General features: G+C 47.6%; 1 protein-coding gene across 1 annotated transcript; it reads right to left on the reverse strand.

Moving 5' to 3' along the window:
* Positions 1-21561: 21561 nt before the first annotated feature.
* On the reverse strand, positions 21562-46623 carry LEMD1 (LEM domain containing 1). The gene is made up of 4 exons (XM_006094886.1): positions 46538-46623; positions 42376-42439; positions 41957-42024; positions 21562-21760 (listed from the first exon to the last, which is right to left on the reverse strand). Exons 1-4 carry the CDS (start codon positions 46621-46623, stop codon positions 21562-21564), a joined length of 417 nt encoding a protein of 138 aa, XP_006094948.1.
* Between the last annotated feature and the right edge of the window lie 25271 nt (positions 46624-71894).

A 71894-nucleotide genomic window follows, 5' to 3' on the forward strand; every position in this document is an offset into this window, starting at 1 on the left:
TGTGCACCGGGAGGGGACCTGCACCTCAGGCAGGTGGGCACCCGGAGGGGATCTATACCTCAGGCGGGTGTGCACCGGGAGGGGACCTGCACCGCAGGGGGGTGTGCACCTGGAGAGGACCTATACCTCAGGCGGGTGTGCACCCGGAGGGGACCTGCACCTCAGGGGGGTGGGCACCGGGAGGGGATCTATACCTCAGGGGGGTGTGCACCAGGAGAGGACCTATACCTCAGGCGGGTGTGCACCAGGAGGGACCTGCACCTCAGGCGGGTGGGCACCGGGAGGGGATCTATACCTCAGGCAGGTGGGCACCGGGAGGGGACCTGCACTGCCTTCCCAGCAGGGTACGCTCCCCTAGCCTGTTGCCAGGAGAATGTGGCTGCCTGCTTAGTGCCCAGCAGCCATCAGTCCTTCCCCGGACATCACCAGGCAGGAAGTAGAATGACACCTCTAGTCATGCCCTGACCTAGTGGCTGGCACCCCTGCAGGGACCACCATCAGGGATCCTGTGTGTCCTTTTGTCCTCAGCAGTCCTGGCCCCAAAAGTGCCGTTTGCTTCCTTGGATGACACCCCTCCCGAGGTCCCACGAGTTATGTTCTGAGAGGTTCCTTGGTACAGACAGCCCCAAATCACAGGTGAAAGCCTCTGGTAATAGCCCGGGCCAGGGGTTTGCAAAGGGTTACGTGGGGCCAAGGCCAGCCTGTGATGCTTTTGGACAGCCTGTGATCTAAGAACAGTTATTACATTTTTAAATGGTTGGGGGCGGGGGGAATCCAAAGGAAAATATTTTATGACGTGTGAAAATGATGTAAATTTCACATTTCAGTGTCTATAAATATTGAAACACGGCCATGCTCATGCATTCACGTCTGTGGCTGCTTTCCCATTACAGTGGCGGAGTGGAGTAGTTGCAGCAGAGCGTATGGCCCTCAAAGTGTAAAATATTCACTGTCTGGCCCTTTGCAGAAAATGTTCACCCTCCCCATCTTAGGCTTTTTTTTTAAGGGAAAGGACCACCTTTTTTTTTAAAAAAAAATTCTTTTTATTGATTTTTTTACAGAGAGGAAGGGAGAGGGATAGAGAGTTAGAAACATCAATGAGAAACATTAGCTGCCTCCTGCACACCCCCTAATGGGGATGTGCCCACAACCAAGGTACATGCCCTTCACCGGAATTGAACCTGACCCTTCAGTCATCAGGCCGACACTCTTTTTCTCAACAACCTGCTTCTCACTTACAGCAACAGCTTGGGACAATGGAAGGAGAGTAACATTTGTTGGGCGCCTATTGTTTTCTCTTTATCACATAATCTTTACACAGCAATCTTGACAGGAACAAGCATTCACAGCTGTTTACCCTATGAAGACAGAGACTCAGAGAAATTAGAAAACTCACCAAACTCTCACAGCTCCTCAAGAGGATCCTGAACTCAAACCCAGGTCTGATGCCAAAGCCCACATCCTCTCCAGGCCACCATGCTTCTAAGATGAGCTCCGGCAGCCCAGCCACGACCCGCCCAAATGGCCATGGGTTTGGGCGTCCCCGTGAACGACAGGGGAACTGGGCTCCCTCAGCCTCAGAGCCTAGTCTTTGGGTGTGAGGGGAGTGTGGGCCACAGGCAGGAGTCACCAACATGACAACAGTGACAGCTCTGACAACATCACATCAACACCACTCCCCCCACTCCTGCCTGCTTCCTCCTGGCTTGCTATCTCTTTTCATCACTTATTAGCTTTCCTTCGGGAAGATTCAATTTGCATTTAAATAGGATATCTCTGCAACGGCTCTGATATAACGTTAAGGCACTAATTACAAATTCATTCCTCTTTAAATATTAAGGCACTGCAGTTCATCTCAGGGGTGATGGGAAGCAGCAGGAATGCTTGGTATTTGTGAGTAATGAATATCGAGCTGTTTACTGCAAGGCTTTTATAACTCCCCACCAGCAGAGGGCAGAGAGGAGAGTTTGCAAGACCCAGGGGCAGGGTGGTGGGAGGGGTGCAGGGTGGGGGGAGGAGGTCTTGGGAGCCTAAAATCAACCAAAAATAAACGTGCAACAATAATAATCTTTGAAAGAAGTTGGAAGACAGCCAGCAGGATAGAAGCACAGGTCCGTTTTCAGGTGGCTATTTCCCCAAGTTGCTTAGAAGCGTCTCAGGGCAGGGCCTCTGCCTCTCTTGTTCATCACTCTCATCACCAAGCCTAATGCCCGGCATGCAGTGGGGGCTCCAGAAATATTTGCCGAATGATGGATGAGTCAGCCAATTAATCAATTATGGGAGAGATCATTCATTCAAAAACTACTATGAGTCAGGTGTTGTACTAGATTTTCGTGTCTCCTTGTCAAATGATTTATTTCTCCACATTTCCCCCAGAGCCGTGCAAATGACAGACTAATTCTTCTTTATCTCAAAGAATAGCACTTTGCATTTTACATACTGATTTATAATTTTAAAAAAAGATTTTTAGGGAGAGAGGAAGGGAGAGAGAGAGAAACATCCATCGGCTGCCTCCTGCACGCCCCCTACTGGGGATCAAGCCCACAACCTGCAACCGTGGAAGTGCCCTGACTGGAATCAAATGCCCAACCAACTGAGCCACACAGGCCAGGGCTGATTTATAATTTCACCTCCCTGTGCCATGGTAAATAATGATAGTAAAAGTGTGAGGTAAACCAGATTTTATTATCCCCACTTTACAGGTGAGAAAACAAACCAGCGCAGGTGAAGAGATTAGCCCAAAATCACCCGGTTCAATGCGCGGCTCAGGCAGGACCTGGACCCTGGTCTCAGGGTTCCCAGCCCTAGTCTCATTCAAGTGTCACCCGCCCCCACACCCCCAGTGTCGGGCTGGTTACTCTAGTATTCACCGTGTCACACCCCAAACTGGGAGCCCAGAAGATCAGAAGACCAAAGTTCAGCCCAGCCCCTCGGCTGGTGCCCAGGAGGCCCCCACACCTCGGCTTGTGCTCTCTGGGGCAAGCACTCCTCCCAGCCGGCTGAGATCCATTCATTCTTCAGCGTCAGCCTCAGGGTCCTCCAGGAGCCACCCACTCTCCCTGCAGTGACAGTGATCTCTCCCTGTTTCTGAAAAACTTAATCTGTATCCGTGTTAGCACTTAGCACTGCCTTGCAGGATGATAATCACCACGGATATTTAGAGCACTAGGCCAAATTCTTTACATGTTTTACATAATTTCAATTTCATATAAACTTAATAATAGTAGTTAAGAAGTATATGTTGATTATTGAACTGGTGTGAGTGTGTGTGTGTGTGTGTGTGTGTGTGTGTGTAATTTCACCTATAATGTAGGCACTATTATTATCCCCATTTTGCAGTTGAGGAAACTGAGGCTTAGAGAGGTTAAATGATCTGCCCCTGGTCGCATAGCCAGAATATGCAGTGAAGTCCAGCTTGCCTGACCCTAGGGTCTGCATACCCATCTGTGCACATGTTCTATCTTTCTTACGCATTTTGAAGGCAGGAACTGTGTTGTGTGTCATTCTTTCAACCCCCTCAGAACCAAGCACATCAACTTGTACATAGTTCATATTCAATAAGTTCAGACCAGAAACCAAAAGTTCTGTGTGTTGGTCAGTCTGTGCCTCAGCCAGTGATCTTTGAACTTAATGATCTGGGTTCAAACCAGCTGGAAAGGAACCTTTGCCTGCGAAACCAAAGAGGCCCCGCTGAGGAAGAAGGGCACTTGGAGACCCGCATGCCTTCGGTCCCAGGCCAGCCTGTCTGGGCTGAGCAGTCCTGCTCTCATAACCCAGCAGGCACTAGGAATGCCAAGGTGACACTCTGCACCGAGGACTGAAAAAACTTACCCGACCAGGCAAAAGGGACGTCAGGTGCCAAAAACCAGGAAGGGGTGCTGAAGAGGGTCAGGCAGGGGTTGGCTGGAGGCTCCTCCTAGGAGCAGGCTGGGTGGTGTTGGCACTGTCCCCAGAGTCCCCAGGGCTTCCTCCTGGATTGACTGCTGCTGCCTCTGGCAGATGGGCCAGGATAGAGCCAGGCCCTGTGCAGAGGGCCCCGCCCAGAGCGCCTGGAAGCAGTAGGGCCCCTGAGCTCCAGGAGGCCTGACTCCCGCCAGGAGGCCCTCAGCCAGCTCGCCAGAGCCCCGGCATCTTTGATGCTTCAGCCGAGAGGGCCTGCTCAGTAAGGAGGGTGGGTGAGGAGGCGGGCTGCTCACACACAGACAATAACTACCAACAAAAAGGAGATTTAGGGAGCAGACTCTGCCAGATGGGCAGAATGAAGGGGGAGAAAAAGGGTTGTCCTTTGAGATGCTGCCAGTGCATTCATGCAAAGGGCAGAGGTTCAGTTCAGCCCTAATCCAATCACTGCAGGCTTCCCCTTGGGGATGGTGAGTGGGGGTGTGGGTAAAAAGCAGGGATTGGGCTGAACTTTTTGTATTAGGGTCCCCAATAGCCACCCCATACCTTTGCCTTTTTGCTAGGACACAGTTAGGGCATCACTGTTCAGAGAGGGCAAGCAGGTCCCTCGAAGGCGCTCAGCACTGCTGGCAAAGCTAGACAAGTTCTAGCACGTCAAGCTGAACTTTCCAGGGCAATTTGGATCCCTGTGCTTGAGGAGATGGCTCGAAGGAGTTTCTTAGATGAAAAGCCCAGTGTTTCAAGGGGTCATAAAGCAAGGCTGCTTTTTAACCAGTTAACTGCCGCGTCCAAAACGGAAACCACCCCCACGTCTATAGATGCTTATGTTGTACAAAGGGTTAAGCCCAACCTCTTCTGTCCGTGAGGCAGAGCAGCCTGTCCAGAGCTTGGGGGGAGGGGAGGGAGCAGGTGGGGCTCACAGAGATGAGATGCCTGTGGCTCCTCCTTTCTGACTCTGAGTTCTGTTTGGCGTGGGGGGCAGATTGTCTCTCTCAAGTAAAAGAGAAGCTAACTGGGGGGAACTTTTTTATTCTCTGAGAAGGTACTCTTGGGGTAAAAATGTAAACCGAGCACCAGAAATCCCATCCAACTGTTCAGCTGTGAAACCCAGGGCAAGTTTCTTCATCTGTAAAAGGGGACGATTCAGGTTGTGAAGAGGATTAAATGAGATAATATGTGTAAAGTACTTAGAACAGCGCCCAGCCCTTAGCGTGTGCCGTTATTATTGCTATGATTATTCATCTGTCTGGTCCTTCTTTTCCTCAGCTATAAAACTGGGCCAATTTATCTCATAAGGATTCAGTGTGAGGATTAATTATGAGGCTACATTTGATGGGGTAATGGTTATAAGGGGGTATATACTTGTCAAAACCCATCAAACTGTGGGTTTCATTGTATATAAGTTATACCCTGATTTTTGGTTGCGTTTATATAATTAGTCATGTCACTCATGGTGTATGGGACATAGAAACTCTTCATGCCCTTCTTATCCCCTGGCCCTCTCCCTGGGAAGAGAGGAAAGAGAGAGTGAGCGCTAGAGGTGAAAGAGGCGGATGGCATGGAGAGGAGGTGTCTGCACCTAGACCATATGGGTTTTGTAGGTGACGGGCCACCTATGGAGACTCAGATATTCTGATGTCTCCTGAGGCTTGAACATCAACCTCTCAGCTGCAGAGGCAACGCCTGGGTAACTGAGCTGCCTTATTGACCCAGCTCCCATTTTCATAACCTGGTAGAAGGGAACCGCACTCCAGTTCGCTCTGCCTGTGTTCCGAGAGCCATTCCGTTAGTACTGCCTCTCTGCCGTAACTGTTTGTCTCCCAGACACCCCCTCCCCAGCTCCGAGCTACATTTGGGCCACTGAACTGGGTAGCATGGTGACCATTGGCTGCAGGCCGTCACAACCAACGAAGTGGCCCGGGGAGACGGCCGTCCATCAGAACAGCCCAAGAATGAACGGTTATGCCGCATTAGAAACGCCTGAGAGATGCTCCCCAATTAAAGAGGAATTGCATGTGTGTGTGCGTGTGTGAAGGGACTGGAGCGGGTGGAAAGTAGAATATAATTAAGAATCAAGTAAACCTGATGCCTGGAGACTGATTAGAGACCGCAAGCAAACAGCTTGCCTACATGATTGCTGGCGATTAGAGCCATGCTGCCCAAAGGCTCCAAACTGTAGGGAAGCCTGCTTGTCCCTGTCTGTCCTACGGGGTGATGACTGCAAAGACATGAATTCCATAATCCAGAATCTGAGAACAATTTTTTAAAATATGTTTTATTGATTTTTTACAGAGAGGAAGGGAGAGGGGCAGAGAGCTAGAAACATCGATGAGAAACATCGATCAGTTGCCTCCTGCACACCCCCCGCCCCCTCTGGGGATGTGCCCCCAACCAAGATACATGCCCTTGACCGGAACCGAACCTGGGACCCCTCAGTCCGCAGGCCGATGCTCTATCCACTGAGCCAAACTGGTCAGGGCCTGAGAACAATTTTGAACTCAATGTGTGACCATTCATTCTAAGCAAACGTTTTGGGGGCTGACTTCCTTTTTTGGTTTTGCTCAGGTTACAGGCTGAGACCAATGGAAAGGCAGTGGTAGGGTGAAGATGCTCCAAGTGTAAGAATCTTTCAGGATGACTTCCCTCATCTCTTTAAAGATGTTCCCATTTGGGACAGGGGAGGAAAGAGGGTGAGTTGCGATTGCAACAACTAGAACAGCCGTTAAGATGAAGCCCTGAGTTACAGTTCTGAATGTGAAGTCCTGGCGAGGAGGAGGTCACATTTCAGCTCGGAACCTTCCCGCTGGTGAGAAGGAGCACCAGCCGGTGTGGCCATGTCTGCAATTAGGCGAAAATCAGCAAGCGCGTTCCAGTTGAAATGAGAAGGCTGGAGTCCAGGTTAAAAGGCAAACGAAGGGAGGCAGCTGTGGGAACCCTCATCAGGGAACGCTGGGTGATCAAGGCCAATTTGCCATGTGTATGTGTGTAGGCGAGGATGTAACCTGTCTATGTTAACGTAGCAGGAGGTCACGAATTGGCACGTGGCCTCCTCTGTCTGCATGTATCACTAATTGGCATGAGGCGTCTTCTGCCTGCATGTATCACTGATTGGCACGTGGCCTCTTCTATTTGTGTGTATCACTGATTGGCACGAGGCCTCCTCTGTCTGCGTGTATCACTGATTGGCACGAGGCCTCCTCTATTTGTGTGTATCACTGATTGGCACGTGGCCTCCTCTGTCTGCGTGTATCACTGATTGGCACGAGGCCTCCTCTATTTGTGTGTATCACTGATTGGCACGAGGCCTCCTCTGCCTGCGTGTATCACTGATTGGCACGAGGCCTCCTCTGTCTGCGTGTATCACTGATTGGCACGTGGCCTCCTCTGTCTGCGTGTATCACTGATTGGCACGAGGCCTCCTCTGCCTGCGTGTATCACTGATTGGCACGTGGCCTCCTCTGCCTGCGTGTATCACTGATTGGCACGTGGCCTCCTCTGCCTGCGTGTATCACTGATTGGCACGTGGCCTCCTCTGCCTGCGTGTATCACTGATTGGCACGTGGCCTCCTCTGTCTGCGTGTATCACTGATTGGCACGAGGCCTCCTCTGCCTGCGTGTATCACTGATTGGCACGTGGCCTCCTCTGCCTGCGTGTATCACTGATTGGCACGTGGCCTCCTCTGTCTGCGTGTATCACTGATTGGCACGTGGCCTCCTCTGCCTGCGTGTATCACTGATTGGCACGTGGCCTCCTCTGCCTGCGTGTATCACTGATTGGCACGTGGCCTCCTCTGTCTGCGTGTATCACTGATTGGCACGTGGCCTCTTCTGTTTGAGCGTGTATATAAGTTGCTACTGACCAGCCAGGTGGGCTGGGTTGCTTTGCACGGCCGCTTTGTGCACCTGGTTTTGTGGGGCTACTTTGAAGCACGATCTTGTCTGATAGCTCCTGTAGTAGCAATGGCTCCTTGGTCTCTAATAAAGTCTCTCCTGTATATGCCTGCGACTTCTCACGTCTCCGTCTAATGCCCGACACCCGAGGCCCCGTGCTCCCACGGCAGCCCCGGGTCAGCTGGGTTTGGGATGTAGACGATTTGGGTTTACCTGCAGTTATCAGGATTGATCAGCCCAGGGTCTATTTCTAAGGCTCTTATCTACTCAGCAATCCCCCTCCTTGTCTCCCACCCCTCAAAAAAAAAGCTCAAGTTGAAATATAAAAGGCGCTGGCTCTGAAATCCTGCCTGATTTAAGCTCTGCTCACAAAGGAGGCCAGGAGCACAGGGAGGGGTGGAAATCAAGTAAGTAAATGTCAGTCCTGCCGTTGGGTAGAAGCCATTAGCCAGGCAGAGCATCCAATTAGTAAGCCACTGAATTAGAGCAGAGAAAGAGGGGGCCTGACATCAGAGGGCCCTGCGGGAGGGACAGGCTAAGTGGGCAGGAAGGAGCTCGAGGCTGTGGCGGACAGAGGATTACCCTAAGATGTGCAAATGGCAGGAACCGTCCAAATGACAGCTCCCCCCGCCCCAGTGCAGACCCCCTTATAAAATGCCCACATGATTCCTTTGTCCTCTCCCGGATCCTGTCTCAGGGAGCCCAGCCATTTCTCGGGCTGTTTTGGAAAAGATTTCTCCCTTCTGCCTGAACCCAGAGACAAAATGAGCAGCTCTCAGCCGCTCAGCCGCAGGAGGGGAGCCAATCCCTCGGCAAACAGTGTCCGGGAGGTTTCATTTCTCCGCTTTCCAGTACAAACCTCCTCAAACAGATGCCGGAATACGTACCTGCTTGTGCTCTCGAGAAGAGAACTGTGTTTGCATGGAGGCGTTTTCATGTAACCCGACACTAATTACTTTATTCTGTAACCAGAGGTTGCCACTACAGAATCTTCTCTCTCTCTTTTTTTTCATGAACTCATTTCCTTGTCCAGAGAAGAAAAAGATGAATGTTTCTCCCTTTCCTCTTAAATTGGAAGAGTTTAGATTAAGTCTCTGAAAAGCCGCGTATGTCAGTGATACCCAATGTGCCACCAATTCCAGGATTTAGGGGGAAAAATCCACTCTGAAAATGAAAATAGAAAGTAGTTCTACCCTGGCTGGCATGCTCGGTGGTTAGAGCACCAGCCTGCAAACAGTAGGGCCACAGGTTCAATTCTGGTCAAGGGCACGTACCTGGGTTGCATGTGGGGAGGCAGCCAAATAGATGTGGCTCTCTCACATCGATGTCTCTCTCTCTCTCTCACTCTTCCCTTCCATTCCCTCTAAAATCTATGGGGGAAAAAATCCTCCAATGAGGATTAACAAAAAAGAATAAGAAAAGAAGAAGAAGAAGGAGAAGGAGAAGGAGAAGGAGGAAGAAGAAGGAAGAAGAAGAAGGAAGAAGAAGAAGAAGAAGAAGCTCTGCTTTAGGACAATTGAGTTTCATTTAACAAATTGCCAATGGGCCGCCCCTGAGTGGCATCTCAGGCATGGTCTGTATGCTCATACATCTCCAGGGCGAAGGGAAGCACGTGGTTAGTGACGCGTGAACGGTCTGCGCTTTGCACTGTGGGAGTGGAGAGAGGAAGAAACCCTCACGTCGGAGGCTGCTGGAGAAGACCTGGGGGGAGAAGGCCTTCAAAGGGGTGTCAGATTTTGGCAAAGTAGGGTAAAGGGCACTCAAGCAGGGACCAAGGAGATCCATGTTTGCAGACGTGGGTGTGGCTGAGACTGACCACAGGGTTTGCCACATAAACTCCTGTACATTTAAGGAAGGTACACCTGTATTTCAAATAGTACTTCAGAATTAGGAACTGTACCTCTCAATTGTCGAAACACAAGCCTCCGAATTAAAAAACAAAACCAGAAGGCACCCACAGTTCAACTAAACGGTGGTTAAAGGTTTCACAGCAAACTCGTTTATCCTTTGAGGGGAATTCTGTGGTGCGCATGACAGCAAGGAGAAGTTCATCATCATGTCTGTAGCCTCCATCCATGTGTTTATTTTCTGCCATTTCAGTGTGAACTGTGAAAATGAAATGCTTGTATTGAGACATGCAAGCTATGCCAGGAACGCATAATTGCCCATGAACATGTGAAAAGATCTGTACAAGTAGTTTGATTTGAAAATAATGTAAACAAGTATATAGCAATAAAAGAAATCATCTGGAGTAGCAACTTGAACAGTTTACATTTCTTCTAATCCTCCTCTCCAACTTACATGGGGAATGGCTCACATGGGGTAGAGAAGAAACCCAACCAAAAATGTCCTGATTGTCTCGGCTATTAACTGCCTGCTTGTGTGGGGTGTGAGAACACGGGCGCCCTCCCAGACCCAGCTCCCCGGGCGAATATAGTGAAGGCCACGACGAGCCTTGGGAGCGAAAACTCCTAGATGTGAGCCCAGACTGTAAACAGCTGCAGAGAAGCAGCTAGTGTTTTGATTGTTTTGATCTCACACAGCTCGCTGGCGAACACACACACACACACACACACACACACACACACACACACACACACACACACCGGCTCCTTGCTTTGTTTTCTGCTCTCTCAAACCCTGTGCTGGGAAATCCTGGGTTGCGGTCAACTTTGCCAGCCGGCCACCCCCGGTGCGCACCTAAGTCCTTATAAACCCAGGTCGTTCACAGCCAGGCCTCTGGCTTATTTCTTTGGAATCAGCAGGCAATACACTGAGGTTTTCTGGGACTTGGGCACTTCGCATAACACTGCAATAACAGCTACTACTTGCCGAATACCTGCTATATACAAGCTACGTATTACCTACCACACAAAACCTACGCAGGGGAGAGATGGTAACTTACGTTTTTATAGATGAGAAAATAGAATCTCAGAGTTAGTTTCCCAAGATCATGAAGGTAGTAGGTAGCGGCACTGGGACCAGAGCCCCACGAGTCTAATACCATATATGTAGACGGTTCTACTGCATCACGGGGCCTGGCTAATTCTTGGCCTGGTTCTCTAGTGAAGATGAATACGGACTTCACACTCGCTCCTCTTCTCTGAGCTCACTCTGAAATCTCCAAACCTTCTCTACAGCGGTCTTCACCCAATTCATTTCCAGCGTTGGCTGCTCTGATGCTTGTGTCTGTGCCCCCGAGATTCTGCTGTAATGGGTCTTGGCTACAGCCTGGGTCAGTGAGCAGGTAACAGGCCCCCAGGTGGCAGCCAGGTTCAGGCCCACTGGGTTAGGGGGTTCTGATTCTGAGTCTTCAATCCAAACCTGCACCCTAAAGGGCTCAGAGGCGATGTTCCCATCTCCACTTAGCTTTGGCCAGATCAGATTTTCCCTGAAGCTGCTGGGCCTTTAAGATAAAGAAGAAAAATGCTCCCATGCTAAGCCTGGTGGCAGCCCAGCAAAGACTTGCATTGTGGGTTCCTGTTAGACAGATAAGACCAAACTGGGCTCCCAGCCAGCAATCCGGGGTCAGGCAGTTGTTTAACCGGTTTAATTGTTGTGTGAACAGAAGGCACCACTGCAGCAGTTTATGGAATTTGAGCTCAGAGGGACCAGCTCTCCTCCCACCCCTGCCTAGTGGCCTTAACAATAAGGACAGCTGGTTAAGCAACCTAGCTCTCTCTCATCTCTCAGCTGGCTTCTGTCCACCTTCCAAGAGCCAGGGACTGGGCCCCAAAACAGCCGGAGAATCTGTGTCATTTCAGGAAACACAAGAAAGACATCAAAGGAGAATGACAGCAGGGTGATGAGGAGCTACAGGAGACAAACACCCACGTGGCTTTCCCTTGGGTTTCTCTCTATTGTTTGCAAAACTCATAATATTAAGACACGCTGCCCATCATGGGGAATGTGGAAAAGAAAAGCAGAATTTTAATCTTCTGAGGTGTAGCCCTCATAATACCATAAACTGAAAATTAAAATCCATACTCCCTTTCCCCCTTTCACATCCGCATACATATTATTAATACCCATTTCAAAATCATTTCTCCGGAAGCCTCAATCATCCAGAAAGAAAACTTATTGACTTCACTTACGCAGCAGAGGTTTATGTCTTCATTCTGGGCCTCTTTACTTACATCGTATTTCTAATTCGTATTAAAATTGTGTTCCAACTAGCATTTATTGGATCCCTGCTATCTGCTAGCACTGGCTAGACGTTAGAGATCAATCGATGATTAAGACATTGTCTTTGTGCTCTAAGAGGCCACAATCTAGTCAAAAGCGATGCATCTACAACTTACATCATGTAACAAGTCAGATCAGGCCAAGAGATGGTGATGATGATGATGATGATGATGATGATAATAATAATACCCTAATAAGTCTGGTTAGATGGTTTTCTAACCTACAGCAGAGTTAGAAAATTCAATTTCTGGAGACAGTGGACAGCCTGAAAGCAGAGGAAACACCAAACACCACCACCAACTCACAGCACAGGGGTCTGTGAGCACTGGGTGTAGGGCAAGCCGTCCTCCAGGCCTCTTCAGATGTCCCTGTTTTAAGGTGGTAATGACATCACACAGGTACCAGTAACAGTTGGCTTTATTGCTGGTGCCGCACCTGTGGATGGGCTTCACTGTGGATGATTTCATTTAGTTCTGACAACAACCCTGAGAGTGACATCACTTCCCCACTCGGGGGAAGGAACTGCTGCTCAGCAAGGCCAGCAGCTTGCCAGGACCCTGGGCTGTTAGGTGGGGGGTCAGGGTCTGAACCCAGGGCTGCCTCTCCTGCCCCTCCGTCCCCAAAGAGATGCTCATGGTTATCAAGTCCAAGACACAAGAGCTGGCAGGGAGATCGTCTCATTCAATGTCCTCATTCTACTGAGGAGGAAATAAAAGTGAAGTCGTTCCAAAATATTCAAAGTTATATTTATCTATATTTATTAAGGTATAATTGACATATAACATTGTATGAGTTTCAGGTGTACAACATAATGATTTGGTGTTTGTGTAGACTGTGAAATGATCACCACAATAGGTCTAGTTAACATCTGACACCTTACAAAAACAATCTGTTCTCTGTATCTATGAATTTGGTTTTTCTGTTTTGTTTCAAATTTGACATATAAGTGAGGTCATACAGTATTTGTCTTTCTCTATCTGACTTATTTCACTCAGCATAAAACCATCAAGGTCTGTCCAGGTTGTCACAAATGTCAAGATGTCATTCTTTTTTACGGCGGAATAGTATTCCATTGTATATATGTACCACATCTTCTTTATCTATTCATCCACTGATGGACACTTAGGTTGTTTCCATATCTTGACTATTGTAAGTAATGCTTCAGTGACCATAGGGAAACATATATCTTTTTGAATTAATGTGTTTTTTTCTCCTTTGGACAACTACCCAGAAGTGGAATTGCTGGACCATATGGTAGTTCTATTTTTAATTTTTGAGGAATCTCCATACTGTTTTCCATAGGGGCTGCACCAATTCACAATCCCAACAATGGTGCACAAGGGTTCTCTTTTCTCTGCATCCTCACCTGCATGTGCTATTTTATATATATATCTATATCTATATATATATATATATAGATATATATATATATATATCTATATATATATATATATAATAGCCATTCTAACAGGTGTGAGGTAATATCTCATTGTGGTTTTGAATTGCATTTCCCTGATGAGTGATATTGAGCATCTTTTCATGTACCTGTTGCCCTCTATATGTCTTCTTTGAAAATATGTCATTCAAATCCTCCACCCATTTTTTATTCACATTTTGTTGTTATTGGTTCTATGAGTTCTTTATATATTTTCGATATTAACCCCTTATCAGATATATGATTTGCAAATATTTTCTCTTACAAAATTATATTTACAATTATTTGCTTTTAAAGGCAAAGGACAGTCTAACATTTCAGGAAGATTTCTATCAAATATCATCCCCATAACAATGTCACAGGTTGGGTTCCTTAGAAGCAGAGCCTGAGGTAGGCACTTGGGGCATATTACAGAAGTGCTCTTCAGAAAGACCTGTGAGGACCTGGAGCAGATTAAGGGGAAAGAGCCACAAAAAACTGTGGTTCCCGGTAAAGTTTAGCCCTGGCCTGGTTCATGCCACATGGGTGGGAGGGTGGGGTTCTCAGGAACATAAATGACATTGCAGATTGTTTTTCCGTATCAGTTAGTCTTTGGCTGTGGCTGCCCAGGGTGGATATAACTGACCAGGGGAAGCAGCCCCCATCGAATGAGGGCAACTCTCAGGAGCAGGGCACCCATAACTGTGAGCCATCCACCACATAGCAGCGGTGGGTACACTGGGCCAGGGAAGGGGACCGGGCGGAGCACCAACAGTATTCACTCACACACTCTGTTTGTGTCTCTGCTTCCCCCATGAGATCGTGAACTTCATTATATCCCAGCTCCTAGCACATAGTAGGCCCTTCAGAAATGTCAGCAGAATGATACATAGGTGGGAGGGAAATGGCCATGCTCGCAAAGAGGCAAACGGTAGCTACCTGGAAAAGACTGCCAGCTGGATGCAGCATTGCCGGGCAGAAGGCTGTGCTGGGCCGCAGGAGGAGACAGGAAAACTCACTGAGTGCAGAGCCACCACCTTCCCATCACCACCAGGGTTTGCTGAGAGTGCAGATCTGTTCCTCTCAAGCAATCCTTCTGCTTCCTCACTTTGGAAGAGCATATTAGATCAAAAAGGAGCTTTTGATGGTTTCTCGCGAGCAGGAGACATCTGTGCTGTCACTGAGAATTAATCATAGAAAGCCTAGCCTAAGGAAATGCCCAAATATCTCTCTTTTTGCTACCAGATTTGGTATAAGCAAGAAGCAGCCTGGCAGGTGATTAGTGATATGTTCCCTACACCTCCCCACATGGCCTACTTTTTGCAAGCACCGTCCTTCCTTTAAGTAAAGCTGCTAGCAAGCGCAGAACGCTGTCTATTGCTCTTTTGCTGAGTTGCAGTATTGGACTTATAAGGCAAACACAGTATAGGCGCTCTCTAGAATCTGCATGGCTGTTGGTACTCTGACAAAATAAAGCCTCTGTATCCCGAGATCTCAATGACTGGGTTATATTTTCCACATTTGTCAAAAAACAACAAAGATGCATGATATTGCCTGACTTCTGAGTATGGTGACAAGAATGGACATCAGAGAGAGTGAGGAAGCTGATTGGTTTTAAAAGAGAATTCAAGAGCTGGATGGCATCAGGTGTGATGCAAGAGTTAAGGATTATTTCACTAGGTTGCCATTAAGAATACCCAAAAAAAAGATAGTGATAAGAAATAGTGGAGTTTGGTCTAGAAAAAACACGTTAGGACCCCAACATCTCTGGTGGGCTCCGCTAGAACCACCACCATGTTGATGCCAGGGTACCTGCTACAGTGGAGTATACGGGGTGCCCCACCCAAATGTATACACATTGTAACAACTGGTAGCTCAATTTTGAAAATGAAATGGCTTTTTAACAAACACCGCCTTTAAAATTATTCAGAGTGTGTGTATACATTATTTGGGGGCACAGTGTATCTATACCAGTGATGGCGAACCTTTTGAGCTCGGCGTGTCAGCATTTTGAAAAACCCTAACTTAACTCTGGTGCCGTGTCACATATAGAAATTTTTTGATATTTGCAACCATAGTAAAATAAAGATTTATATTTTTGATATTTATATATTTAAATGCCATTTAACAAAGAAAAATCAACCAAAAAAATGAGTTCGCGTGTCACCTCTGACACGCGTGTCACCTCTGATAGGTTTGCCATCACTGATCTATACCCTGCCTGCTCTGGTATGTTCTGTGGGCTCCCCTGGGCACACAGTGTGGAAAGTCAGGGGACTTGTCCAGGTACAGCTTGTTTTGGCCACTCCCGTGGCTGAGGGAGAAGTGTGGGGTGTGATTCTGACAAAGGAAGAAGAAAAGGGAGCCAGATGACACAGATAGGCTGTCTATACAGAGCGAGAGGCCAGAGGCCTGGAAGCAGAATCTAAATTGTACATGTGCTGTGGCCCACAGCTGTTTGTTGCTGTGTGTTTTTTTTTAAAGATTTGATATTAGTTGCCAACTTGAAGAATTCAGAAATTTCAGCTAAATATCCAGAATTTTCACTTTTCTTGAAAAACCTATCCACATTCCTGCATGGCAAGTCTTGGCTGGGCTGGGGAGCCGCTGCCCCTCCGGTGTTATGGGGGTGTGCTGTCACTCTGCAAGTCCCTGGGCTCACACATTCATGTACACAACTCGCCTGGCCCCGTGGCTGTGAGACCCCTGGCATCATGAGCGAATGCTGTAATTGCTTATTTTCTTCTTTCCTTTTTTACAGTTGTAACATATACATAACAAAATTCACCATTCTGACTGTGCAGTTCAGCGATACTAAGCACAGTCATCCTGCTGGGCAACCTCACCACCATCTCCAGGACATTGCTCATCCTCCCCAAACTGAAACCCTACCTACACCATCAGACAACAGCTCTCCATTCGCCGCTCCTCCAGCCCCTGGCATCCACTCTGTCTCCATGAATCTGACTACTCTAGGTCTCCCACTTAAGTGGAGTCATACAGTGTTTGTGCTTTTGTGACTGGCTTACTTCACTGAGCACAATGTCTTAAAGGCTCGTCGTTGCGTAGGTTCTGACTCAGAATACGGGTGCTCATTTTACAGATGGGGAAACTGAGGCCCCAGGAAAGCTCTCAGTCCCACAAGCAACCAGGGACAGACAGGATTGGAACCTGGACCCCTGATTCCCTGCTCAGGGCACTTTCCCGCTCCTTGCCCCCTTCTTAGCCTGGGTTTCAACTTCCCAGTCGTGTAAGTAGGAAAGACATGCTCTTCATAGCGGCAGAGTGATCCTTATTCACGCAGATTTCAAACGTGCCCTTCTGTTTGCCCATCTGATGGGTTGCCCAACATCAAAGGGAAAAAACTACCCTTTAGTCAGAAATGAACATCAATTCCCTTTAGTCAGAAATGAACATCAATTCCCTTTAGTCAGAAATGAACATCAATTACCCCTTCTCCTTCAAAGGGGGTCCTTGCACTCCACAGAGGCTAGGAACCATGGCTCTCTAGAAACCAGTTATCACATTGTTCTCTCACGGCTGCAGCGTCCCTAGAACAGCCCCCTTCTGCTCACAGAGATTGCTTCGCTCGGCAGCGTGTGATAGGTTCCACCCACGGATGCAAACACGTGCAGGAGCCCTGGTTTCTCAGGCCCGTGGTCCCTGATGCGGGAGCTCGTGCACCTGCTGACGAGTGCTCAGCTGTCACACCCCCGCGTGGATTTTCTCTGCTCCTCACTCACCTGCGCTGCCAAAGGGAATGGGAAGGAAGCCGCCCAGGCTGTGCACCAAGGTGGCCGGGCGGTCCTGGGTGACAGTCACACCCCCCTTCTCGGACCCTCTTAATGGGTTCAGCTCGTTTCTTTCTGAGCAAGCTTGTTAAAAGCCAGCGCGGCTTGGTACGCTAATGAGCTTCCCTTTCCTTTTCTGCCTTCCAAGTTTCTAGGGGGACTCTTCCCCCGAATCAAATGCTAAGTGGGTTAGGCACTTTCTTATTTTAGTCCTGAGACATTTCTTGCTCCAGGAAAGAGTAAAGGTTTATTTTACTTCAAAGATCAGCCCTTCACGTTACTCAAATCAGCAAGACTTTTCCTGGCTGGGTGGCGGGGGTGGGGTCTGGGGAGAGAAGGAAGGAAAAAAAAGCAAGAAAAGACAACCTCCAAATATCAATACTCTTTTTTTTTTTTTGCATGTGGGAATTATCACCAACCACTATAGATATGAACAATGTGGTCTAGCACTGCTTTATTTATCGCTGTGGCAATGAAAATAACTTGGTACGCTGCCAGTTATTTTTAAGAGGTGGTAGCACAGTGTTTCTTTGAATGTCAAAACCCAGAAATAGAGCCTTTAAGAATTTCTTCCATCTGCCAGACTGGATGTTGGCTGGGCAGAGATTTCAACAGCACACGTGATGGAATCGGCCTCCTGGCCCGTATGTGGAACACAAGCCCGTGAAACCCGCCGCCCCCGTGTGGCGTGCAGCTGGCCGAATGCAGCCCGGCTCCACTTACCTGGTTGGCAGCCAGAGGGAGAACTCCCGGCTGGGTGGCAGGTCTGACCCCGGGGTCAATGGTGACATATACAGGAAGGAGCACGGCCAGCCCTGGGAATGACAGCCCGTTAACGGGATGAACCCTGCAGAGGAGGTTGATTGGGAAGGCCTTTCAACAGAGGTTTGCTCACTTTAGGAACTCCTCCCAGGAATACATAGGAGGCGAAATCTGGGGTGTTGGTTTTGTGGTTTCAAATGTCTGGGTTGAAATGGCTTGAAACGGAAGTGGGCTTGAGAAGACTTCACTTTGAGAAGAGATCCAAAGACGATTGAGATGCAGCCCCCGACCCAAGGGGCTCCAAGGTTTGTACAGGAGGCAGATGAGTCGTTAGAACTAGAAAAATGAACACCCTGATGGCTGGGAGTTTGCTCTCCCAAGAGGAGACTAAATCTCTCTACCGATTCCCCTTCTGTTACCAAGCCTAGTGGGGGAGAGAGCCCTGCCTGGGAATTGGATGTGGCCCAAGGTCAAGAACATGTCAGTGTCCTGGCTTCTGCTGGGTCGTGTAGCGGATGGCGGGGTGGGGGTGGACAGATGACTGTTGGGAACGACACTGGGGAAGGCCCAGTTCTTTCCTCCCCACAGTTTAGCTTCTACCTTATGTCTCAAATTTCAGAAAAGTCTGTTACATACCCCATTCGTGTGATTGAATTGTGGAGACTTTAGGGACATCGGCCCTCTGCTGGAGTCAGCTTGGTGGCAGCACTTTCATATTGACGAAGGACAGTGGCCCAAGGACGGCAGTCAGCCCCGTGCCCCATACACACTTTCCCCAGGTTACTGGGGGAAGATGAGGCTTGAAGAGAAGGTCATGAAATACTTGGGTCACATCACAAATACTCCTTCTCTCCCTGCGAGTCCCATAAAAGTACCCCTGTCTGCTCACCAACACAGTTGTCCGAGCCACCCCACCTGGTAGCATCTCCTGATTTCTCCTCTGCTGCCCTCGCTCCTAGCATTGCTGTATTTGCCGTCCTCGTCAAGGGCACACTGTTGAAGTATGTGTCAAAGTGCGCTGCCTCCCACAAATGCTGAGCTGCCCACTGCTGCTGCTGCCAGCACCCAGCACTCAGAGAACTGACCCCTGCTCCCCGTGTCCCTCAAGGGTTTCGGCAAACAGCTCCTTTGGTTTGCTGACTCTTTAGAAACCCTCTCTCCCGAGTGCTCAGGGGAAGCCAGGGGAGCTGAGGAAACCAGTGTGGAAACTGACATGGAAACTGCCCCTGTGGACCGCAGTCAGAGAGGCAGGGGTTGTGAGTTCTTAGAAGAGTTCCTCTTCTCATGCACTGGCCTCAAGATGAAAGTTTAACTCCTTAATACAGGCTCCCCAAATTATCTATGACATGACCTGAATCCCACCTTCTTGTCCATCCCCATCTCTCACCACCCCCTTTAGTTTTCCTGTGGTCCCCACACTTGCCTGCTCTTGTTAATAGAAGCCTGTGTACATACTATTATCTCAGCCTGGAGACCATTCCCTAAGCTTCACTCACTTTTCGGAATCCTACTCACCGCGCTGGATTCAGCCATGGCAGTACTTTCTCCAGGAAGCTACCCAGGTCCACTCCCAACACCTGAGAAAACTGTGCTCCCAGGGCACCCTGTCCTACCATCAATCATGAACCCTGTAATGTCTGTTGACCTCTCCGGCTCCCCTCAAGTTGTGCCTTAAATATCAATGCCATGGCCTGAGCTGCAGAACTCATTTCAGCAGTTCAAAGGTAACAGGCCAAGGCCTCTGTGAGCCCCTCAGCCTTTCTCTCATGCTTTTTACCTCATGGTCACAGAATAGCTGCTGCTGCCCAATATGTTCAAGCATCTCTTCATATCCCCAATTATCCAGTCAGTCTCTAATTTTCTTGATCATTTTTATTGCTTTATTTGAATCAGATTCATATCACATTTGGCTATTTTTAACAATATTATATACATTAAGCTCCAAATGTCCTTTTATGAGATTAAAAATAAATTCTTATTTGTTTGAGCTGGTCATACTGGAGTTTTATGTTCCTTGCAGCCAAACTGTAATACAGTCCACAATTTCTAAAAATTAAAATTTATTTTCTCTCATTAGCAAATTAACACACCCTGCTTATAGAAATCTTAATATAGAATAGTAGAAATAAGGAAAAGGAAATCAGAGTCCCATCACTGAAATACTGGTAACATTTTGAGATATTTTCTTCCCGTGTTGTTTGAATAGTTGTGATAACACAATAGTAACAAATTTGTTTCCTTTTATTGTTTAACATTGTTAAAAACCATTTTGGGGGTGATAGAAATATTCTAAGATTGATTTTGGTGATTGTTGTACAACTCTATGAACATACTAAAAATCGTTGGATTATACATCCTAACTAGGTGAATTATATGACATGTGAATTATATCCCAATGAAGCTGTTATAAAAAATTTTAGATAAGCATATCTTTTATGATGAATTCAATGTTAACATTTTTAATCAATGCATAATCATCTCTCAAGAGGCTTTACTCCAATTTATTCAACTATTCTGTTGTTCAATATTTGGGTTGGTTCTACATTTTGGCTATCATAAAATTTCTAGTCAAATTCTCTGTGCTTAAGGGTTCTTTTTATCTAGAATTAGTTCCTCCCAGAAGCAAAAATGTTGTGCCAGAGTATAACACCACTTAAGCATTTATCAAGCCTATATTGGAGGCTTACAACCAGTTATGTATGGACCATACTAAGTACTCTTATATGCATTATTTCTTCAAATTCTTCATCACCCTAAGACAGTGGTCGGCAAACTCATTAGTCAACAGAGCCAAATATCAACAGTACAATGATTGAAATTTCTTTTGAGAGCCAAATTTTTTAAACTTAAACTATATAGGTAGATACATTGTTATTAACTTAATTAGGGTACTCCTAAGGCTTAGGAAGAGCCACACTCAAGGGGCCAGAGAGCCGCATGTGGCTCTCGAGCCGCAGTTTGCCGACCATGGGCCTAAGAGGTCTATGCTACCTCTAGTTTCAGAAGTTGAAACTGAAGCGCAGAGAAGACAACCAACTCATCCAAGTTCACAGCGTCAATATACAGAGGAGCCAGGGACCTACCCAGCTCTGTCTGGTCCCAGAGACCATGATCACTCCCTCATCAGGCCTTCATGTGTTCAAACCTTGCTAGGTTTCAATGGTGAAAATGCTGTCATTTTCTGAATTGTTTTTGGGTGACGTTGGATATTTCCTTGTGTTTGCCACATCAGATGCACTCTTTTTTTTGTTCATTACCTGTTGCAGCCTTTCCCGTAGTGGACTATACAATTTGCAGAGTGAATAGAGTGAATAACATGTAATCAATGGCTGGTTACCCTCATTAAAAAGAAAGATGCAGGCTCAGCTTCCTTTTGGGAAATGCACTTCAGTGGAGAAGCACCTTTAATGATGGCCGGCATGCCCCTTAGATTCAGCTCTCGTTCTTCCGCTTGTTCCTTCCACCTGGCTGAGCCAGGGTACAGAACGGTGAGAGTGCACAGTGCACAGTGCACGGGAAGACTACCTGGCTACAGGGCTGGCCCCCCCCTTCAGAGCAGTCCCGTTCTTCCGTGAAGCAGGAGGGCTTGAGGCAATCATTGCTCTGCTCCGAAAGCACTTAACCAAAGAGCGGCTTCTTTTCCACGGTTATGTAGACAAATACCACAATGATGAAGATGCCAAACACTGCAAGCGTCAAGCCCACTGGAAACCGTTCTAGGTTCCTGCTCCCAGCACTCCCGTTTACTGTGCAGTCGGCCTTCTCTTTGGTGTTATTCCATTCTCTGAATCTGGGGTATGGTGCTCCTGAGGCCCACCTGTGAAAACATTAGGGGTTCTTAGGGTTGAGTACAGGACGAACCAGCACCCCCGAACGTGTGTGGCCGTGAGGCTCAAAGGAGCAACCCTGTGGGGCTTCAGGGAGCAGGCCTCTATCATGAAAAACCTAGGCTAATTTTAACAAGCGGTGTTAACAGGGTATCATGAGGATGTGAGGTCTCAAATGCCCCACAAGCATTTCTTTATGTCTGTCAATGCCGGCGCGAGGCCTGGCCCGGGGACTTACAGATCCCCTGGTCCCTACTGGGGAGCCGCAAAAGCCGAATGGGGGACACCAGTCCACAGTCCTTTCTTCCCAGGCTAAACCCAGCCTTTCAGGGTGCAGATGGGAAGTGCTTTTGAAATGTGCTTATTTTGCATTTCAAAGAGCAAGAGGATGCTTTCTGAAACCTTCCAGAGAGTCTTACGTTTCACTGGTTTAATCTGGAAAGCGGCTGAAGTTTATTCAGAAGTCAGGGAACTTTCCAGAAAGCTTTACTTTCTGACTAATGAAATGGCCAATCTTGAGCTTTTATTTCAACTACCTGCTCTCTCTCTTTCTCTCTTTTTTTTCTTTCCCCATTTTCTAAGACACAAAGAAAAAATGTCTACCAATCCAGAACCCCGGGTTCTGGCCTCAGTGCATTGTGACTTTGCGCATCCCCCTCAGCCCCTCTGGCCTCTAAACCTAAGTGGTGAGCTAGAGACTATGTAAGGCCCCTTGAGCTTTGAAATGAGATATTATGAATCTTTCTTCTCTCTCAACAGATTCTTTTTCAGACTCAAACCCTTCCCAAAAATCTGAATAACATTTTTTTCAGGAGTTACATACGTCAGTAATATCTCCTCAGGTGCTAAGAAAAGTATTACCTTATTTTCTCAGCGTGCTTATGATGTGGACAGTAGAGATGTTGGGGTTTTGGTGTAGAGGTGAAAGCCTTGGGTCTCTAATGAACAGAAAGAAAATATCAAGAAGAACTTATTTATCAGGAAGATAATACAAATTATCAAGAAGAGCCCTCACAGTTTCCAATGTCTTGTACAAAGGGCCTTATTTTTTGTTCTAGAAAATAATCGTCCTGGCTGGGTGGCTCAGTCGGTTGGAGCATCATCCGGTCCATCAAAAGGTTGTGGGTTTGATCCCGGATCAGGGCACATACCAGGTTTCAGATTCCATCCCTGCTCGGGGTGCTTATAGGAGGCAACCAACCAATGTTTCTCTCTCACATTGTTGTTTTTCGCTCTCTCTAAAATCAATAAAACATATCCTCAGGCAAGGATTTTAAAAAGTTAATATCTTTTTAAAAAATTGTATAATCTAGGGCAGTGATGGCGAACCTTCTGAGCTCGGCGTGTCAGCATTTTGAAAAACCCTAACTTAACTCTGGTGCCGTGTCACATATAGAAATTTTTTGATATTTGAAACCGTAGTAAAACAAAGACTTATATTTTTGATATTTATTTTATATATTTAAATGCCATTTAACAAAGAAAAATCAACCAAAAAAATGAGTTTGCGTGTCACCTCTGACACGCGTGTCATAGGTTTGCCATCACTGATCTAGGGACTGATAAAGTTTCTGGTACATCAGGTAGTTTAGTACTTCATAATATAAAATATTTTGAAAGGAGAGGGGGAGACAGAGAAACACTGACAAGAGAGAAAGGTTGATAGGCTGCCTACTGCACCCCCCACACACACACACACACACCGGGAATAGAGCCCGCAACCCTGGTTATGTGCCCTGACTGGGAACTGAAGTGGCAACCTTTTGGTGCACGGAATGACACCCAACCAACTGAGCCATGCAAGTGAGGGCTCATGAAGTAATATTTTACATCAGTGACTCACACATGAACAATAGACACACCAGTGTCAAGGGTCACTTGACACAAGAAGCATTCTGTTCTTAAATATCATCTTTCTATTTTGCACTTTTATTTGTACTTTTATTGCTTGGAGCTTTTTAAAAAATATGTTTTTATTTATTTTAGAGAGAGAAGAAGGGAGAGGGATAGAGAGATAGAAACATTGCTGAGAGAGAAACATTAATCAGCTGCCTCCTGCACAGCCCCCCGCTGGGGATCGAGCCCACAACCCAGCATGTGCCCTGACCAGGAATCAAACTGGTGACCTCCTGGTGCATGGGTCAACGCTCAACCAGAATCACACCGACCAGGTGCTCGGAGCCTTTTAAATAAGCATGCAGCATTTTTATACAAAGAATAAAGTTATTTTTTTAAAGTTGGCTATGAACAAGGACTAGAAAATAATTTAGGAAAATGAAATGTTCTGTATGAGGGATAGAAGTAAGGACAATCATGTTTTCTTTTCCTTTTCCAAAAATTTCTTTGATGTTGTCATTTTTTCAATAAAGTAAAAATGCATAGTTCTCTATGCTTGTTTCCTCTCTGTGAAATAAAGTTGTAAAGATTAAGTGACTTCATCTCTGCAAAATGATTAAAACATTTCCTGATATATAGTAAGCACTTAATGAAAGCACTTAGTGCTAATGATAATTATTGTTAATTTCGTGTTCCATTTTTCCTCAACTGCCTGGTTGTCCTTGATTGTCTATTCAGACTTCAGCCCTCTCAGCCCTGGCTTTGTCTGGAAGGTCGTCCGGATGGTCGTTCTGCTGTTCGGTCTAATCAGCATATTAGCTCTTTATTATGTAGGATATTCAGGCCTTATCATCCTCAAGTGTCTGCAATGTCCAAGAATGTGAAGCTGTGGTGTCTGATGATGTTGCAAACCACCATTTACCAGGTGCCAGGCCCCGTTAACCCACTAACTCACCAAGGCCTCCTGGACCACCCTCCCCTCATCTGGTAGGCACTGTCATTGCTCCACATGGGAGATGATGAGTCTTGAGGCACAGAAAGCTTAAGTAACTAGCCTAGGGTCACACAGTATTATCCTTCAATTTCTAAAAATAATTTCCCTCCTGCAAGAAGTCTTCTTTATTATTCTCATTCACTCAGATCAGTTGTCTAGTCTATATTTCCTCAGCCCTAATACACATGTTGTCTTTAATCAAGGCATGATATCTACCATGTAGGGGCATTGGTAAGTTGGTGTTTACCCCCCTTCCCGGGGACCCAGCCCCCCTGAACATGAGAGGGGCCTCTGACACCTCCCATGCTGCCAGAGGCCTCACACAACAGCAGGCCATGGACAAGGGAGTTGGGGACTGGAGCATTCCCCAGTATTCTCATGAAATCATTACTCATCAAAAAATGTATCTGGTTTTTGAAAAAGGATCTACTCTGACTAAAATGATTAATATTTACCCATAAATAAATACAAGTTTGCTTGCATTAGGCAAGATGTGTATTTTACAGTGTGGACCCAAACCTGGCCTGAAATGTCATAGGCTGGCACCTTCAATTGTGGGCAATGAAAGAAGGGGCGCTGAGTGCTGAGGCCCCCACCCCTCCTTCCTCTTATTCTTCCAGGACTTCTTACTGTTGGAGCTTAGGGAGCCAGGAGGCAGTGATGCTCCCGGGAGGTGGGGATGAAATTGTCTTCAAGCTGAAATGTGTTACATTTTTCAATCACTCTCCCTCACTAATGCAATTGTTGAAGAAAGGCCTGTACGTAGAACCAGACATTTTTACAAATGACTTGGCAAACTGGCAGTTATGACCTTCTTACAAGTGGGGAAAAAACTCAATTTAGAGCTCTTTAATATTGAGTTAACCCCAAATCCCTTTATTGACTAAAACTGATTAAGTTAATAAAGATCTTGCAATAATTTCACTCTATTGTTTTTACCTCAACCTTGATTTAATAAAGCTCTAATTTAAAACATTGTGTTCTTTTAACCTAAATAATAATTTTGAATTAATTAAAAGCCTTTTAAAATAATCTGCACTACATTAACAAAAGAAAGGTTAAAAACTTTGTGATCATCTGCATTCCTGCTTTAAAATATCTTCTTGCAAACCAGGAATGGGATGGGAACTTCCTTAACTAGATACAAGGTATCTCCCAACACCTACACCAAAAATTATACTCAAAGGTAAAATATTAAGCCCAGCTGGCATGGCTCAGTGGTTGAGCATTGGTCTATAAACCAGAAGGTTAGGGTTTGATTCCTGGTCAGGGCACCTGCCTGGGTTGCAGGCTTGATCCCCAGTGTGGGGGCGTGCAGGAGGCAGCCGATCAATGAGTCTCTCTCATCACTGATGTTTCTATCTCTCTCTCTCCTTCTCCCTTCCTCTCTAAAATTAATTAAATATATTTTTAAAAAGAGGTAAAATGTTAAAAGCATTTTCTTTAAATCAGAACTAAGGAAAGTATTCCTACTATTATCACTTACATAATATTATAATAAAAAGGTTGTAGAGGCACAGGTAAACAAAAAGAAATTAAAGGTATACAAATTAGACTAAAAAGAATCTGCAGGAAAATTATTATAATTGCTAAGAGTTCATTGTTATAAGACAAAAGGTACTGACAAAAGTCAACTGCAATTCCATATACCAGCAACAACCCATTTAAAGCATATTTTTTCAAAGATACTGTTCCCAACAAAAGAATTATTTCCAACAAAATTTGGCAACAAACATTAAAAGCCTACCTAGTAATAAAGCTGACAAAAGATGAGCATGATCTTTATTAAGAAAACAATAAGAATCTTACTGAAGGACATTAAAGAAAATTTCAATAAATGGAAAGATGTAACATGTTCATGAGCAGGAAGACTCAACAGAGTAAAGATTCAGCTTTTTCCAGATTAACTTATAAAGTTAGCAAAATTTCTATCTAAATCACATTCTGAATTTTTCATGGAACTTGATAAGCTTATTCTAAAATGTATTTGCAAGAACTAAGGGACAAGTAAAATCCACCGACCAATTTAAACCAACAAGGTGAGAGGGGTTGCTCTGGATGAAGACATTCTTCTATGAGCGCAAGCTGGACACATTGATCAGAATAGAGACCCCATTGTACTATTAATCACGGTTTTTGTTTTCTGTATTTTATGAGGCTTTGGCACCCTGGGGCCTCGCTGACCCTGGAGAGACTGCCTCTCCGAAGGCTGGCCCACTCCTAGGGATAGTATAAAGACTCCTTGTGACTGCGCCTTCCATGTACAAGCCAACCAACCCCTCCAACCTTCTCCTTTACCTAACGTTCACTTACCAAGCCAATACTTTCCCTGTCCTACATCAGCCTAGGGCCAGATATTGGCCAACTAGGGTCCACCCCTAAAGCCCAGAACTGCTGAAATTAGTCCAACCAGCCAATCCTAAAATGCTTACCTTGCCTCACCCACTCCTCCCTGCAAAGGCCACAACAAGGCCTTGTGCCCATGCCTTCCTCTCACTCCTGCCTGACTGACCCTGCTCCTTCCCCAGGTGGCCCATTGGCATGATGCAATCAACCCTCTGGGGTATTGTAGGTAATACACTGCTTTGGAAGGCAGTCATCTTCCTGCCTGTCCCCTTACTATACCTGATTAAAACAAATCCTCCGTGCATTTTAAAACTCCTGTGGAAATTTGATGAATGACAAGAGCTAACATTGCCAACCAGATGAGAAACGACAGACTATTCAAAATGGTATTGGGAACAAGATGAGATAGATACCGGTATACTTCTCCAAAATTCTTCTGCTCAATATAGCCCCAAACCCTGTGTTAGCACAGGCAGCTAGGAGTTAACAAAAGAGACGGGAGCTACACTGGCTGGGCCTGATTGAGTCTGGAAGTTACACTTAATCAGGCTTAAGTCTGGAAGCTACAGCTTCAGACACCCCAGGGGATAGCTGATACCCCAGAGAATAGTGAATAGCTGTCTCCTCCCGCCCGCCCCCACACACACACCCTTGCCTGCAAGGGGATTAACACCTCTCCATCCCCCTGTGTAGGGAGGAAGGACCTGTTTTCCAATCTCCCTCAGGTACAAGGGGTCCACTCGCTGGTACTATGTGGGGGAGGAATACACAATAAAGGGGAAATTCCTTTGCTAGGCACATGCGCAGTAGAAACCAGGATGGTATAGAGGGAGATCCTTCTACTTTGAGGCATTCACAGTAGGAGCCAAGATGGTGACCACAGAGGGGAGGTGTCTAGCCTGGGAAAAGGATTGGATTGGATGCGTGAATGAAACCCCAGAAGATCTGGGAAAGAGACTGGATCTGGGGAAGACCCAACACAAGCCTGCAAAGAGCCAGGAAAGAGATTGGTTCGTTTGAAAGAAAGCGTACCCCTTCCCAAGCCTGAGGGAATACAATCAAAGCCTACTAAAGGCCTCTCGGTAGCACGTGTTCCCTATTTGTTCACTGTTGGGCACATTCTCTCTCCGTAGCAGCTGCGCACCCAAGCACGGGCTCCACGCTGGCCTGGGTGCAGCAGGGCAGCGGCTGCAGGAGCACAGCTGGGAACTGAGGCTGCACTGGACTAAGGTTTGGCATGGACTAAAGTGAACGATGGCAGCCTTGGGTGCCCCGCCGGTACTGAGCAATGCACACGATCTCTGGCTCTTCTGGGCTCGGTGAAGACAAGGCTGGGCTTCTCCCACAGCTGGACGAAGCTAAGCCACCTGGTGGTGGGTGAGACACCGGCACCTGGGGACAGTCCCTTGTGTCTGCTCCAGCTCTAGTAAGTCTCACCACTGTGCCTCATCCTCCCACGTGTGGGTCCCTGAAATGCTTTTCTTGCGACTCCGTGGAAGAACCCCATTTCCATCGGCAACACCTGGACACTATATGTAAAGCAAACAGAAGAAGACTGAAAGGTGGAGAAAAGCAGATGGGCTAGGGGCCTCAGGACCCGAGGAATGACTTGCAGTGAATGCCCTGGGTTTTCTTTTTACCGCACGTACCCCAGACTGTTTGCTGGCAACCTGGAAACACCAAAGAGTGCAAACAAAAAGCCTCTGGAAAGGTGAAGGGCTAGGAAAGGAGAAAGGGGCAGCCCCACAAGACCAAAAATTTTACCAAACAGCCCACTAGCCAAGGTGCTTGGGAAGCCTGAACTTCCACCTCGTTCCTACTGGGCTAGTATCATGGACCATTGCCCTCCCTCTCCACTCCCCCCGCCCCCCCCCCCAGCCCAGCAATAATGAACCAACAAACATACAACAGGGTGTCAATGGAGGCCCAGTGGGGGATGTGCACTTCTACCACTTGCCCTGCAGTGAAGAGCTGGTGTTCCTCTTCCCCCACCAGCGTATAAAGTCTGGGGAGGAAGTTAAAACAGAATATTTCAATACAACCCAAAGTCTCTCATAATTTGAGGAGAAAAGATAACACAAGCCAGAACTGAGATGACATACTATTGAATTAGCTGACCAAGATTTTAGAGCAGCCATCATAAAATGTTTCAAAGAACCACCTAAACATGTATGAGACAATTGAAAAAAATTATCTCTCTGCAGATCAGTAGAATATATAAAGAAGAACCCAGTGTAAATTTTAGAATTTAAAATAATGCAAATGAAGTAAAACACTGGCAAGACGGCTTGACAGAGAATGGAGAACACAGAGGAAAGAATCAATGAACTCTGTTTCTTTATGAAACATCCCATTATATTCAAATTCTCTAAAAGTTATACTCAATATGTTGTTTCTAAAATGTATGTCACCCTTTATATAGTAGTTTCATTATTTCGCCTTTCCTTTATAGTTTTGTTGTTTTTCTTTACAACTCTTTAGTAAAAGCCAGAGTCTTCAGTTGCCCTGTTAGGAGCCCCTAACCTACTATTCTGATTAAGTTACATCTAAATATTAAAAGTCAACATCTGGCTTCTAAATGAAAGGCTTTTGGTGTTTTCATTTACTGGCTGATAGGTTAAGATTGCACTGTTACCCATAACCACGTGACCTAATTTAGAATCGATCTTGGCGTCTAGTCTTGCATTTCTAACCAAATTTACAATCCACCTTTCAGCTGCATCTGGAGTCACGCTCCGTTTATCTGCCAACATGTTAATGCTGATACATGGTGGATGCAACTAGAAGTCTCAAATAGGAAGAGATGGGAATTTTCAGCGAAACCCTCGAGACAAGCCACCAGGAAGTCATTTACAAGCACAGGTTCACATTCCCTCCGCTTTTTCTGAGCCCCATCAAAGTAAAAGTGAACATCTAAGCATTCAACAAACTCGGCAATTGGGTCTTTGTATGTGTAAGAATCCCATTGAATAACTTTGACTAGATCTTTCAGTGCCTGCTGGCGTTTTCGAATATCTTTGTTTGTTATGACTGCTGTAGTCAAGTAGTGAAGAATATGTAGACACATCATCTGAACTGCATTAAGATACTGTGGCTGGTAAAGGAAGAGATCAATAATGTTATCACACCCTTTGGGGTGATTGAAGAAGACAGAGACCAGTGAATGCACCATGGTCGCTGCTGAAGAGACTGGAGTGGAGAACTCACAGAATTATTATCTATGATCTCTTAACCATGTAAGCTCTTCCAAAAAAATAACAGAAAACAAAAGATCTAATGTTTGTGTTATCAGAGTCCCTGGAGTAGAGAAGAGTAAGGTGAGGATGAAAAAGATATTTGAAGAAATAAGAGCTGAAAATGTCCCAAATTTGGCAAAAGATACAAATCTACAGATTTCAAAAAGTTAAGTGAATTCCAAACGATAAAACCAAAGAAACCCACGTCAAGAAATATCATAAGCAAACTTCTGTGCATCAAATGACATTATGAAGAAAGAGAAAAGGCAATCTTTTTCACAGAATGGGAAAAATATTTGCAAATCATATATTTGATAACAGACTAGTATTCAGAATACGGTATATAAACAATTCTTACAACTTAACAATCTAAAGACAAACAACCCAATTAAAATGATTTGAATAAACATTTCTCCAAAGAATATGTACAAATGTTCAATAAGCAAATGAAAAGAGTCTCAACATCATTAGTCATCAGGGAAATGCAAATCAAGACCACAGTGAGCTACCACTTCATACGTACGAGGACAACCATTTTTAAAAAGTTGGGGTGGAGTCCTAGCTGCTGTGGCTCAATTGGTTGAGCATCGTGACCCAGAGGTTGCCAGTTCAATATCCAGTCAGGGCACGTGCTCGGCTCCGGTTGTGGGCTGGGTCCCCCAGTAGAGGGCATTCTCTCTCTCCCTTTCTCTCTCTCTAAAAATAAATAAAAATATATTTTTTAATGTTGGGTTGGCAAGGATATGGAGAAATTGGAACCTGCATACATTGGTGGTGGGAATGTAAAATGAGCACCCACTGTGGAAAACAGTTTTGCCATTACTAAAAAAGTTAAACACAGAATTACCACATGGCTCAACATTCCACTCGTAGGAATACTGGTATATCCAAAAGGATTGAAAACAGATACTTATACATGAATGAACGTTCACAGTACCAACATTTGCAGTAGCCAAGAGGTAGAAACAATCCACATGTCCATAACATTATTATTCAGTCATAAAAAGAGATGAAGTGTGGATACAGACACACAGTACAACATGGATAAACTTGAAAACCTCATGGTAAATTTAAAAGGTCACAAAACATCACATATTGGATGATTCCATTTATATGAAACATACAGGAAAAAAATCCATTGAAACAGAAAGCAGATTAGTAGTTGTCAGGAGGGGGTTGTGGAGTAACTGTGTCATGGGTACTGAGTTTTGTTTTGGGGTGAATGAACATGTTTTGAATCTAGATCGAGGCAGCATTATGAATATACTGTACTATATGCCATTGAATTTTGCACTTTAAAATAGTAAATTTTATGTTATGTGAATTTAACCTTAACAAAAATTTCTGCCCAGCCGGTGTGGCACAGTTGGTTGAGCACCATCTCATGTATCAAAAAAGGTCATTGGTTCAATTCCCTGTCAGAGCACATGCCTGGGTTTCAGGCTCAATCCCCAGTAGGGGGCGTGCAGGAGGCATCCCATCGACATTTCTATCTCTCCCTCTCCCTTCCCTCTCTGAAAGCAATCAAAACTTAAATAAAAACATATATATAGTATATACTGTATATGTATGAAAATTTCTGATTCTCATCATTGTGATGTGACTATCCTTATGTTTTTAGACTAAAGACATATATAATGACGTTTTGGGGAGAAAGTAAAAGATTATGATGTCATAAATTAGTTCAAGAAAAAAAATAAATAGATAAAATTATAAAACAAATGTGGTAAAATGTTAACAAATGGTAAATCTGGGTGAAGGCCATATAGGAATTCTTTGTTGGAAACTTGCTTTAAGTTTGAAAATTGTTTTAAATTACATTTTTAAAAGGCAAGTAGAGCTCAGTTGGTTGGAGCATCACCCCATTCACCAAAAGGTTGCAGGTTTGATTCCTGGTCAGGGCCAGTTTGGGAGGCAACCAATTGATGTTTCTCACATCAATGTTTCTCTCTCTCTCTCTCTCTTCTCTGTCTCTCTTTCTCTCTCTTACCTTTTCACTCTCTCACTCTCAAAATCAATAAAAGCATACCCTCAGGTGAGGATTTTTTTTAAAAGGCTAGTAGAAAAATGTGAATAGACAAGCCCATTGTGGGAGATGTTAATAATGGAGGAGGCTATTCATGTGGTGGGGGGCAGAGGTTATATGAGAATCTCTGTACCCTACTCTCAGTTATGATGTGAACTGCTAAAAAAACAAAAAAAAATGTTAAGACAACCCCAAACTACTAAAAGATCTGTGTTACACTTATGACTGACAAAGGTTTAGTATCCAAAATATATAAGAGCTCCTATAAATTAATGAGAAAAAGATAAACAACCAAATAGAAAAACTGGCAAAAAATACGAACAGACATTTTACAAACAACAAAACATAAATAACCAACAAACATGTGAGAAGATGCTCAACCTTATTAGCATAAGAGTAATACAAATTACAATCATAATAAAATACCACCTTATATCCACTACATTGACAAAAATGAAATCTGGCAATACTAAAATTTGAAGAAGATTTAGAATAATGGAGCTTTTAATATGTTGCTGGTAGGAATATATAGTGTGGCCACTGTAGAGCGGTTTAGCATGATCTCTTCAGCTGAAGATCAGGTATATATCCTTCAAGTCAGCAGTTCCCCTGCTGGGTATATTCATTCAATCAGAAAAAAATTCTTGCACATGTATCCAATGAATTATGTACCACAATTGTTTGTAACAGCCTTGTTTGTATTAGGCAAACTTGGCAACAATTCAAATGTCCCGTAAATAAGGAATGGATAAATGTATTTTTACAATAATTATATAGCAGTGAAAATTAATGAGTGAGAGCTACAAGTGTTGGGTGACGCTCATAACATAACGGTACATGGTAAAGGGAAGTTACTGAAGAATACTTACACTATGATATCATTTAAATAAAATCCAAAATCATGAGAAACTAAAGTTTGTGGATACTGTAAAGAAAAGGAAAAGAATAATAAATAGAAAATTCAAGGTAGTGGTTACCTTGGGGGAAATGAAGGAAGGGGAATATGATCACTGGGGTCTTCAACAAAATCATCAATGATTTATAGTAATTTTTAATCTCTAGGGTGAGAATCAAACTGCTTATTACATAATTTTTATACCTTTTTAGATGCATATGTTATAATAAAATATCAAAAAAGGTTTTTGGCCCGGCTGGTGTGGCTCAGTGGTTGACTGGGAGGTCACAATTTGGTTCCATCCCTGATCAAGGCACATGCCTGGGTTGCGGGCTTGGTCCCTAGTAGGGGGTGTGTAGAAGGCAGCCGATCAATGATTCTCTCTCATCATGGATGTTTCTTGCCCTTCCTCTCTCTAAAAATCAATAAAAACATATTTCTTTTAAAAAAGATTTTCAGCCCTAACCGGTTTGGCTCAATGGATAGAGCATCGGCCTGCGACTGAAGGGTCCCAGGTTCTATTTCGGTCGTGTATGTACCTTGGTTGCAGGCACATCTCCAGTAGGGGGTGTGCAGGAGGCAGCTGGTCGATGTTTCTCTCTCATCGATGTTTCTAACTCTCTATCCCTCTCCCTTCCTCTCTGTAAAAAATCAATAAAATATATATTTTTAAAAATTAAAAAAAAGGTTTTCAGGTTTGAATTTTCTTCTGTCTACTTGGGAAAATTCCAGGTACCCATGTGCATATCAGTCAGTCCATTTTAGCCGTGCTGATTTCTGTACCATGGCTTTAATGGGAGGACAGAAGGGCCAGTGGAAAATGCCTCTCATAGCAAAGCCACCCCAGAAAGAAAGCCTTCTCTGCCATAGGGGACGAGAAGCCCTGAGTCCTGGGAGACCATGAAAAGAGACACTGGGGGGAGCTGTTTCACCACTCAGGTGCCTGGTTGTGTCTCCTCTTCCTTTGGCAGCTGAATATAATGGGAAAGGCTATATAACATGGAAATTAGAAGACTGGAATGCCATTTCCAATTTTTCTGCTAACACCGTGTGGTCTTAGGCAAGTCATACCCCCTCTCTGCTTCTTTCTGCATCTGTACGATGAACCACATAGCCTCCTCCAACAAGCCTTTCAGAGAGGAAATTCCACGCTCGATCATCATAATAAATCATGCCTGGACTCATGCATCGAGATGAATAGCGCCTGGTACTAAGGAAGCCCTAATAAATCCCAAGAGATCAAAATAACTCAGGGATGCTCATCGTGGAGGCAAACAGAAAACTCCTTTCCTTAAAATGGATACATATAGCTATACCCATCATGCAAATGATAAACTAGCTATAGTGAGTTTGGTTAAATATTCTTAGATGAAAACGGAAGCAAAGCTGGGTTTTTGAAACAAATGCATATTTTTTCCTATAGAAAGAGAACACCACTGCTCATAATTCAGTTTTATGAAAATAAGTAAGTTTACCTTTCTTATCATCTTAGAACCATTGTAATCAGAGTTTGGTTTCACTAACTCTTCCTGAGGCTCTTGCATTTCAAAGACTGGGTTCTATTACACAGAAAGAATCAGCATGTGATCAATAAGATAAAGACATGGATTATTAGCGTATTTAAGCAGATATACTAGGAGGTCAGTAGTTTTACAGGAAGAGCGTTGCATTCCTTGTAAATATGCTGTTTAGCTCCCATTAGTACGTGTCAAAGGTAAGAACGAAGGGTTTATTAAGTAGTCACAAAATATGTAATTTACTCTTCACTTTGACCCAACTGGAATATACAACAACTATTGGGAATAAGGATGCTTTTCAATTAATTAAGAAACCATTATAGAGAAGTTTAACATCAGGTCGCCTAAAACCTTTACATGCAACTCAAACCACACACTTAATGGTAGTCCTTTAATATGTATTCCCTTGGTACACCGTGTCTTCCGGTGGTAGCAATTGGGGTAGGCCCTGCACATGCACATTATAGGCCTACAAAGCATCTTACCAACAACAACAGTGACTGAGACACAAGAGTAAAAATCCACCTGAAGTTTTGGCACAAAGACATTGACACAGACTTCAGAATTGGAAGCAAAAAAGAAACATGAAGCTTCCCTTCCCTTCCTTGTCCTTCCCTGGGATGTCATGTGTCCTGCACAAGAAGTGGGGCAGAGGCGACATGAATGAGGGGTCAGAATACCTGGAGGCCAAAGAAATGAAGGAGGAGGGGCTGTGTATATTGGGGTTCCTGGTGGCTGAAGAATGGCAGTGGGAGGGGGACAGCATGCAGGCTTCAGTGTGCCCTGCGTCCAAGGAAGAGAGATGGTGATGGGAGGGTTATGCAGAGACGGAGGTGGCTATTATGACTGGGAGCTTGGTTACACCGAGGAAATTAGAAAGTGGAGCAAAACGCAAATCTATGGAGGGTAATGGGAGCCAGTTTTCTCACTGTCACAGAAGTGCCTTACAAACAGAAAGGGGAAAGACCAATTAGAAAGAACACTGAAACGCTGGATTGTAATTGAAGATCAATATGCACTTATGACTTTTAAATTTGTATAGAGAGAGATACAAAAATAGTTATGATGCATATGTGCATATACACACACCTTTATTTTCTAGCTCTACCCACCGAGAGGACCTAGAAGCAATGACTCCCAGTAGCAATGAGCTCACTGAAGATCTAGATCTTTTTAAAAAATATGTTTTTATTGATTTTAGAGAGGACAGGAGAGGGAGAGAGGGGGGAGAGAGATGATATGAGAGAGAAACATTGATCAGTTGCCTCCTGAATGCACCCTGGCTAACTGGGGACTGAACATGCAATCTGGGCATGTGCCTCGACTGGGAATCGAACTGGCAACCTTTCAGTGCACGGGACAATGCTCAACCAACTGAGCCACACCAACCAAAGCTAGATCCTGGTTTTTTAAATACCATCCTACAGTAAAAGTAAACACAGTCCTGCAGTAGACACCATCCAAGGCTCCTGGGGCAGAAAAAGCACCAGATGGGTCTGAAACATCTTTTTGTGCCAGAAATTCAGGACATGCTCAAGGAATGAGGAGGACATATCAAAAGGACACAGTACCCATATTGAAAAGGCTCCCACTGGCCGAATCTGGGACAATTTGAGCATTAAAATATATAAAGATATCAAGATACAGCCCGTTTGATTAAAAAGAGTCAATGAGTCCATACTAATATGACTGAATGAAAGAACAAATGAAACAAAGAACAAATAAATGAATAAAATGGGGGAGAAGGGAAGGTCTTCCTTATGTTGACTACCATCTAATAAATGCAGAGGGAATAATAGGAATAGAAAGTCTCAATGGGCCATCATCACAATGGAAGGTGATTCAGGCAGTCGTCTAGGGGAGCTAGGGCTAATGGATGAGGTTTGAATAGGAGCACTATGTTAGTGTCATTTCAGAATATTTCCCCGCAGAATACTGTTTGATTACAAATGGAAGAAAAATGATGGTTTTATGGAGAAACCTGACAGACACCAACTTCTCCAGGTGATTAAGGTTAATGTTACCAGCGGTGGAACAGGGTGGCATTGCTACCTGGTGTGATGCTCTGGGAAGAGCACAGCATCATTCTGAGGATTTCCTGCCCAGAGGACATGGCCTCTATGAATAGTCAAAAGGAAAAATCAGACAGAAAAGTCGCCCTACAGGATGAAAGGCGTGTACTCTTTAAAATGGTCAAGGGTGCCCTAGCTGGTTTGGCTCAGTGAATAGAGCGTCAGCCTGCCAAATGAAGGGTCCTGGGTTCGATTGGGTCAAGGGCACATTCCCCGGGTTGTGGGCTTGATCCCTAATAGGGGGCGTGCAGGAGACAGCTGATCAATGATTCCCTCTCATCATTGATATTTCTATCTCTCTCTCCTCTCCCATCCTCTCTGAAATAAATTTTTTAAAAAAATTTTAATGGTCAAGGACGTGAATGCCAGGGAAAGATGGAGGCACTGTTGTTTGAAATTGAAGGAGACTGAAGAGCCCTGACAACCAAAGACCACATGTGCTCCTAGACTAGTTATGGATGAGAAAGCAAAGACATTATGAGATAGTTGGTGATACTTGAATGGGATCTGAATATTGGATGCTAGCACTGAATCAATGTGAATTTCCTTATTTGGAGTGTTATTCCGAAAGTGTCCTTGGGAGGTAGGCAGAATGCATGCCAGAGAACTGAGGGGCTTCATGTCTACAGTTTGCTCTCAAATCATTCAGAAAGACACAGTACACACACACACACACACACACACACACACACACACAGCAAATGTGGTAAAAGGTAACAATCTGGGTAAAAAGAATATGGGAGTTCTTTGTACTATTACTTGCAACTTTTTCTAAGTGTGAAGTTGTTTTTAAAAATGTTTAAAGAGGCAAAGGAAAGAAGAACTTAAGTATCAGACTAAGAAAGGAGTCCTATATACCAGGAGGGCACATATGACTTTTTTAAAAGCTTGGTCTGCTTCACTAAGTGCACAGCACTTCCAGAGAATAAGTTTTAATTGCATCTGTATATTTAATTATGTAAGTATATCTGCAGGCACTCTGATAAACCACAGTCTGTAGAGTTCAATACTAAAAATTTAGCTTCCATTATATTATTTTTCGCTTTGTATTGCAGATGACTAAATACCATGCTTTTTGTATAATAGGAATATTAATGGTAGTAATAGTTCTTATTTGTACTTTGACAGCTCTTACTATGTACCATCACTACTCTATTTTACATACTTTAACTTAATCCTCATAACACGTTCTGAAGTAGAGACTATTGTTATCTTTGTCTATAGATGAGGAACTAAGAGATAGAAAGGTCAAGTGTCTTGTCCAAGTTAGTGGCAGAGCTGGAATTTGAACCTAAGCAGCCTGTCTCTAGAGCCCCATTTTTTTAAAATTATATTTTTATTGATTTCAGAGAGGAAGCATGAGAGAGAAACATCAATGATGAGAGAGAATCACTGATTGGCTGCCTCCTACACGCCCCACAATGGGGATTGAACCCGCAACCCAGGCATATGCCCTGACCAGGAATCAAACCCTGACCTCCTGATTCATAGATCAGTGCTCAACCACCGAGCCACGCTAGAGTCCATATCTTTGATACACATATTCTGTGTTTCAAGAGCTCGTTTTTAAGTTTCTTCAGGACAGGAACAAGAAGGTCTAGCACACGCCCTTTATTTCATAAATAGCTGTTAACTCACAGGCTGGAAGCTCTGTTGCAACCCTTCCCTGGATGGTCATCAATACACTGTGACCTAAGCATTGTCTCTCAAGAGAATACATTAAGGCATGTCCCAAAGACCAAAGAGATGGTACAGAATAGGAAACCAGAAAAAGGAAGATCATCAACATCAACATAGGACAAAAGTTCCTTTCAGTTCATCCAACAGGAACTGTGTAACCTCTCTCTCTCTCTCTCTCTCTCTCTCTCTCTCTCTCTCTCTCACACACACACACACACACACACACACACACACACACACACGCCTGGCTTTGAATTAAATGGAGAGGGTTCAAAGACATAGGCTTACCATCAACATTTACAACCTAGAGCAAAACTCTTGGACAGGGGGTGGGAATAGGGGCTAATGGAAAAGGCAGATTCCTAGGGCCAGACCCACAGAACAAACACATTTTGAGAAAATCCTAGGAGAATATGTATGATAAGTGGCCAGATGAGGAGAGAGTATCCCAAGCTGGGAGAACAGAATGAACATTGATTCAGCAGGAAAGAGCATGTCTTGTCTGGGGAAGAGTAAGGAAACACCTGGAAGGGGCCGGGGGTGCTCAGGGGCACCCCTCCAGGGCCAGCCGCCCTCTGCATGCAGCAGCCCCCTGCAGACGGGTATGCACGTGCAAACACTTCAGCTCTTGGGACCACACCCAGCCCAAACCCGGGATGACTAGATGCCCTGGTTTGCCAGGACAGTTCTGCTTTATTCCTGTTATCCCAGCACCCCTTCTGGTTAGTGTCCCTGTTCACTTTCAAAAGCATCCTGTTTGTAGTGATAAATGGCATGGTCACCCGAGCAAACCCCACTTTGTGCAGCCTGACATAGTAGATCCTCCTGCCTCCCTGTGATTCCTGAATCCCATCTCTCCTCTTTAGAGGTTTTAGGAACCTGACTTACACACATTGGCTTCACTCCCTACTCCATCAATGGAAGCTTAAGCTGTGTCTCGAATCTATCGGATGAGAAGATCCCCAATTTAAAAAATAATGACTTAGCTTTCTAAGTGGCCTTAATCACCAAATCAAATAGGCTGCATATGTAATTTAATAAAACATATATGTAAACCTAGCTAGTGTCACTCGGTTGGGCGTCGTCCTGTACACCAAAAAGCTGTCGGTTGGATTCCCGGTCAGGCACGTGCCCCAGTTGCGGGCTTGATGCCCAATAGGGGGCGGGCAGGAGGCTGCCATTCAATGTTTCTCTCTCACACTGATGTTTCTCTCCCTCTCCCTCTCCTTTTCTCTATCTCTCGAAAAATCAATTAAAAAAATCTTTTAAAAACAAATAAAACACATGTACAGTGTTAAAAAAAAAAAGTACCCAGAAATTGGCATAATCCAAATCTCAAGGTGATTTGTATTTCACTAGAAACCTACTGAAATGAGAGGAAAATATGTGTTCATTGATGTTTCAAAGAAATGTCTAATACACCTTTCCGGGTACTTAGAGAACTGTTAGGTACGGACCAATGCTCTTAAGTAATTAAAGTCTATGGTGCCAGACAAGTGTCTCAATAAACACACTTTCTACTACCTTTTAACATGGAAATTTAAGTGCTTATTTACATTTACTTTCGGATTTAAAATTGAACAGATGTCTCGCGGCTCTTCTGAGAATCAAAATGGCTTATATAATCCTTCAGATCAAAACACTTTATGCCATCACAAACTTTCCATTTAATTCTATTGCCAATTCAAAATATTGATGTGGTTTTATTTCAGGTTTATGTAAGCAACGCCTGGAGGGCATTGGCCCCCACCTGCTGCATTTTCAATACTCAGGTTGCTTTTTCTCCTGTAAATGTCTTGGCAGGAAATAGACAAAAGGGTTTTCTGCAGAAACAAGGTCCATGTGAAAGATTTAAGAAATATCTTTTAGGAAGTTTGCTATCAGAATACTTTCATCCAACGTGAATTAGGTTCAGATGGAAAGCTAAAGTAATGATTTACTACAGGAATGTTTACCTGGGGTTTCTTTCATTCATTTAAACTCAACAAGTATTTTAAACACTACTAGACCATATTTTCAAGCTAACCTATGTGCCACTAGTGCTGTTTGGTAGACTTGATAACGTGGTCTTTGGGCTCCTGGCATGTGCAAAGCCCTGTGACAGCTACTGAATGGGATAACATGCAATTTTCAAGGGAGTGGCCTTTGAGACATTGCTGAAGTGATCACAGGATTTTAACAGGAAGAGAAATGGGGTGGGTGGAAGCATAAAAGGAATTCTAGGCATAAACAATGGTTGAGGCAAAGGTGTGTGGGGAGAGGTGTGAGAGGTGGAGAAACAGGTAAGTGTGCATTGGGTGGGATGGTGAGGGAGATTAGTGTTCAGGAGATCCTGGTGTCTCTCTCTTCCTGCTGGACAGTAAGTTTGCATCTTGTTTTGAAAATTTCCAGGCAAATGAAAGACATGATGCAATCGCTGCTTGTAGATCTGAACTGGCATTGGTAAAGGTTGGAGGCAGAGGCCAATTAGGAAGGTATTGCTAGTGTTTGGATTAAAAAACAAACAACCCCCAAAATAATATGGGTGCAAGCTGGGAAAGTAGCAAGGGGAAGAAAAAGGAGGGGTCGATTTTTGAAAGTTCTAATTCAAATCCATAGGACATGGCAACTGTTTATATGTGAGGAGCTAGGGGGGTGGTCCTTCCAAGGTAGCAATGTGATTTTGAGCCTGGAGGGTGGGAAGGTGGTGGAACCATCAAGATAAACGCAGGCCGCAAATGCAGGTGGTGCTGGAGTGAGGTGCTGGGGTAACCACAGGAGAAGTATAAACAATCTATAAACCCAGGAAATGTCCTTAATTACAAATGAGCGTTGTGGCCCGGGCTGGTGTGGCTCCGTTGGTTGGAACGTTGTCCTGTGCACCAAAGGGTCACCGGTTCTATTCCTGGTCAGGGCACATGCCCAGGTTGTGGGTTCGATCCCCAGTTGGGGCACGTACCAGAGGCAACCCATCTATGTTTCTCTCTCTCTTCCAACCCCCCTTCTCCCTCTCTCTCTAAAACCAATAAAAACATGCCCTGGGGTGAGGGTGAAAATAAGTAAGTAAATAAATAACCATCAGCTGAGTGAGTGCAGGAAGGAGGGAAGGAGCTTTCCAGGAGGCAGGCCTGTGGCTCAGGAGAGAGGTCCTTCGCGGAGGGGTACATGTGGAGTCAGGACACAGAGGTGGTCAGTGAATGAGACGACCCCGGGGAGCGATGCGGAGCAGGAAGCGAAGGGGCTGAAGACAGAGACCTCAGGAGCAACGTGCAGTCAGGGCCCAGAAGCCAGAGTGAGGATGAGAACAGGCAGGGGCAGAGGCCAGAACCTAGAGAGAGCAGAGTTGCCAACATGGAAGGAGGCAGGTGTCTCTAAATAAAGAGGGACCCAGCAGAAGTCACTAGCATTGCTATCGTGGAGTTTAGGGATTGAGTGAAAGCATTATGTGTCGTGTTCTATGCCAAGAGCTTCACCTGCCTTTCCCTCACACTCACCCTTGGGGGTAGGCCCTGCTAACTAAACGGTGAGAGGAGGTTCAGGTCCATTCAGCGACCCCCCCCCCCACCAGCGTCACACAGCTGGCCGGTGGAAGGGCACCCCGAAACCTGTTCATCTCACACACTTGGCCAAGAGCTCCAATAGGGCGGCGAGGGTAGGAGCCAGATCTCAGCGCCTGGGCAAGAGAAGGGGACAGGAACGCACAGGTGTTCTGTGCTCCCTGTGGGTCTGGGACTGTGCTGGATGCTCTATGAATGTAGACACAGGTGGTGAACGCAGAGAGAGGGCTCGGCAGCCGGGGAGGAAAACGGGGTGGCTGCTATTCAGAGGGGCTGTTACTCTGGGTCTCGTGCTAGAACCTGGTAATCGTTTCACAAAACAGAAACCTGCATTCAAACGAGCTTCTTGAAACTAGATTTCCCCGCCGCAACAGAATGTAGTGCCTTGCTATTTCCTTACACGTGAAACATGCTATTTCTTATATTTACTACGCGTACAAGTATCCATGCATTCGAATAGTACATACTTTTTGGGGTCCCTTCTTTTTTTCTGATGAGAGTATGATATTTCCTTTCAAAACGATAATGCCCCTCAGCTCTGGATCATGGGAAACACAAGGAAAATAGGCCATGAGGACATAGGAGCTAGCCACGAAAATCAGCACCACGCAGCGGAGTGGTGAATTCTGTTCATCATGGGGCAGAAGATACCTGGGAGGGGAAGAGGATTCGCTCTGTCCTTCTGAGGCCCTTGTGGCCCTTGTGGAACTCACCCAGGCCTTCCCCTGGGGGTCTGGGGGCCCTGTCAGGGAAGCTGTGGTGTTGGGGGGCCTCCGAGAGCAATGCATGCTGAGCCCGAGCAGGGTGCTCTACTGGGCGGTTGCTTGCTGTCCAGTCATTGCCCCTTGGAGCCAGCGGTCAGCCTGGCGTATCTCTGAATGTCCACATAGGGCAGGAGAATGTCTTCTTCTGTATCCAGAGAAGGGAAGGCCAGACCTGTGCTCAGCTTCCAGGGCAGGGGAACCACCAGGGCAGAAAGGTTGCTGTAGATCAGCCCTCGCCTCGGGCCGTGAGGAAGCTGTTTGATAAGCTTGGAGCAATCACTGCTCTTGAATATCAGCGAGCTTTTCATGGAGGGGATTTTAAATGAGCTCCCAAGTCAGAATAATTGGGAAGGTTGAAAGAAGGGCAGATCAGAAAGCTGTGCCCACCCAGTGCCAAAACAATGAATAAAAATGGGAAGAATGGAATCCACCCATTGTCTGGATGCCCTAAAACAGCTGCCCCTCCCTCCTACCCCAGGACTAGGTATTTCTGTGAAGTGCTCAAGGCTGAATCTCCACGGGACCCCCTTAGTTCCATGTCAACCCCTCCATTCTAATGGCACCAGGGTCTTTGAGGCCCCTCCAATGAGCAAGTTCAAATGTCTGATCCAGGCCGGTTTCTAAGAAGCAGGTTTTTGACTTGTACCCACCACTAGCCAGTGGCATCCTGCGCTGCATGACAAAGCTAGGACTGAGGCAGAACTCCCACCTCTGGCTTGATTGCCCATGGAGGGCTAGCATCAGGTGGACACAGCGTAAAGCAATGCAAAGTTTAAACCGAAGGACCCATTTTCTTCCAGCTCTAGCATGACTGGAAGAACCCAGGCATGTGCCCTGACCGGGAATAGAGTCTGGTTCATCTTTCTTAATGTATGTGAAATCATTTAATCCAAAGAAAATAATTATCAGATTTATTACTGAGGCAAAGCAGAGGCTGAGACCTCAAAGGAGACCTGGAAATTATCTGTAGGAACTTCTGATTTGCCACCCAACTGAGTCACTGAGAGCCTAAACTAGATGCCCCCTTTGTGGGGGCTGTGTGGAGGCCTGTGCTGGGACCCAGGGCAGCTTGGACTGAGACTATGGCAGCGTTGCCCTGCCGTCCTCAGCGTCACAAGCAGTGAGTGGCACTGCTTGTCCTCTGAGGGCTGGTCTCGGCCCTTCAGCTCCTTCCCAGGCAGGAAACAGAGGCAGCCCCAGGGCGGGGACAGGACTGTGAACACATCCCACATCCAGAAAGGGTCTGGGGCAGCCACCTGCCCTGAGGCACCCCCAGGCCAACTGTCCTGCTGCCCTCTCTACACCAGGCCAGCCATTCCAGAGTCCTGGGGACCGCTCAGCACCTGTGCTACCTTTAATATCATTGCAGGGCATGTGTAGAGGGCCTCGGGCACTTATACTATTTGTTGAACTATGAATTTGAACTATATGAAATTGCCATTTTTGGGGGGGTGTCAATCAAACATGGTAAAAAAATGTAATGTGTTTATTCTCACAATAGACATTGTGAGAAAAGTAGAGGGTATGTGGTGGTAAGAGCACACTTATGAGAGCCAGACCTGGGTTCAAGTCTCACTTCTATATCACTTTCATTCAACAAACATATCCTGCATTCCTGCTCTGGGCGTGGGCCTGCCCTGGCAGCTGGACATGTAGTGCTGACGAAGACAGATGGGCCTTGCTCTTCATGGCACCTGTAGTGGAGGCTTATCTTCTGGGGCCACTTCCTCGCTCTGTGATGTTGGGCCCATGACTTGGCCTCTCTGAACTTCAGCTAAGTGTTGTGAAGACTAAATGAGATGATGCAAGTTAGGCTGGAAATGCATTGGTGGCCTTTAAAAAATGGTACTTCTATTATTTTACTGTGGCTCATAGAGAACTCCTAGTAAATATTTACTGAATGGAAGAGCTTTGGGATGCACTGTGGGAATCTTTAAGTCTACCCCCTAAGAGCCTAAACTAGATGCCCCCACAGGTGAAAGGTGCACCTGCGCAGGGGCTCCTGTAGGGGAAGCTCTTGCATCCCAGAGACCACCACTCCCCACCCACCTGGGACCTGGGAGAGACCAGCTGTGGTCAGCTCCCATGAAGTCAGGAGGGCAGTGGGCATAGGGAGGGAGAGTCTGGTTCATCTTTCTTAATGTGTGTGAAATCATTTAATCCAAAGAAAATAACTATCAGATATATTGACTGAGGCAAAGCAGAGGCTGAGACCTCAAAGGAGACCTGGAAATTATCTGTAGGAACTTCTGGTTTGCCACTCAACTGAGTCACTGGCGTGAATATATACTAGTACATGGAGTTAAGCATTTCCTTTGCAGCCCAGGGGCCTATGTCCAGGCTTTGTGTGCAAACAGGCCATGTGGCTGTCTCATTCATGCCATTAAAAGTTGCGTAAGTCATGCTGGACAAGGTGTTAATAAGTGCAAAGTTGCCCTAGCCGGTTTGGCCTTGGCTCAGTGGATAGAGTGTTGGCCTGCGGACCGAATGGTCCCAGGTTCGATTGCGGCCAAGGGCACATGCCCAGGTTGTGGGCTTGATCCCCAGTGGGGAGTGTGCAGGAGGCAGCCAATCAATGATTCTCCCTCATCATTGAAGTTTCTATCTTTTTCTCCCTTTCCTTTCCTCTCTGAAATCAATAAAAATATATTAAAACTAATTATAAGTGCAAAGTTGCTATCGAGCAGTATAGCCTCTAATGGTACCTTTCCTGTCTTCATAGTCTTGAGTTCTGTGCTGCTTTCCCGGTCCATTCATCATAAGTGCACAGGGAGATGAGACCAACAATTGCATTAACTTGTTTTCATACAGTTTTCTGGTGGAAGCTGAGGAAGAATGTGGAGAATAGATTAAGTTGTTCTGTTTGTATCTGGGATCTTACTGGGTTCAAGGTATTTCACAACTCAGAACCTTATTCTTTTTATTTAATATGTTTTTATTGATTTCAGAGAGGAAGGAAGAGGGAAAGAGAAATAGAAACATCAATGATGAGAATCATTGATCGGCTGCCTCCTGCATGCCCCACACTGGGGATTGAGCCTGCAACCCGGGCATGTGCCCTGACTGGGAATAGAACCATGACCTCCTGGTTCTTATGTAGAGGCTCAACCCCTGAGCCATGCCAGCCAGGCTCAGCTTCTTACTCTTTTTAAAAATATATTTTATTGATTTTTTACAGAGAGGAAGGGAGAGGGATAGAGAGTTAGAAACATCGGTGAGAGAGAAACATTGATCAGCTGCCTCCTGCACTCCCCCTACTGGGGATGTGCCCACAGCCAAGGTACATGCCCTTGACCGGAATCGAACCTGGGACCCTTGAATCTGCAGGCTGACGCTCTATTCACTGAGCCAAACCGGTTAGGGCAGCTTCTTACTCTTATACTTACATTATTAACTGTGTTTTTGACAATGAGGTGGACCCCACAGCTACTCAACTCACTCTGTCCCTTCCACAAACACTTCAGGTGAGGCCTCTATGTGTTAGCCATAGAGTCAGGCATTGGCTACATCTGAGAAGACTGACAAAGTTGTAACTCTATCTGTGGGGACTATGGACAATACATACATGCATAGTTAGCACAGTGCACATACTAGGAATGAAAAAGAACCCAGGGTGATATAATCAAGAGTAACTGGGGGAAAGAGATTATTTTTCTGTCTGACACCACACTTACTAATCTGTATGAAGTATCTGAGTGTATTTATCACCTCTTCCCTTCTTTAGGGTTTTTCTGCTTTTTTTAAAATTTTCCTATTTCTAGTTTAATGATTTTTATTGTATATGTTTCTTCCACTATAAATAAATTTAAATCTGGGAGGTAGTCTATGAGTCATAGATGACTAGTCTCTAATATTTGCTGCATACATACATAGAATCGGGCCAGGTGAAAATCCAAGCTTATTAAGTTCATTCTGTAATTCATAGTCACTCAGACATTTCACGTCCACCATGGTGATGGAAGTTTGGTCTCTTTGCTGATAGCGAGATCTCTGAAAGAGTAAAACATTAAGTTCATTAAGACAGTCTTCCAAGGAAGAACTAAAAGGTCACTTAGTCCGCTCAAGTGTGTCCCAACTGAGCTCCCCAATCTTGGAGGTGCGAAGGCAAGAAAGAAAAAAATATCACCATTTTCTGCTGTTTCTGCCACAAATCGATTCCAGATTTGTTTGCCTCGATGCCACGCTTTGGGTGGGTGTCACTTTCCCCCATGTCAATAACCTCCCTAGCAACAGACTGATGTGAAAGTCTGAGGATTCATTTAACCCAGGTTCAATTCTTTCTAACTTTTCTACTCAACTAATGTGAGGAAAATCTTCTGCCCAAAATGAACGAATGAACACATCTTTCTATTACTGCGTAGGAACTGAGAAAGACTCAAGTTCTGAGAAGATAAGAAGTTAATTAAATATAAAAGAGCTGAGAGCGATGTTTTAGTGAGTTAAATAGAAGTTATTTATCCCTGCTCGCCTTTTGATGAGAGTACAGAGCATTCAGATATTGCAAACAGTAGTAGTTTCCACACTTGTAATTTAACTCTGAATGTAGCAAGAGGGTCGTTTTTAATTAACCGCCAGCAGACTCTGTAATTGCTGAATTGGCATTTGAAAAAGTCAGCTGTTCATTCGCTGGCACATGAATTGATTTATATAGATTTACACAAGTCTCAATATGGCTCCCCAACCTGCACAGCCTCACGTTCGACCAGTGTTATCCAGTTGATCCCTCTATCCTCCCAAACTGGCCCCTCTACCCACTTAACAAAATCCCAACAGACAGACCCATTTGTCAAACCTTTTAACAGAGATTTTTAATTTAGGGGTTTCTTTATTGTACCTCGTTTCTATCATGTTTCCAGGCTTTTTAATATCACAGTGAAAATGACTTCAAGACAATTACTCAGCATTGGAGGATCTGGACCAATTTTAAGTAATGACTTTGCCTTTATTGGTGATCAGTCAATGTCCAATTAGGAAGAACATTGTACGCAAGCTAGAAAAAGCTGTGAATTGTCATGCATACCAAGGTTGTTTGAGAACTCCTGGCTTAACAGGTCTCCACTTTTAAAGCTATACTCGGACCAGGGTCACACAGGTGTTTCGTAAAGGTGTTCCCCCCTTTTCTGTACGTTTGAGAAGCTGAATTAACACGTTTAGGTCACTAGTAAACATCCTAATGTTAGGAAGGAAAAGGACAATGCGCTTCCATTTTTAATTTTTATGTATTTATTTTTATTTTCTTACTGGAAGCTAGCTTAGGCAGATCCTGTGACATTTCCTCCAGAGAACAGCTGTCTGTTGTTTCGCCACCTTCCCAAAAATAACCTCCAAAAGAGCCCTCATCAATTTCAAGTGACACTAGACAATTGCCTAGAGGGAACCCACATATGGAAGAGGAATATTCAAATGGGATCCAACTGGATGATGAATCCACTTACCCCTTACATGGTTGTCTAAGGTCTGTGCAGTTGGGTTGGTTACTGAAGCTGGGTGAGTTTCACCCAAAGTTCCCACTAACAACCAACCCCTTTTTGCCTGTTGGATATTATGATAATCATAATACTGACAGTGTGACATCAATAACCTCCCTAGCAACAGACTGATGTGAAAGTCTGAGGATTCATGTAACCCAGGTTCAAGCAGAGGCGGCGCTGGTTGACTTCATAGGCTGACCACCATGGTAAAATGTCCAAGGGTGCAGGGGCAGTGATCCGCATGCACGGGAAGTGAGGAGAAGGAGTTGCCACCCACCAAACGCTGCCAAGGAGCTGGGAAGATGAAGGAGAAATCAAATGTCAAGCATCTAGGCCATCCTAAGACCCACAGTAGCAGATGGGGAGTTTGGCCGTATCCTCTAGGGAAAATGAGAAAATGAAAGAAACCTGTATTCTGTATTAACTTGTTAAGGAATTGCTCATTTAAAAAATAAGGATCCGGATAGAGTGCAGACAAATAATACGTTGCAGAATTGTGATGGTCTTGGCCATCCAAATTCCTATCTCATTTCATCCTCAGCACACTCCTGTGACAAGCCCAGGACAGACAGCATCGACGTTGCAGGAGACCAGTTCTTGTTGTTGCTTTAGTTTCTTTAAGGAAAGATCCCTTGGACTATTAGCTTGAGTTTGCTGAGACAATCGTGCAAGACAAATTAGGCTGAAACAAGCATTGCAAGACAAAATGTAACTTTGGGAAAACACATGCCTTAATTAAATACCAGGGATCGGAAGGAGCCACCTGAAAGGGGTTAAGAGTGGAGCCAGCCCAATGGGAGCCAAATCCCAACCTGTCTCTTTCCAGCTGGGTGACGGATGCCAAGCAGGGGAAGCTACTAAACTCATTGTCCCCTTGGCTTCATCTGCAATGGGGATGACAAGGGTACCCACCTCCCAGGGCTGTCATGCGCATGTAATGAGTTCTACCACGCAGCAAGCACTGATTATTCCTGTGCCCTAGCCTCAGAGAGATTCCACATCCGGCCTCTTCTTCAGGGGGCTCCGTTCTATTTACACTTATCCGTGGGACCCTATTGTTTCTATACTTTCCCGATGCTGGGAAAGGACTGAGCACCTTTGGGTGCATGGTCAGGGAGGCTCCTTGAGTGATCCAAGCTGAGGCTCTGTGGTAGGCCGTTAGACAGACATGAGCAGAGCAAGGACGATGGGCCAGGTACAGAAGGTCATCAGGGTGGAAGCCCCCGGTGCCTAGCAATGGGCAAAATTGGGAAAACAAGACCCCCCATCCTGAAAGGACACATCTGGGAAGCTGCTGGATATTCCGAGAGCTCCAGATAAACACTCTCAGGTCGAAGGACCCAGTGTGCTCTCTCTCTCTCTCAAGAGCACACCCTCACCTTTCTCGTCCTCCTCCTCTTCCTCCCCACCCTCCTGAGCTCCAAGGGTCCCTTCTTTTGCCTCTGTAACTTGTTTCCTGAGCCCATGTCTTCGACCACTCACTTCTTCTAGCTCTGTGGCTTTCTAAATAAACTTTCTCTTATAGTTTGAGCCTTGCCTCAGAATTCTTTCTTAGCCAGAACTCAAGTACTGAGGTTGCTGAACCGAGGTGCGGTCTGACTCCACCGGTCTAACACCTGGCGCCATTTCGCTGCCAACAGTTCCGAGAGCCATGGCTCAGTTTCCAAACAAACATGTAATACACGCGTTTGCCAACACCCAAACATGGGATGCACCAGGCAAAGACTTTGGAAGGTGACACATTTGTTTTCATCAAAGCAAATACATGATAAGCTTGGGTTATTAGGATGCGCAAGCATTTTGTTTACATTTCCCAGAATTGCTTTACATAAAAAAAGCAAACAGCAGGTGGAACCCCTTCCATTTAAGCAGTTAAAATATTGGAATGAAACAGGCGTTTCTAAAATAAATTTTGGTCAGACCTCTGGGGATTATAACAAGCGAGGTTGACAAAGGATTCAATCAGATGCTCTCTTTGGGTGGAGCCCTCTATTATGTGCAAACTACTCTGTCTGAGGTAATTCTCTTAAAGATCCCCCACCAGCACATCCCTGGCTCTACTCTCAGCATTATTCTGTTTAAGAATTCCTGTACTCTGCCTGACTGGCATGGCTCAGTGGTTGAGCGTTGACCTAGGAACCAGGAAGTCAAGGTTCGGTTCCTGGTCTGGACACATGCCCGGTTTCGGGCTCGATCCCCAGTGTGGCGTGTGCAGGAGGTAGCCGATTAATGATTCTCTCTCATTGATGTTTCTCTCTCTCTCTCCCTCTCCTTTCCTCTCTGAAATCAATAAAAATATATTTTTTTAAAAATGATTCCTGTACTCTGCAGGATGCTGAAATATTCGGTTTTGATGTTTACAGCCCCATTTCCCTTGGTTTTACCTGTGAAGTCTTGGGCATTAGCTTGTTTTTTATTTCCTCCCGGGCTGCAAAGACATTTTATTCCAGTTCTTGAGGGAAGTTTTAATTGCCAATCGACTAGGTATTCAACATGATAAGGTATCTAAACCCTGAGAGCTTCCTCCTTTCATTAAAATGTGGATCCAATTTCTTTTCCCTTAATGCCACATGCTGTTATTAAACTGAAATAACGGAAATAGTAAAAGCCAGATGTCACTTCAGTCTCAGGTTTGACGCGGGGCACAATTTCCTCTCCTCAAGTTCAATCTGCGTTATTTACTCACCCCATCCTCTGGAAGAATGCACAATTTAAATGTAAATGCAATTTACATAGGGGAGCAGATAGTAGATTTGCAGTTTCAATTGCCACAGAACCGTTTGCAAAGGGGGAAATCAGCTAGAGCAAAGATCAGCAGCTGCCAGGCTGAAGTCCCATCACTTGCCATTCTCCTGTGACTTTCCTCCTGAAGCCACCTGCCTCCCAGCCTCAGCCAGGCAGGCGGAAGGAAGTGGGGAACTCTGGCATCTTCCCAGATAGTTCAAGGAGCATGGACTGTTGACTGGGGGAGAAAAGAGAAAGTTGGGGTTTCAATGAGCTAATCTGCTTGGCATCCTTGTTGAAATCATTAACTGACCAATTTCTTTCAAGAAATATTGACTGCCTGGCTGGTGTGGCTCAGTGGTTGAGCGCCAATCCAGGAACCAGGAGGTCACAGTTCAATTCCCGGTCAAGGCATGTGCCCGGGTTGCTGGCTCGATCCCAGTAAGAGGGTGTGCAGGAAGCACTAAATCAGTGATTCTCTCTCATCATTGATCTCTCTCTCTCTCTCTCTCTCTCTCGCCCTTCTCTCTCTGAAATCAATAAGAAACATATTTTAAAAATAAAAATAAAATCAATAAAAACATATTTTTTAAACAGGAAATATTGATTATCTCCTGTGGAGCAGACAGTATACTTGGCCTAAATTAGGGAGAAAGCTATAGTCCTTTCAAGGAGCTCATTGTCTCCTTAAAGAGAAAGGAAAACAAATAATTACAAGAAAATAAGCTGTTAACGGGAGCCCAGACTTGGAAGCCCCTAGGGTTTGAAGGTCTCATTTAGGCTGAGACTTCCAGAATGGGCAATAGTTTGCCCTATAACAGGGGGCTTGGGACAGCCATTCTAGGAGTGTGGTGAGCAAGAGAGGAAATGGGCCAGGTGAGTAGGTTGGAGCCAATTTGGGAAGGATCCTGCTAAGGATCCTCCAGGCACATTTGAAAGTGTATAAGCGGGACATGACATGATTAAATATGTCTGACACTGGGTGGAGAATTATGTGTTTATGCATTTGATACAGTTGAGGCTTGATTCTGAATGGAGAATGAGTTGGTAAGACAGGGTCTGGAAGCTACTTGGGGACGTTATTACACAGTCCACAAAAGAGTTGTTTCAGACTTGGACCGGACCAGTTTGGAGAAGGACTGGAGAGGAAGACACACGATTCATGAGTGATTTAGGAGCTGGAATCGCCAGGACGGGATGCCTGATTACATGGTTCCTCTTCACTTCACTTGCACAGGCCCCACCTCGATCTAAATCTTTTGTCTTAGCCACGAGCCTGCTCACACCAGGAACCATATGGAGTTTGGTCTACACAGCACTGACCCTTAAGAAATTATTCCGCCCTCCTCTAGTCAGCCCTCGATTGTGCACACGATTTGAAGGCAGCAGCGACGCAGCTAATCCACAGCACTCTTCTATTTGGCTCTGGAATTAATTACACCTTTTAGAGCAAATTTGCCTTCTTAATTAATCTTTCTTAGGCTGATATTAAAATTAACTAATATTCTCTGAGCCCATGACAGCTGGGCAGGGGAAGGAGGGAGCAGGGGAGGGGAGGGTAAAGCCACTCCACATTACAGTTCGGTGTGGATCATCCATGGAGGCCACGATGGAGCTGGGTCTGGCCCATGGAGAGGTGGCTGCATAACTAGAAACTCAGATCCCTTGGGAGCTCCGTGACTGAGCACCTGCCGCGTACCAAGCGCCCTGCTCAGACTGAACAGAGATAAATAAAGCAGAGTGTCTGCTCTCAAGGAGCCACCCATATAATGTGGACAGCGGGTGCGTGAGAAGATCATTTAATCAAATGCAGTGAGGGTTCTGGCAGAAGCTTCTCCTTACGAGACTAAGGCATGGCCCTGGCCAGGGTGGCTCAGTTTGTTAAGTGTAGTCCCGGCACCAAAGGTTGTTGTTCAATTCCCAGTCTGGGCATGGCCCCTGGTCCGGGTGCGTGTGGGAGGCAAACGATCAATGTTTCTCTCTCTCAAATCAATAAAAAATATTTTTTGAAAGAGAGAGAGAGAGAGAGAGAGAGAGAGAGAGAGAGAGAGAGAGGCCCTGGCCGGTGTGGCTCAGTTGGTTGGGTGTTGACCTGTGCAAAGAAAGGTTGCCGGTTCAATTTCTGGTCAGGGCACATGCCCAGGTTTCAGGCTCGATTCCCGGTGGGGGGCAAGTAGGGGGCAGACCTAAGAGCAGGTAGGGTCTGATAGGCAGGAAGCCGGAAGGAGGAGGATGGACATTCTAGGCAAGGACACATCGTGAACAAAGGGAGGGAGGAATTGGGACCAGACTAGGCTTCTGCAACGGGTTTACTTTAGATAAGTGGATGGATATGGTTGAGCCAGGAGCCCCAGGATTTCCTAGGTCCCTTCTACCTCCAGAAGCCTCCCATTCTGGGGCCCTCTGATGCCAATGATGGCTTGTGCGTACCCCACCCCCACCCCCAACAACAACAACAACCAGGCCTCTGACAGAAGGTGCTCATGGATAACAGCAGAGCCATCAGGAAGACTAATCTGACCTGCAGGGCAAGATGCATTACGGGGGTGGGGGTGCCAGCAGGGAGGCAGCGAGGGAGATGGGTGGGTCCTTCCCCTTGTCTCCCTGTGAGATGATAATGAATGCAGCAGAGGGAATGCAGGGAGGCTTTGGATGGTTCAACCAGAAGGACCTTGAGAGGCCAGAGCAGAGTGGTTAGCAGCACAGACTCCAGGACCAGACTGCTCCATTGCATCCCGGACCAGTCGCTGACTGTAAGCTCTGTTACCCTGGGCCCGGCTTCCACATCTGTAGAAGGGGAATCCTATATAATAAAAGGGTAGTGTGCAAATTGACCCTAACGGTGGAACAACCAGAATGACTGCTCGACCAGTCACTATGGAACGCACTGACCACCTCTCGGTCCCTTTCCCCGGCTGGCAGGCTCCATCGCCTGATGGCAAACGGGGAACTGGGGGTGGGTTACGGGGGATGCAGGCAGCACCAGGCCAAGGCCCCAACCCCGCCGGTTCCCACACACACAGAGGGCGACCCACAGTGGGTGCGGGGCTGGCAAGCGGGCAGAGCAGCCGACCTCTTGGTCCCTCCCCCTGGCCGGCAGGCTCCCATCACCCGATGGCGAACAGGGAACTGGAGGGGGAGGGAGTGGCAGCGGTGGAGGCGAGGGCTGGCTTCCAGCAGTAGGGGAAGATGGCTCTGATTGCAGGCCAGGCCTAGGGACCATACCTGTGCACAAATTTTGTGCACCGGGCCTCTAGTATAATAATAATCGTGCATTCTTCCTGGAATTGTTGAGAATTGAGTTCATGCATTTCAAGTGTTTAAAACACTATCTTCAGTAAGTGCCCATGGTAACTGCTTTCAAGTGTGAGTTGTGATAAGCCCCATTTCAAAATCATGGCCGTAGCATCCTAACCCAGAGTTCTTGGTGGGGAGGGGACACAGGTGTCCTCACCTCATTTAGTACCATAGCCCACCTTTCCCTGTGAACTCGGGGAAACTGAGAGTAGCTTGTCCTCCTACAAAGACTGGTCAGGGATCTGCTTTTCCTCTAAGGAACATGTGGAAGAGAGAAAAAGTACTGGAGGGAGTGGGAGTATTGTTCAGCATAAGGAGCAACTAAATTCAATGAGAGACTAGATAAAGCAAGTTGGAGAGGGCATGGGACATCCATTCCTGTCCTTAAACCAGGATCGGTGAATTCCACGGCTTAAAGGAGACGCTGTACCATGACCAAAGTGGAAGCAAAAGAAAAAAAGTGGGGGCATTAAATGAAGCCAAGAATGAAGCGACAAGAGCTGGAATCCCTAAAGAACTATATAGACCTTTATTGTACATGCAGGGGGATCTCCAATGTGACGCAGGTTTTTAGCAGCCACACAAAAAAATCTACCATTCATACTCGTAAAATGAAAACAAAACAAAGTTAGGTTCCAGGGCAGCGGTTCTCAATCTGTGGGTCCCGATCCCTTTGGCGGTCGAACGACCCTTTCACAGGGGTCGTCTAAGACCATCCTGCATATCAGATATTTACATTACGATTCATAACAGTAGCAACATTACAGTTATGAAGTAGCAACAAAAATAATTTTATGGTTGGGTCACAACATGAGGAACTGTATTTAAAGGACCAGAAGGTTGAGAACCACTGCTCCAGAGAATCTAACCATTCCTGATACTTGAAGCGTGGATGTTTCTTGGAGATCCCCTGCGTATGCAAAGCAATGGGGTAACTGGCAAGGGGCAGGGGCCAGTTGGTGAAGGGCCGGAAGCATGACAAGGAGCCCTCCGGCTTTATCCTGAGGACGGTGGGAGCCATTGAAGGTTTATGGTGTTTTTGGTTTTCATAATCTTTAAACTCAATTTATTTTAAACACTTTCAGGCTGAAGTGAATTATCAAGTGAAACGGAAGTATAATGAAACCCATACCTACCCTTCATTTTGTTTCAACAATTGCCAACAGTTGCCTGTGACCAAAGGGCTTTGAGCGTGGGTGGTGATATGATGATATTCGTATTTGAAAAAGATTTTATGGAAAGAATAATAGGAGTGCACAGACTGGGCACAAGAATATCATTAGGTTGTAGCAAACCATTCATTCATTAACTCATTCATTTATTCATTCAACAAATATTTCCTGACACTGTTCTTAGTCCTGAATTAAGAATAAATAAAGCAGGTAGGGCCCTAACTGGTTTGGCTCAGTGGATAGAGCGTCGGCCTGTGGACTGAAGGGTCCCAGGTTTGATTCTGGTCAAGGGCATGTACCTTAGTTGCAGGCACATCCCCAGTAGGGGGTGTGCAGGAGGCAGCTGATCAATGTTTCTCTCTCATTGATGTTTCTAACTCTCTATCCCTCTCTCTTCCTCTCTGTGAAAAAACAATAAAATATATATTTTTTAAAGTAAATGGGGTTCCTGGCCTCCTAGAGCTTACATCTTTGGAGAGAAAAGCAGACAAACAAGCAAATTAAGTGAGTGAGAGAGAACGTTTCAGAGTGTGATCGTGTGACAGAGAAGAAGTTGGGAGGCAGAGGTCTAATTTAGATTGGGTGGTCATGCTTGTGTTCCTGAATCCAGAAGGTCAGGATGGCTGGAGCAGCAGGAGCGAGAGCATAGTAGAGATGAGAAGGGAGAGGCCAGGTGAGAAAGGAGGATGGCCTGGCCCATGGTGGTGGTGGCGGTGGGGATAGAGAGCAGTAGATTTGAGGGAGATTTGGGAGGGAGAACCCACAGGATTTAGTGATCGATCAAATGAGGAGTAGAGAGTTGGGGGTGTCCAGGATGATTCTCTGGCCTGAATCAAAGGATGATTACCTAGGTGGACAGAGACAGGAAAGAGGGGTCATGGGAAAAGCCCAAACTCCCAGGTGGCCCCCTCACAGCCTTTCAAAGTGAAGGCCTGGCAAAGTGAAGCCAATTCACCTACCAGCCCCAGTCCAGAAACCAACTATCTATGCAGCTTCCAGATCAGACAGTTGCCGAGGGCAATGCCACGTGATCATCACCATGCCCCTGGTTCTCCAAAGCTGACACCACAGCCACCTCCAGCCATGGAGCTAGTACGGAGGGCCACTGTGGGTCCAGCTGTGCAGTGGAGGAGATAAAGGAGATGCCCCACTATTTAAAACAGCCGTGGGCCCTAACTGGTTTGGCTCAGTGGATAGAGCGTCGGCCTGCGGACTGAAAGGTCCCAAGTTCAATTCCAATCAAGGGCATGTACATTGGTTGCGGGCACATACCCAGTAGGGGGTGTGCAGGAGGCAGCTGAATCGATGTTTCTCTCTCATCGATGTTTCTAACTCTCTATCCCTCTCCCTTCCTCTCTATAAAAAAAAATCAATAAAATATATATTTTTTTAAAAACAGCCTTGGGCCCGGCCATGTGGCTCAGTAGTTGAGCATTGACCTATGAACTGGGAGGTCATGGTTCGGTTCAATTCCCAGGCAGGGCACATGCCTGGGTTTCAGGCTCGATCCCCACTGGGGGATGTGCGGGAGGCAGCCGATCAATGATTCTCTCATGATTGACATTTCTATCTCTTTCTCTCCCCTTCTCCCTTCCTCTCTGATATCAATAAAAATATCTATATAAAAAACAAAACAGCCTTGGGGGTGGGGGTGGGGTGCACTCATTGAGCTGAATCAGAGGAATTTGGTGTTCACAGTGATATTTCTATCATGATAGCAGGGTCCTTGGAAGCCATGTCAGTGTCTCATGCCATTTGGGGGCTTGGCTCATCTCAATGCCCCCATCTCACGTGGCTGCGAGGACTGAGATTCGAAAGGAGCAGGATTTTGCTGAAGGACAGTATGCAGGCCTGGGGGGGAGGGGGGGGTCAGGAATTAGAGCACTCCTGGGCCCGCAGCCTGTGACTGCTGCCTGGTGCAGATTTATTAGAAGGGACACAAAAGGTGGCCTGTGAAGATAGCTGGGGTGGGGAGAAGGAAGATGCTCCCAAATGCAATCCGGACAGGAGACCACAATGGCCAGGACAGGCATTGTTTCTGGGACTGTCTCCTCCATCTCCTTTGCCTGGTTCTTAGCTGTGATCTGTCCTTGCAGCATCTTGCTCCACAAGAGCATTTCCCCCCAGCGGTGCCTTTGTGGGGAGGGAGGGAGCAGGGGACAGGGACGGGCATTCGGGGTCATTGTCTGGGATTGAATCCTGGACAGCAGGAGGCTGCTGGCTCTGCTTCCGCAGCCCTGTCATCTGTCACCCAGCGAGGGCAGCGGCAGCCGGCTGCGGACTGCCTAATGAAGACAGAGAGGTGGTTCCGGCTGTGCACAGGTGCCGCTTCCCCATTAGCAGAGGTGACATTCCGAAACACTACTCATTACAGAGCAGACATTGGACAGGGCTGGGACACATATTGATGACAGCAGGGCCAGCCAGCGTCTGTCTCAAATCCCACTGCCCCCGAGAGAGCCAGCGAGAGCTAGAAAGAAGCTAGAAAGAAGCGTCATGACTGTCAAACCTGCAGGCCCCTCATTGGGTGGGGGTGGGGGGGATGTTAATTCTCGACATTCCTGATGTTTAGAGCTAAGTCATTCTCTCCACTGCGTGTGGACCAAGGGTCCTCAGCTTCAGCCCACTGAACGTTGGCCAGCTCCTGCCCTCCCGGAAAGGCTGCTGGTGTGGATGCATGGGGTGGGGAGCTGGTCCTCAAAATCACACCTGCCTCTGGAGCCCAGGAAATCCTGCGTTAGAGATGGAATGGGCAGCTGGGAGGGGTGGAGTTAGGCTACGGAGAACTTCCAGACGGAGGGTCATCAGGGACGGGCCAGGCGTGGAATCTCCTTTCCGGCAGGCGGGGCGCACAGGGCGGATCCCCACCTTAGCTAGGGTGGGATGCCCGTTGCCCTGGAGACCAGGACGGCCAGGAACCCCAGGAACCGCAGGCAGGCTGGCGCCAAGTTTGCGCAGCTCCCAAAGTCAGGAGCAAAGTGGCCACAGGAAGAGGCAATGGTCCCCGAGCGCGCACACAGCCGGGTACATCCATTGCACCCACAGCCCCCACGCAGCCTGCACCCCGCAGCAGGGCGCCCCGCCCCCGCGCTGCCGATTGTAAACCCGCAGCAGACAGAACTTGACTTAAAAATAACTATTTTGACAGTTCCTATGTAAATATGTGAGCGACGCTGGGCCTGGTTTTCCTTCACACGTGCCCTCCTCCCCTCATCCCTACTCCAGCCCCACCTCTGCTGAGGCTGAGACGATGGGAGAGCGCCGCCTGCAGGAGGCTCCCCAAAATGTAGCAGAGGAAAGTGGTCTGTCTAGAGAGGAAACATGTCAAACTCAAAGGCGAACACGGGCCAAATAAACAAGGTTTAAGTGTACGTGGCCGCAAAAAAACGAAAGCTTCCATTTTCATAGAAGCGTACGTTTATTTCGATAGAGACATGCTGAGTACAAAGGGCTGAAGTAAGTGAGTCGTTAACATAAAATGATAGAATATTTTAACAAAAATTAATATTTTTTCTTGAACATTAACTTACCAGACTACTGAATTAACTTACTGAATAACTGCACAAATTAATAAGCATAAGGCAAATAAACCTATTTTTCTTGTTCTCCGAAAGCAAAATATTTCCTGTTGCGCACACCAAACAAGTCAGTCCAAGACTAAGGACATGGCAGTTGGCTGCTAAAATATTCACTGCTAATGTTAGTGGAGAGAAATGGTGCGCCTGCGCGTAAGGCGCATAAGGGAAATGAAGGCAACACGATTATAGTAATCAGTCATTAGCGAACGTTGTAGTTCGTTATTAATAATTATGTGTAACAGGATATTGTAAAAATTCAGTTATGAAATTTTTATTAAAACGTTTCTTACATACCGTTATATTGGCTGGGCCACAAAAATATTCATTGTGGGCTGCATGCGGCCTGCGGGCCTCGAGTTTAACATGCTTGGTCTAGAGTGTTCAGCCAGGTGGAGGGCAGGGTGTGGGGAAGAGGGCTAGGCGAACCAGAAGTTAGAGGAACCCCAGCTCACTGTCGCCGCACCACCACAGGGTCAACCCTCACTATTTCTTGTCTCCTACCTGGGAAAGGAGAAGTTACCTAGGACACAGGTGAGCTAACTTAAAAATCCCTGTCTCCATAGCAGTCTTCAATTCAGTGTGACTTGTTTTCTGAGTCTCTGTCCTCTACCCAACACTGTGCTAGAAGCAATGCAATATGTGAGATATGCAGAAGCTCTTGCCATTTGTAATTCTTTCAACCAACCCTCTCGAGGAACTTGTGTTGAACTCCTGCTTTGCACCAGGCATGAGCGAAGTACACCCTTCAGCATATATTATTTGACCCTCACACACACTTGCAGGGTGGGTATGACTGCAGTTTGCATTTGGAAGACAGAGGTTTGGGGAGTTGAGTTGGTTCTCTAGGCTGCCTCCGCTCCTGAAGAGAACTGAGATCAGAACCCACGTCTGGTGCTCCCCTGACGGCCATAGCTAATGGGGAGGAAGGGAAGTGGACGCAGAGAGCCACTCATCCTACAAGGAGGGAAACTGAGGCCCAGACAGACAAAGTCACGTGCCTATCTGGCCACCAAGAAGTATCTTAGCTGGGGCAGAACCAGGACCGAAACACAGCAGCTTTAGGACGGCCAGCCCGTGCCGCTGTCCCCGACCTTCAGGATGGGACATCATATGACGTCTTTGAGGTTTGCTGATGGTCTCTTTGGAAGGAGGGGAGGGGAAGGGTAGTTGGAGAACAGAAGAGAAAGAGAAAAGGAAGGAGGGGGTCTGGCGAGTGAAGGAGCATAAGTAGGCACAGTGCTGGCCAGGCAGAGCTGTGAGCTAGGGGAGGTTCATTGTCAGAGCTCCCAGCTACACCGTTCTTTGCCCTCTGTCCCTCCCCCAGCCAGATGCCCACCGATGCTCTCATGATGTTTCCCTCCATCCTAATGAAGCCTTCTCAAGGGAGGGAAGCTGATACACTCACTGATACTGTGGACAAATGCCTGGTAACCACCCAGTGTTTGCCTCTCTCCCACAGTATAAGCCCCAGAGGATCGAAGCCTAAAGTAAAAGAGAGGAAGCACTAATGAAATTTCAGGGGCCACACTCCTGGAGAGGAGAAACATTTGGGAGCCAAAGGACCCACTGTGACAAGAGAGGCTGCATCTAGCACCTGCTGGCACGGTTCTGTCTGGCATCTGTCTGTAGGTATTGGCATGGAGAAGACCCCAGGGTCTGTGCTCTGAACACTCTCCTCTCCATTCCTCAGGGCTCAAATCAAACGTCACCTCCTCTATGAAGCCTTCCATGATACCTCCCCTCTCTAAACAGCTGTGCTCTCAGGCCACTGCAGCCTCCACGCACTTTGCTTGTCCTCTGAGGCATCTTGCATCCTTTGAGCCTTGGCATGCTGCTTTTTATTAAATGGTGAGTTCCTCAAGGGGAAATCAATGTCTGGTTTTCCTGTCTCTCCCGCAGCTTCTCCCACAGGGCTTTGCACAGTCGGGACTCAATATCGATCGAATGGATTGAGTTGACAACAGTACACAGCACACACAGGGAGGTGAGGACTGGGGGTGGTGACAGCAGAAGGGCTAGGAGAAGGCATCCCAGCTCACTCCTGAAGAGGAGGGAAACCGAGGTCCAGACAGACAGAGTCACGTGCCTATCTGACCAACAAGACGGAAAGGTGTGGGCGCTAATCTGTCCCAGATGGTTAAGGAACTCATGGAGTGCTTATGTGCTGGGCACCATGGTGGCCGACTGGGAGAAGAGGCAGCTGCCCCTCTCAGGAGCAGCTGGCTCTGGAGCTGGGCCTGATGGCCCCAGCTCTCTGGCCCTTCGTTGACAATCTGAAATCTCTGTCCCTCTGATCAAAGTGGAATTATAGAAGAATTCTTTTTGAGAAGAGTTTTATTGATGATTCACATACCATGACAGAATAAACCTTGTTTGTAATATTATACCATCTCATAGCATCTTTCTCTCCTTGTAAGTCTGTAAATTCCCATTTGTTCTGTCAATAGTGCTGAGAAGCCCAACCAAAGGTCTTTTTTTCTTTCTGTAAAAAATAAAGGTACCTTACCCAGCCTGTGTGGTTCAGTGGTTGAGCACCAATCCGTGAACTAGGTGGTCTTGGTTCTATTCCTGGTCAGGGCACATGCCCCGGTTGTGGGCTTGATCCCCAGGCGGGGGGTGTGCAGGGGGCAGTTGATCAATGATTCTCTCATCATTGATGTTTCTATCTTTCTCTCTCCTTCTTTCCTCTCTCTAAAATCAATAAAAACATATTTTTTAAAAATAAAGGCACCTTTAAGTCCATGTGATCATATTGTAGTCCCAAACCACCTTCCCTATTCACCACCCCATCTCCTCCAGCCAGCTTTACCCCACGATTTCTCTGCGATGCTAGGAGGCAGCAGGCCTGCCTTCCCTCAACTTACGGAGAGCACAAGTGAGGCTCAGGGCTCCAGGGCTGGATCTCTGGAGCCTCCTCCTAGGCCCCGCCACCTCCCTTGTTCATGCTCCGACTTCCTCCCAGACTTTCCCCCTCCTCTCCTTAGCAGTTGGTGGAAATGTTTATTTGGCTTGTGCTGCCGCAGTATATCCCAGTGCGAAATAAACACGGATGCCCCAGCCACCCTGACAACATAATTCATTTACTGCAAACGGATATAATAAAGTCTGTTTATTACCGCAATTAACAGAGCGGCGTCTGCCGGCATGCTTTCCAGAGGCAACCAGAAAAGTGCTTACTCCAGGTGCACAGATCCAGGAAACCATGCAACTTGAGCCAAAATGAACCCAAGTGGAGGCTTAGTAAATGGGTCCCGGCCGCCCCAGAAAACAGCCGTCCAGGAGCAATTCAGCTGAGGTAGAACTTTGATGCAGGAGTCCAGCACAATGAGCACTACTGGACTGGGTTAGACCTGGACCTGTCTCCAGGGTCATGGTCTGGAAATCGCACATGAAATGCAACTCCCAGCCCCACCACCCCAGCCGCGGGGTTCATAGTTCACTGAGCTTCTAGGTGGGGAATGTTAGTACCATTGACTCTCAGGGGCACCTTGTTATGGGGTGCAGTGGGGGTATAGGGAGAGGACCAGAGGCTGGGACAGAAATGGAACAGCTCTAAGAAATCCTTTCACTAAATCCTGCCTTCCCCTCAAGGCCCTGAAGGGAAACATGGCTGGAGGGGAGAGAGGGAGGGAAGGAGAGGGACCCGGGGAGTCAGCTTTGCGGCCTGGAGAAATGATGCTAACTTGCTTTGGGCATGAAGACAGGACATAGACAGGAAGCCCCATTGCCCCGTCCTTTGGTGGCGGGCAGAGGAAAGGGGAGTGCTGGTTTAGATCCCCCCATGATGTTAGTGTATTGTTAACGCAAACCTGGCCCTCCATCCCCCGTCAAGGGGACAGTGGTTGTGCTAACAGGACCCTCTTCAGAACCATGTCCCAGGGCAGCGCCGGTGTCTCCGCACGTGGAAACCGCGTCTGGAGCAGCGTCTCAGGGAGACCAGGGGAGTTAGATCCTGAAAATATAAAGCTGAGCGCTGGAGCTGGAAACCAAAAGGCTCCCAGGTGCAGGGCCAACCACCTAAACAGTCCCCTGGTGGAGGGGTGACCCAGGGGGTACCCCTTCCTTCCATCACTCCTTTTCCTCGGGGAGACGGTGCTGCATTGAAGGGTGAGGGCAGAGCCGGCCTGGCCTCTCTGGAACAGAGAAAGTGAGGGCTTTGAGCATCATGAACAACGAGATAAAAATAGCAGCATCGCCATGGCAACGAAGGCTGGGAGAGTCCTGAGGATCTGGTCTGGGTCCTGCCATCTCCCCCTCCAGCTTTCCTCTGCTTCTTGCTTCTCGGATAGAACAGGAATGAGCTGAGTGGAGGGAAGGCTGCCCAAGGAAACCCCAGAACTCCAGGCCCTAGGCTGCCCAGTTCGGGGGAGGGGGTGGGAGTGGGGGCTCCTGGCTTTTGGAATTTCTTCCTCAACATAATGAGTTTCTCCAGAGATGCTGAGCCCCACGCCTCACCCTCCTTGAAGGAGGTCCTGGGTTCCCCTGCGAACAGCCAAGGTTTCTGTTTCTTCTTCATGGTCCGTGGTTCTGAGAAGGGAGCCCGGGAAGGACTGGCCAGAAGCCCCACTCAGTTGGCTCTGGCCTGGGGGCATGGCCTGGGCGGTGGATTTAGTCTGAAAAGCCATACTCTCTGCTCCTAGGCTGTTTAGCAACACAGCCTTAGGGAACTGCTTGCATTGCAAACAGGGCGATGCTGGTGCGGGCTGTCTCTTGTTCTTGAGTCAGAGGGAGGGGTGTTCACTCTTTGGAAACAGATTCTGGTTCTTGATTCTGGTGGTGTTGGCACCCCAGCACCTGTTGGGCACAGCAACCTCCTTCAGGGTGAACCAGGTTTTCTGGACCAGCCTGCAAAGAGCCCGCCAAACGCAGGAGCCAGACATTTCCTCCCCTGGTGAGAGCCCATCTTCATGGTTATGACCAAGTGTCTGTCTCCAAAAATTCAAGCCACATCAGGTACAATGTGCCCTTGCAATGCACGCCTCCCAGTGAGGTAGGGAGGAATGGGTCTGGTCACCACCTTTTTACAGAGGCTGGGAGAGAGGAAGCAATTTGCAAGGCCAGGAGTCAGCCATGGAGGAGCACTGGGAAATGGGGGTCCGCAGCTCTTTACCCACCAGCACACCCCAAGCCACTGGGCGAAATGCATCTTCAGTCTGCAGACGGGGCAGATTGCAGCCTGAGGCACTTCCCCTTGCAGATGGCCGGTGACAGGTGGGTGGGTCAACTTGGAGAGGGGCTCACCAGCAGCTGTGCAAAGGGAAGCTATGGGTTCCATAAGTGGGGCAGGGAGTGGGTCCTTGAGACCTCATCTGCAAGGAGTGGGGTGTGTGTGTGTGTGTGTGTGTGTGTGTGTGTGTGAGAGAGAGAGAGAGAGAGAGAGAGAGAGAGGACAAAAGTGGCACTTGTGGCCCTGACTGGGTTTGGCTCAGTGGATAGAGCGTCGGCCTGCGGACTGAAGGGTCCCGGGTTCGATTCCGGTCAAGGGCATGTACCTTGGTTGCGGGCACATCCCCAGTAGGGAGTGTGCAGGAGGCAGCTGATCGATGTTTCTCTCTCATCGATGTTTCTGACTCTCTATCCCTTTCCCTTCCTCTCTGTAAGAAATCAATAAAATATATTTTTAAAAAAAAAGTGGCACTTGTGATGGTCTAGACAGGGCCTGGAGTTGGAGTCCAGGCTGACACTCCCTTTGGGCCTGGGTATAGGAAAAAGTAGAGGCAGAGGTACTGGCTCCCTGGGCAGGGAATGTGGGGGGAGGACTGCAGCAGAAGCTCTGGGTGCTTTGGCTTTTCCTCTTACTACCCCCCATTTCTTGGATCTACCGTATCACCCCCATTTGCTGCATGCACAGAGCTCACCAGCGGGGGCACAGGAACCCTGCACTCCCCTGGCCTCACAGTCCTGAACCCCATGGACACTCAGCTTCCCAGACCCAGAGCCCTGGGAAGGGGGGACCTAGAGAACATGAATGCAACCCCCTCTGTATAGATGAGGAACCTGAGTCGCAGAAGTAGGACACGATTAGCCTAAGGTCACACTGTCATCAGTGTCCACGCAGGGCTGGAACCCAGCCCTGGTTCTTTGCATCCCACTGTGCTACCTCATGCATATTTCAATTAATTAAATTATTGCTTTTCCTTCTCCCCCAAATAACCTCCTTATATATTTCTGATGACCCATATGCTACATTCAAAGCCCTCACCCCCCACCCCCACAGGAATGGAGAAGGAAATGAGATTCTAAGTATTAAAAAAAAAAAAAAAGACTTCAACCTGAGACAAGAAGCCCCTCGGGGTCTCAGGCCAGGGTCCCTGACCATTCAAGTCACAAGAGCCTTACGTACCCTTCACATCTTTATCCCCCACTCAACAGCCGCAGCACAAGGAGGGAAATGGAGTAGGGCGTTCTCCCTTTAGAGATGAGAGAGGGGAGGCCCAGGAGGCTATGGTTCCAGCTCTTCCCAAGGTCTCAGGGCCATGGCCCACAAACAAAAGGCCAGACCGTCCTCAGAATCATCTTCTCACTGTGCCCCCGGCCTCACCCCAGAGTTTCCCACTCCCTGGGTGAATTTGGGAGGCCATTGGTGAAGGGGATTTGAAAACACCGGGCCAGGCCCTTCAACCCAACCCATTGGGAAGGAGTGAGCCGGGAGACAGGCCAGAACCCAGGCCCCAGCCCCCCCCTTTTCTTAAAAAAACCCGGGGGGGGGGGGGGGGGGGCGGAAGCCTGCGGCAGTCAGAGGCTTTCAGGATGAAACCTCGCCCCTGGGGAGCCCAGAGGTGAGAGGTGGGAACAGGTCTCCAGACGGCCCCCCTCGAGGCTGAGAAGGAACGGGGACAGTAGGTGGGGTGTCTGGCTAGACCAGTGGTTCTCAACCTTCCTAATGCCGCGACCCTTTCATACAGTTCCTCATGTTGTGGTGACCCCCAATTTCATTGTTACAAATTGAACATAATTAAAGCATAGTGATTAATCACAAAAACAATATGTAATTATATATATGTTTTCCGATGGTCTTAGGCGACCCCTGTGAAAGGGTCGTTTGACCCCCAAAGGGGTCGCGACCCACAGGTTGAGAATCGCTGGGCCAGACGCTGCTACTGCCTGTTACTCAGATCTTCCAGCTGCAGTGTTGGCCTCAACCTTAGCCTTGGACTCAGACAGGACCACTAGCTTGGAGACCAAGGGCAGCTGTCTGTCTACAGGCACAGCTGGGCTTCCGCTCAGCTATACCTTGACCTTGGGACCTCTCCAGGGGCTCGGTAGATCCATATCCCTCCAGAGCCAAGGGAGTGCTGGGGGGTTGTGGCGGGGGGGGGGGGGGGAAGCTCTCTGGACAGGCTCAAGGCCAACCCCCTGCAGCTGACATCCCTGCCAAGGCCTGAGAGGCCGCTGGGGGGAAGCGCTCGCTCCCCACCCCTCCCGCGTATGTTCTCCACTCTCCTGACCTTTCCTCGGGGTGAGCCCGTGTGGTCAGGACAGAACACTCAACACCTCTGAGTCCCGGGGATACAATTTCATCCTCCACCACAGCAGTGCCTTCTCTGGGCTTCAGCCTGCAGGAGCCGCTAGGACACTGGTGCCCTGGGGGCGGGCCCTCCTGCCTCTACCCTTGAAAGCTTGTCTTCCAAGGCCTCTGCTGTCCAAGAACCAAGGAGCTTTCTTCTGTCTCTTGTGACCCCACGGGCCTTTATTGCTGTTTCCTTGAGAGAAGGAATTCTGCGTAGAATTCTTTGGATATAAAAGGGAATTCCAGATCTTGGAAGGCTGTGATGGGGGAGAGGGGCCAGGGCCAAGGATGGGGGGAGAGAAATCGTAAATTGTGCTCTGGCTTCACGAAGATGACCTGGGTCCCACCAGAGCTGCCGGAAGCCTGGGAACTGCTCTGAGCATGAGCTGGCCGGGCAAAGGCTGCCCGGATGGAATGTGCCCTTGCTCCTCCCAGGTTCTGGAGGAACCAGCAGAAGAGGTCTCCTGCCCTCCCATCGGCCCAGAGAGACCCGCATCCCCTCTTTCTGCCCCGGGCCCCGATCTCCCCTGCCCAGGCACCTGCTATGTGGGAAAGGCTGTTCCGTCCCTGAGCAGAGGGCGGCTGAGCTGACTGCTGCTGTGATAAAGCAGCGGGCAGACTGACTTCGGCTACAGAAGCTGCTAGTGTCAGCGCTGGCTCTACTGTCTGCGTGGCCCTCTAGCACCGCTAGGTCCAGGCACAACGACAGGCTAAGTTACATCAAAACCGGGGGAGGGAGGGAGAAAGGAAATGGTTTTTTGTTTGCTTCCTACCTCCTGGAAATAGGCTGGGAATGGGGGCAGAGATGGACCCCCGAGGTGAACGGGGGAGGGGGGGTTAAGGGGAAAGTCAAGGGAAGTCCTAGAGGGCCCCCTCCCCCCAGAGTTTCCCCTGAAGGCATCACATGCAAGCATTTCCCCTCTGTGGCTTCTGAGAGGAGAAGCAGGTGGGGGAGACCAGGAGACAGAAGTAAGGGAGCCCACGGCTCAGTCCGGGAAAGGCCCCTCAGTCTGGCCCTGGAAGACAGTCCCTGAGGGGAGTCAGGGCCTAGGGAGCAGCTCCCCCACCCGTGCTGCAGCCAGAGCTGGAGGAAGGGAATGGACAGAGGCCAGGGCTGAAGGGGAGGTTGCTCCGTGGAGTGTGGGGAGAGTGGGGCAGAGGGAGACACAGCTGGCCTCTCACTGTCCACACCTGGCCACCTTACTCAACCAGCCTGCCCCTCAGGCCTGGCTCCACCTGGCCCAGGGGATGCTGGGAAAGGACTCATCTCCCACAACCACAGTGGTCCTAGGAGAGACCCCACCCTGGGCTCAGATGGGCTCGTCCCTATGTCCAACGGGCCCAGCCGAGCTGTGGCCTCCTGAGGAGTCAGCGCTGCTGGGAGTTTCTCTGGCGAGCGGCCAGTTGCCAGTTTCCTCGTTAGCAACAGTAAGGCTGCGGTCTGGTCTCTGGGGGAGGCAGTACCCTGAGCAGAGCCTGGAGCCTCAGGGCAGGAAAGAAGTCTCTCCAGGGGCCTCTCGGGGCTCTGGTCAGGTCCTGGGCTTCCCTTGGAGTGACTGGGGCCTCTCCAGGGAGGTCTTCAGGGACTGGAAGCACAGGGGGCTGCTGCCCTTGGGTTAGATGCAGTCGGGCCAAGCTGAGAAGGGCCGATTCTGCTCCCAGCCTCAGCCAGAGGTGCCCGAGGCCTGGCACCTGCTCACACCGCTGTTTCCCGCTCCCTGCGCACGTTCTCCTTCTTCCTCTTCATCTTGCAGAAGCCGTGGAAGCCGCAGAAGCAGGCGAAGGTGAACTCGGGCATGCCCTAGGCCAGGCCGAGGCGCTCACCTGAGATCTGCAGAGAAAGGCCAGGGGGCAGAGGGCGGGAGAGAGACAGGAGAGAGAAGCAAGCTGGGGTTAATGTTCCCAGAGCCCTCCAGGTCTTGCCAGAGTCACTGCCACTCCCTGGGGCAGCCCGGGCCCTGCTAGACCTCTCAGACCTGCCAGGGCGAGGGCCGTGACACCCAACAGCAGCCTGGAAACCCGCTTCCTGGCCTGTGTGGAGCTGATGGCATTCCTTGAGTGCAGCGGCTGAGTCCCGGGCAGGGAAGAGAAATTGCCAGCTGACCGCACTGCTCCCCTTCCCGGCCCCTCTGCCTAACCTCCTCACCACACCTGTGGTTGGAGACAGGAAGCAGGCTGACTCAAAGCAAGCTCTGCCCGGGCCGAACACAGGTTGGGAGGGAGCGGTCCACTCACTCCTTCAGGTCACAGGGTCTGATGATGCCAATGCAGGACTGTGTGGACCTGGAAGAAGGCCCCTCATCCAGCACAGCCTCGACCTTGACACCTGGCACTGAGTCCCGGCTTCCTCCCTGGCCTGGCAGCCCCCGTGTGTCTGATGCCCTTAGGGAAGTCTATAGGGGACATAATGCACTTGCTTTGACCGCTCAGGGCAACACACATCTGTCCTCATGCAGAGAACAGAAAGCAGCCCGGCGGTGTGGCTCTGGGCTGAGCGTCCACCCATGAACCAGGTCATGGTTCCATTCCTGAGTTTGGGGCTCAATCCCCAGTAGGGGGCGTGCAGGAGGCAGCCAATCGATGATTCTCTCTCATTGATGTTTCTATCTCTCTCTCCCTTCTTCTCTGAAATCAATCAAACCATCTATATATTTTTTAACAAGCAGCGTTCTTTTAGCCAACAGGCTATTTTATTGAGCCCCTATGCTGGGCAAAGGGCTTGGGAGGTAGGGACATCAGGGTAAAAGTATAGTTTCTTCCCTGGCACAAAATAAATCTGAGGTCGAGGCTGAGGTTGAACTTGCCCCAGCTGGACACATCGCCCCCCACCTTTGGGGCCCCCCTGGTGTCTGAGGCAGTCTGGCTGGGGGTGGGAGGGGCCTCAGGAGATCCACTCAGTCTGTGAGAGTACCCCTTTCTCCACACTCCTGTGGGCCTCCCAGCCTCAGCCGCCACCCACCGGGCACATTCCTCCAGCTCAGTTCTCTGCCCGCCCGCCTGCCCCGAGGGGGCAGAAGCGCATTCACGTCAATTCAAGTGGAGCAGCTGGGCCCAAAGGAAAGCCCCCTGTGTGGGCCTGAGGCCGGCATCCACCCCGTGTCTATCTGAGTCACTCCTCTAAGAACACAGAAGGCAGCCCAGCCCACTGCCCAGAGGAAGGAGGAGGCAGGGGCTATGGAAAAGCAAACACCCTGGGCCCCAGCCCCTCTTGCAAGCGATTGCATGGATGTCCCAGGCCCCAGATGCTGGGCACCCCTGCAGCGTGTCCACCATGTTTGAGGAGCCTGGCATGTGCCCAGGTGGTGGCTCTCTGGACAGTTCTGCAAGTCTGGCCAACCTTGCTCTGGTGGACGAGCTCCTTCCTGTTTCTCCAGGTAGAGCAGGGGGCCCAGCTGGCAAGCCCTTCCCAAGCACAATGCCCACAGTAGAGCTAGGTCCTGCCAAGATTCTCGTCTCCCTCACCCCTCAGTGTCCTGGTAATGCAGTGACTGACCGTAATTTATAGGTGCAAAGCACTTGCCATGGCCAGCTGGGTGGGCAGGAAGCCCAGCGTGAGTCAGCACGGGTAGGTAGACTGGTTTAATCACCCGCTTCCCAGCGCCGTCCAGACACCCACTCTCCTGGAGTATATATAGAAAGCAGGCGCAATCTGCCCACTGTATATATAGCCAGAGCCGGGACATTACTAGACTTCTAGATCTCTCTGCCGCAGCTGTCTCTGGATCCCTCCGTGACAAACCTAGAGAGAGACAGGTATCTACACTGGGGCTTAGGTGGCCTGGGCTCTATTCTTGGCTCTGACGCTGGCATGCTGTGTCCCCCTGGGCAACAACTGTTCTCCATCGGGCTTTCATTTCCTCGTTTTATTGAACCAGGAAGCTCATCAAGGTTTAACACTTAGACCCCAAACCACTGGGAACCCTCGCTTCATCGGGGGCTGGGGGGAGAACAGTGGGTCCCCTTGTAATTAGTAATTGTACATTTTCTTTGCTGGGGAAATGTGTGTCAAGGGTACTATCAACAAAGCATTCCCACGATTACGGGGGTAAAATCAACAAAGCAGATTGGGGAAGGAAATCATGAGGAAAACAAGCCAGGCGAATAGCTCAGGCCATCACTGCCCTCTCACACCCGACCCCCCCCCCCCCCCCCCCCCCAAGTTGGGGAAGAGGCCCAGGGGGAAAAAAAAAAACCCCTTCTTTAAAACCCCCCCCCCCCCAAGGGGAGGTTTTTTTTAAAAATTTTTAAAACCAGCAAATATGGTTCTCCTGGAAGGAGTCCGCCCTGGTTCCTTTTGGGAAGGGGAGAAAACCTGAGAATTCGGCTCACTGGAGGGAAGTTTGGGGGAAGCGGAGGAATCGCCAGGAGCTCCAGAGGGAAGGAGGTGCATTCGGGTGCTGGGGCTGCAGTCGGCCAACCAGAGTGGTCCAGAGCTGACTGCCTCACGGGGATTCCTGGGCCCTTGTTTCTAAGGACAGAGAGGAGCCTGGTTACCCTGCTCAGGCCTTTGGTTCAGAATGTTCTGGGCATCCTCTCACCTCCCCACCCGCCTGCCAGGGTCTTCCCTGCGCGGAGCGTGCTCCAAGCCCTGGAGGCAGCCTGGGCTGTCTGTGGCTCTCAGGTCCCTAGCCAGCCCCAGAATTGGGGGGACATGGAGCAGAGAACCCCTTTCCATTTTAGTTCGCCCACTATGGGCCCCTCCTCCTCCCTCGGCCCCACCAGCAGGTGCCGGGGGGCCCCTTTGCCAGGGCTGTGGTCTTTGCTGCTGTCTGCTTTGCCCCCCATCTTTGTCCCTTCACTTGGCAGGATGCTCCAGCATTAGCTGGAGGGCTCCCTGGGGAAGTCGGGTCCCAACGACCCTCTCTTGCTGTGTCTCCTGGAGGGAAAAGGAGTCTGCATGTTGAAATGGACAGAGTCTGGGGTCTCAATGAAGCAAGTGGACCAGCGCCTGGGTGCACTCCCAGCTCCTCTGTGCTCAGGATGAAAACTTCCCCTCCTACCCGCCAGTTCTCCCCTCCAGCCTCGATTTTCAGAGGCTAAGAGATGGAAAAACAGCAAAGGAAAGGGGGGTGGCCACTGGACAAACCCCTGCTATCCCACAGTAGGTTGCATCGAACTGCAAGCTGTTATTTCCTGACTTCCTCCCCACCCTCCTCTGGCCTTTCCCCACTCAGGTCCAAACGGCCTGGGGTGTGGGGCATGGAGGACCCTCTGCCGGGCCAGCTGGGAGGGAGCCATGCGGAAGAGCTGCCAACCTATAGAGCATCATCCCAAACCACCAGGAGGTTCCCGGCCTCCCTGCTGACCCCTCCCCTTGGTCCTCACCCCCACATCTCCTCTCTTTGCCAAACACCCCCATGGGGTCCTCCACCCTAGAACCTCCAGGGAAAATGGGGCAGTGGGTCAGAGATCGCTTGAACAGGGGGAGGAAGGGACTCAGAACAGGCTAGACGCTAAGATGAGGAGACCG

The sequence above is a fragment of the Myotis lucifugus genome, unplaced genomic scaffold, assembly GCF_000147115.1.
Source record: "Myotis lucifugus unplaced genomic scaffold, Myoluc2.0 scaffold_145, whole genome shotgun sequence".
Classification (NCBI taxonomy): Eukaryota; Metazoa; Chordata; class Mammalia; order Chiroptera; family Vespertilionidae; genus Myotis; species Myotis lucifugus.

Coding starts and splice junctions, on each gene's coding strand:
- LEMD1 (XM_006094886.1), bottom strand. CDS start 46,623: ATGGTGGACGTGAAATGTCTGAGTGACTATGAATTACAGAATGAACTT. Junction 42,025..42,375: donor AAAAGAAGGGACCCCAAAAA/GTATGTACTATT, acceptor TCTCTTGCCCAG/GCGCTGAGATCTGGCTCCTA. Junction 21,761..41,956: donor CAAGTGTGTGAGATGAACAG/GTTTCGGGGTGC, acceptor ATGTTTTCACAG/GTGGGCCTCAGGAGCACCAT.